Below are 72,089 nucleotides of genomic sequence, written 5' to 3' on the forward strand. Positions count from 1 at the left end.
CCTCTCCTTCTCCTTCTTCTCCTTCCCTTTCTCTCTCTAGAAGTGTAGGAAGAGTGTGAGGGAGAGAAAATGAGAGTGAGAGGGGAGGAGAGGCTGCTTATAGCCTCTAAAGTAACAAAATCCACATAGGCCCCTCAAAAACTCAAATTTACATCAGCCCGGTCTGGGCAGTTTTCGCCCAGAGGGACCGGTCTCCCCGACCTGGGACCGGTCTCTCAGCTTGCCCCCGAAGATCCAACGTTCGGGAACCGGTCTTTCCCTGCGCGGGACCGGTCTCTCCCCGCGCAGACGCGCTCGGGGACCGGTCTCGACTGCCAGGGACCGGTTGCCTTGCCGGCCACGCAGCACTGTTCACTGGGGGACCGGTCTCTCCTATCAGGGACCGGTCCCCGAGAGTAAAAACTCTCAGGATTCTGCCAAAACTCTCGAGATCGAACTTTTAGACCGGTATACCATCGACGGCCCTCCACCAAGTGTGGAAAAGTTCGAAATACAAATCGAACACTCGAACCTCGCAATTTGCACAGGTCCAGTGTGTTACAACTATACTTGTAATATATTAACTAATGGGGCCAGCAGAGATGTTTATGTATATGTTTCTTTATGTTGGATTGGATAGAAGTTGTATTGTACATTGATATTATACCTGTTTAGTTATTTATATTTAGCCGGCGTTTGGTTAGAGGATCGGGATGGAGATGGGGATCGGGATGGAGATGGAGATGTTTATGTATATGTTTCTTTGTTTTTTTTGTGCCCACCTCATTATATGGAATGCTTAGAGGGAATGAGGTGGTGGTGGTGGTGGGGTTCCAGCCGAAAGATTCGGAGGGACCCAAAGAAGACCACGCACAAAGCGGAACCCACAGTCCAAGGCATTAAAAGGCCAAAGAATGTTTTTTTTAAGCTTTCTTAACAGGGAGCATCACAAATGCAGTTCCGGAGGAATCATGACCACGCACAAAGCGGAACCCACAGTCCAAAGCATTAAAAGGCCAAAGAATGCTTTTTTTAAGCTTTCTTAATAGGGAGCATCACAAATGCAGTTCGGAGGAATCATAAGAATTCCAAGCAAAAGGCCTCAGTAAACAGTTGTCACCGAACAGGGTATTTCAGATTTAACCAATTAATCAGAAGCATCTAATTCTTTTTCTTAAGTTCTTTCTATACGGTAAGTATATATAGGGATTTTTTTTACGAAACGTGTTTTGTGTTTCCAGGGGAAGGTTAATAGGACAAAAGGAGGTCGTTGGGAGTCAGAAGCCCAAAGCAAATGGGTTGTTGCCCACTCACCAAATCTGATGAGGCAGTAGTACAACACGCACAGGGCACAGGCCGGAGCAAACAGTGGGAAGATAGGGCTCCGCAGGAGCCGTAATCCGGGAAGGAGGATGGCAGGACAGGGCTGAAGCCACGGAGAAAATCAAAGGAGTATTAGAGGAGAAGCTACCAGCAAACACCTACAACGAACCTTTCAAATATAGGCAAGCAAACAAGCCGCCCCTCGTCCGTATGGTACCAGCCCTATTTATAGGCAATTCCTGAAGGAGGCCCGGCCTGAGAGAGGAAGGATGAGGAAGGACGATGGTACAGGGAAGGAAGTACCAGATCCCCCACCCACTTCCGATGACGCCGGGGACGGGAGCGGGGATTAGAGGAAGGAGTTGCAGAGACAGGAGAATCGGGATGCACATAGGGAGCAGAGAGAAGAGGTACCGCAACCACAGCCGTACGCCGGTCAACCCAGGCGCAGCGATGTTACGCGCATACGTCGGACGCAGGAGGAGGTCAGGATAGGGCCCGACAAGCACCCGACAGGGGGGTGGGGCCCGGATCGGAGAGAGGAGGGATCGGAGAGAGGAGGGCAGCCGATCTGGCCCTACCGAGAGGAGAGACGCGGGGCGGGAGGCACGTGACCCCGCTCGCCGCCAGCGAACGAATAGAGCAGACCTGAGCAGGAGGGGGGTTTGCTGTGGAGGCGACGCGTGGCCAGTTTAGGGTTGGCTTTTATTATATGTATTGATTAAAATGTTCAACCAAATCCTTTTGTACTGTAGAGTCGGTGAAATCTTAAAGTTAGGTTTAAAAAAACCAGAGAAAAAGAAAAAGGAAAAAAGAATCTTCTGACCAAATTCGCACTTCCCATTAGTCGGACAACCTCGATACCAGCCGCGACTTCCCGTCCGCTTCACCTATTACTACCGCCTTCCTGCAGTTCCGCCCCCGTCCGGATTTCAGTTCGAGTAGCAATCGACCGACATACATTTCCCAACAACCTGCACCGTTCCCGCTTCCTCGAGATCCGCGCCTCTGTGCCCTAGATCTTCCGATGATCCCGGCGGGGAGTCTCCTCCTCTCCTTCCTAGGGTTCCTCGCTCTCTTCGGTTGCGGGCTGGACCCAGCCCTAGCCCTAAGGATCTCCGACCAGGTCCTGGATCCCTCCGCCCGCCAGCACCTGCCGCCGACCCAGCCGCTGCGGTCTGCAGTCTTCGCCCTCGGGAGCTTCTGGCGGTCGGAGGCCGCCTTCGGCTGCGTCCCCGGCGTCGTCCGCACGTCCGTCGGCTACGCCGGCGGATCCAAGCCCAACCCCGAATACCGCAACCTCGGCGATCATGCCGAGTGCGTCAAGGTACAGTTCGGTTGATCCTCGTCTAAATTCTTGTAGTTTTTATTAACAGTAAGGTATAATTCAGATTCGGAGCAGATTGGTTTTGGAACCGAATCTGTATGTTGAAATTGGTGGAATTTAGATGGAATTTGTTTTCGAAATGAAATCTCTTGTTTGGGACAAATTAATTGAAGCTGAATTTGTAGTTTCGTTATTAGGATTCTGTTTGGAACCAACTTCATGTAGAATTCTGCGGAATTCAGATGCAGTTTGTTTGGAGGTCAGTTGAGTTCCGTTGTGTCTTCTTGTTCGGTAGAAGGTTCGAAATCATTTCAACGCGTTTATCTTTCCGAATCTGACATTAAATTAAGGGAACTAGATGGGGATCCTTTGTATTATCAGGATTCCCAACAAATGCTTCTGAGTAATTTGAAATGTCATTGACTAATGGTTCCAATCAGTAGGTTTGGGAATAATAGAATTCCGATTCTTTAGAATTCTAGAATTCAAGGCAGCCAAGCAGATTGTATCTGTGATTCTTTGATGGTTGCAATATATTGATTGTTTTGAGGAATATTATTCATGCTGCATACCTCGTAATACTGTCGAAATAGATCAAGAATTGCAGCCTGCGGAATAGTGCTTTGGTATTAATTTTACAATCCCCTTTGGAGCAAGATGATCTTTCCTTTATGGCTGTTCAATTGTCTGGCTCACAAATCCTCAATCTGGTTAGACAATCAGTTGCCGGCCAGCAGATATCACATAGGATTGAGCTAAAGTTTGATCACCTGACGGATCTTGGCTACTTAAATAGGGCTGTTGATCCGTAAAACATAGCCGTCAACAGGTCAGCTGTTGTGGTATGTATAAAATTCGGAGTTTTCAAGAATTTGGGTCCAAAGATCAGAAATTCTTTAGATATAGCCATGATCCATGGAGTAGGAAGAATATGAGAGATGATGGGTATTTTGAATGAAAGATAGTGGATGCTTTGATAAGTGGAAGATTTGAAAGACTTTCAAGTCAAGAAACACAAATAAAGAGAGAGAAAAATATGGTGATACTTGAGATCAACAGTAAAATTAGAATTCCATTGAACAGCTCAGTAAATTTCGTGTGTATGTAATGCCTTTTGTTTCCCTTTATTCAAAGAGGCTTTTGTATTAAAAGATGATATCATCGTCTCACATACATCCTAACATATATTAATCAAATTTCTCCATAAGAAATGTTTGTTTGGAGGTAAGTTTCTGGAAGTAGGCAAGTCAAGTTTGACATCTTGACTTCATAGTTCATATCTGCCCATTGAAAGTCAAAATCGTAGTACTAGCTTATTCACTCTCTCTCTCTCTCTCTCTCTCTCTCTCTCTCACTTCACTTGGCATTTCTACTCGGTCTTCTCTCAAGCAGAATAAAAGGCGGTAGTCATGTCAATTCCGAACATGCTTCTTGGTTGCTTACCTACAACCAAACACCCAATCAGAACTCTAACACTTGTCCACTATTAGAAAGTTAATGGGTAATGCCCCATAACTTCTTCTAGGAAAACAAACAAGAAAAGGACAGAAACAAATTCTCTTCTTACCTCCTGCACATTATCTTTTTCATTTTCCAAACTCCTTAACGTTACCTTTTAAAAATGAGTGCACTGCAGCATTGAATTTTTTTACATAATATTTCTAGTAGAATGTGTCTGTTATTGAGCATTACGAATCCTAATTTGAAATAATGTTGGCGCAGTATGATAATGACTTCGTTTGCTATATGACTGCATTACTAAAACCTTTGACAGATGCTTTCACTAACTTATGTATTTTCTTATTTTATGTAACATTAAGTTAGCAGTTGTGAATCTTTTATAGGATATCCCTAAAATTCCAACAAGACTTTTCTTATTTTGTGCCAGAGTGAGCTATAAGATAGCATCTTTTCTTAATTACTGTATTTTACATTTTACTTAACCCTGCTTTTGCTACTATTTAGTATCACTGTGTTTCTTCCAGTTGTAATATTCAGGTTGTCCGCTATTTACCATGATTTGATGGTTTGCTGTTCTTGTTTTCCTAAATTTAATACATTGTAGCCTCATTGTTTCTTTATTTTTGTTTGGTTACCATAGTCTACTCATTAAATACATGCTTGCACTCCGGTTTTCACTGAAGTGATGGTTCATTAGTCGTTCCTTATTTCATCGTGGTATAATGCACAGGTTGAATATGATCCTAAAATAATTCAATTCAAGCAGCTCTTAGATGTCTTCTGGGCCAGCCATGACTCTAGGCAGGTGTTTGGGCAAGGACCAGACGTAGGTAGACAGTACAGGTGATGGAGCATTTTCTCTATTCAGCTTTCTTTTCTGATTTTTTTTATTTCCCTCTTTTCTTCATTTTTTGCACTGTAGAGAGTTAAAGTTGTATGTGTTTTTTTGTTTATTTAGTTTTGAGTCTTAGAAAGCAATTTAGTTACTTTCATACAGTTAAAATTAGCTGAAGAATTGATCAACGTTAAACTAAATAATTAAGTGGGAGTATGTATTAAACAAACCATCAATTTCCAATTACCAACTATTTACTGATACTATTAAATACCTTTATATTTCTTAGAAATAGTCTAACCTTATTGGCCATATAGGTAGTTCAATAGTGAAAGTGGTTTGTTGCTTTTAGATTTAAGAACTATTTCAATAACTGGCACAGCCCTAAATCTGTATCACATGCTAAGAGTAGGTTCAAAATAAGATTTCTATAGATAAGATCGAACAGTTGAAAAATCACGGTCTCCCCCTTGTTTGTGCATGAGAAATACTAGGTTGTTGCACCTTTCAGGCTTTCACATGAGGTAGGGAGCTGAGCTATCTAAAACTCAGAGAAAGTAAGATAACTTTATTTATCCAACTACACTTTGAGAGAAAGGGTCTTATATATAAACCTCGTAATTCTTACCAAAGTGCAATTAGAAAGAAATCCTATTATAATTCAACTTTCCTAACGATCGGCGAAACTTAGGCACCTTATCTAAGTGCGGTTAGTAAGCAATCCTATTCTAATTCAACTTTCTTGATGATCAGCGAAACTTAGGCACCTCTCATCTGACCTGTGGTGATGCCCAGGTCCTTGCCACCTCCTTTTTTGAAAAGATCAGCCTGTATTTATTTCTGATATGGCGAATTGGTTGATTAACTAGGCCTGTTTGTCGGATTAAGTGACCGGTTAGTAATGCAAATCCAGCTTGTCAATATTTGCCTCTTGTTTTTGTGGATCATGGATATCTCTTTGCTACCACCTGTAGAAGCTTGTCATCTTTTTTCCCCCTTCACTTTGTGTTCTGTTCAGGACTCGTTGGTAAATTTCAAATCATTCATGTTGGAAAGTGTGTTTTTGTTCTGCCAGGATGAATGGCAGCTTCATTTTAAATCATTGTTTCTCAAAGATAATTTTGGTGATTTCTTGAAGGAAGCAGAGCACATTTTGTCTGCATTTTGTAGATTTAGTCGAGCTTTCCAGCTCTTAAATAAGTTTAGTATATTTCATTTCTATGAAATTTTTGGGTAGGGAAAGAGATGGAGGAGCATTTCCCGATAATAATTTGAAGGGCTAACAAAAGGAGGATCCGGTTGGGGAAAAGGGATGAAATGAAGTTTGAGAAACAGTCTTGGATTTGTCATTTGTCTTGGATGAAATGAAGTTTGAGAAACAGTCTTGGATTTGTCATTTGTCCTGGATGCCATGATGGGATAATGTTCAATTTTTTAATAAACAAATATGTTCTTTATGCATGCTTCCTTATTGGCTGACTTCATAACACAGGAAATTGATGAAATATTCTTACTCGTAAGAGAACTGACAGCTGTATGGCTTCTATTTTATGAAATTTTAGTGCAATATGATACATCAGAGCGACTTGTACATAAATTTCTTTTGTAACTCTGCTTGATGAAAGCATAAATTCTTGTTCGCAGATCCATCATCTTTACAAATGGGACCATTGAGGCAAGGTTGGCATCTTTTAGCAAAGAAAGGGAACAGGCTAAGAGTCGGCACACTATTGTGACCACTGAGATCCAGCCACTTGGAATATTCTATCCTGCTGAACCAGAGCATCAGGTACTCTTTGGCTATCTTGTCTTTGAGTTCTTTCAATATCAGAAACTTGTGACCAACAAACTCTTTTTGATGAAAAAGGCTTGTGATGGTTTCTTATGTTGCACCAAGATAGCGTATCTATTTGTTGTTTTACAATTATGCATGTGATTTCAATCTTGTTATTTTTTAACTTTTTGTTTAGACTACTATCAATGAGCTATGGTCGGTTCAGATGGCAATCTTGTTATGTTTTGTTCCCTCCATCTAAGTTCTGAATTTCTTGGAACTTTTTTAGAAGCCTTGTTTGGTGTTCTAGCAAAAGCCTTTGGATTCAAGTCTTGAAAAGTAATGAAGCGTAGGACTATTGTGAGCTCATAACTAGATAGTGGATTTTATAGCCAACAGTGTCACAAAGTATATTAGTATAGTATGTGAGCATACGAACATACGAGGAAATCTTAAGCGTATTGATGGCATTAAAATTGAAGGTTAACATCATAAAATTGACCAAAATTGTGCGGAAGAGAAAACCATCGTGGCAAAACGACCAGCTTAATCTTTATATGGATTGATGAAAATAAACAAGAATATAATTACAACAATTAGTGTAACGAGCACAGGCTCTGTACGCTAGTAGATTTAAGTATATAAATGCTAAGTTGATCATATACAACTGTGTTTATGTTTCTATCGGGGAATAAACATAGGTGCTAGCTAGTGTTTGAAAAGGCGTGAGGCGCAAAGGCCTTTTGGGACCTAGGCGCGAGGGGCACCGCTAGGCACGCGCCTCAAGAAGTGAGGCGAGCATCTAATAAAAGTAAAACACTCTTAACAAGCGTAGTTAATTTGATATTTTACATCAAAAAGAAATTCAAAATAACTATATAAAAATAAAATACCATAAAAATAATCACATGCATAAATGTTCTCGAGTTAAAAAAATATCATGTGTCAACTTTCAACTTAAAAGTGCTTATTTCTACTTTTTGCTACTGCTGCTGCTCATGCTGCTTGTTGCCATTAGAGAGAGAGAGAGAGAGAGAGAGAGAGAGAGAAGCAATGGTTAAATTAGGTTTTCTTTTTTTTTTTCAATCCCTTAATAAATTAGATTTTATTGAAAAAATTTTAGTCTTGAAAATCCAAATCGTAGACCTATTAAAATTAAATATCCTGAAGGCGCGCCATATATGCCGAGGTGCGAGCCTGAGAACCTAGGCACACGCTCAGAGAGGGCGGTGCGCGTCAACTGCCGTAAGGCGTTGAGGCCCATGCCTCGCGCCTAGGCACCGATGCCCGCACCTTAGGTGTGCCTTTTCAAACACTGGTGCTAGTAGTAACTACTATGTGGGTGCAACTTAGAACTGGAAAAGGATTTGATCAAAATACATTTACCATGAACATGACTTCTAATTAGAAGTATGGATCACACGAGGGGCACAAAGATAAATTGCAGTGCTTTTATGGAATGTCTTACTATAGGTAATGGGTAGTCCTATATTGCTTGAATACGGACACGGGATTATGGATATGATACGATATGGATATGGTGATATGACAATTTCTAAAAACTCTAGGATATGATAAGCGAGATATACTTGAATGAAATATTATTTTAAATATATTTAAATATTATATTGATTGTGTGCAATGATATAGGGAGGACAATCTGGATATATTTGGATTATATTAAGAAATATATATTGATATACATTAGCTTGCAAAATTGTTCTAAATTTGTTTATAAAAAAAGATAATCAATTATATGAAATAATAATTCAAAACGTATCAACCAACTGTCATCTAACTTGATCAAATGATAACGGTTGATATTTAGTTGCACAAACTAGATAATTAACCATTCAACTTATATGTTTGTTTACGAGGTTTTATTATATAAAACAGTAATATAAGAAATATGCTAACACTTTAATAGAAGCAGAAAAAAGATCATTTCTATATGGCTGTTGTTGATTAGTGCTAGGTTGGCAAATTAGGTAAAAAGAAAAGTAAAAGCTAAGTAATATCATTTCTCTCTCTCTCTCTGTTCAAGGAAACTAAAAGCTGTTTTGTAATTTATAAGTAATTAAGATGGCATCCGCACACATGATAGCGTGCATCTTTTCATACTCTACATTGACCCACTATCACATGCTCTTCATTAAACAAAAAAGATGTGCCGAATAATGTATTCATAACATCTTTTCTCCAAACAAAAAACAACATAAATGCATCCGAACCAGCCAAGCATTGACAAGAATATAGCCTGTTATGAGTTTGTGCGACCAATATGCAATATTGCATATTTAGAGAAACTATTTATATATTTGACTTACTGCAGTACATTTCTTTGGCAGAAATTCGAGCTGAAGCGTAATAAGTTTCTCTTGCAACTGATGGGGAACATGCCAGACGAAGAGCTTATTTCATCATCTTTAGCTGCAAAGCTGAACGGATACGTTGCCGAACTCTGCCCTCCGAATATTCAAAAGAAGATCGGCGTCAAGGTTGATGAGATTCTTAAGAATGGTTGGCCTGTCTTGAAGGGATTCTAATTTTACCATAAAGAAAACAACTGATAGGTCTAAAGAGTTCTCGGAACCAATGCTAAACAGTCGACAGGGATATGCGGAGGAAGAAAGCATTTGATGACAGCCGGACAGAAGGCTGTGTTATAATTCTTTTTCTTCATTTACTATGTTTAATAGCATTTGTTTTTTCCGTCCATTTTACTAAGCTTATGTGGAAATCTCGGCATATCTTCGGATTTATCACTTTGTTGTCTCAACTAGGAAAAAGATACTGTCTCGGCTCATATTGGTTGTAAATAAATTTGTCCAGTTTTGTCACAAGAGTTCTGCTCTCTCTCTCTCTCTCTCTCTCTCTCTCTCTCTCTCTCTGACCTTTGGTTGCTGTTTGGTTCTTTCAATTAGAATCTGCCATTGGAATACTTTTTAAGAGGTTAAGTTATGCTGGCGTAACCTCCTCTCTTTTTGAGAGTTTTTCTGATTATTTTTTGCGGTGGGTCTGGCTACTCTCTCTCTAGATTATCTCGACCATTTATGATAAGGAAGATAACCATGATCGAAAATTTTGAGATTTGGCCGAGATTTTGTAGATTCGGAGTCGGATTGAAGTAGTATTAATAATTCAAGGCAAAGAAAATTGCATGGACCTTTTCTTTAACCACCAAAACTTTCAAGAGCTTGAGAGACTTATTAGAGAAATAGTAGAATAACAAGGGTGGTATTCAATAGTTTTAGTATTCGGTAGTTTTTGATAGCTTCAGTTAGTGAGTAGTTCAATTAGCAAGAATAATTAGCTAGAGGTGTAGGCTTGGATGCAGGTCATCACCCAAGTGGTACAGTAGTAAGCCTAGGTGACTGTGGAAGTAGTGACCGTTCAGCAAAGGATGGCTGAAAGGCTCATCGATCTTACGGCCCCACCGAGGTAGGATCCTCTTGCTAACAACAGCAATACTGAAACAGCGCGAACAACTATAGCAACAATTCTCTCCTTGCGTAACCGACCGTCTCTCGAGCAAGTCGCAAAGGGCTTAGTGGTTGGTACCCGAGACCCAAGTTCGAATCCTAATTGATTCACATTTCCAGCTAAGTTTATTTCTAAATAAAATAAACGAAGCGGGTAACGTGCTACCTATCTCTCTCAAAAAAAAAAAAAACAATTCTCTCCTTGCGTAGCCCCAATGGTAGTCGCCAATCTATCAGTGGATGGAGGATTTGAACTTGCTGCGATGACAGGTTCGGACATCCACCAAATTATCAACAGACGAACATGTTCTGCTAGAATTATCAGGTGAACCACCAAGAAAATTTGCAAGGCAATTATCAGGCCAATAACTAGTGGTTTAGAAAGCGAGAGGCATGGGGGGAGCCGTTGAAATAATTATGTTCCTCCATAAGCCAGATTGAGGGAACATAAGGGTCAATTAGGCCCAAGAAATGCTTTGCGACCAAGTTTGACTCGAGCAAGAGGATTGAGGAGGTTCTGTAGAACCAGTTCGGGCTCAAAAACCGCTTGTACAAGCGGCCAATGCATAGGTTGCCTTACTCTCCAGAGATTAATAGGGACCATCCTTATCTGAACGATCATTAGCTTTCAGAGTTCTTCACTTTCTCTAGAAAAGACAGGCAGTTTAGTCTAGAATACATAGCCTGTTTTTCAGCTAAATGCGGGAGCTAGCTATAAATCCTTTCTATAAGTTGCGCTTATTCCATCTATCCCTTACTAGGAACAGTTTCACTTGGTGTTGTTCCTTGGCCTCGAGTTCAATTATTACTTGGGAGCAGTCAAGGCAAAATTCCATAAGCAATTTAATTTACTGAGTGCAACTTGAAGTATCATTGGCAGATTTGGCTGCGATCTGCCAACAGCTGAATGAATCGATCGGGGAGTATTTGACTCACTTTAACTAAGAATTTTTGCTTTCTCCAAATTCCAAAATGTGAGTACACAAGATTGGTCTTCGTTGGTTTAATTTTTAAGATTCATGATAATCTCGAAGGGTTAGAATTCACGAACCTTTTCTAGTTGGGACAAAAGGCAGCTAGGTATGAACGGCACCTCAAGGAAAACTGACCTGAGATGCAGAAGAACAACTATCGACTGAGGTCAGTCGATAAATAGAAACAAGTTGCTTTGGTGGAGTACGAGAACGAACATGAAAAATCAGACAGTGAGGATGAATTGGATGAATGTGTGGGCGGGCTTACAAACGAACAACCAAAGAGGTGGTTTTCATTTGATGTTTTAATGGTTGATTCTATTTTTGATTAGCTATTGAAGGATAGCGAGATCAAACTATTGGAGAGCCACATTCTTCCACCACTTGAAGAGATCAAGCATCATAAAAGTGGCATCATGCTTGGACGCATAGGCAGGCAAGTGTGTCACTTTTCGGAATGCAATGCAAGGCCATTGATGACGAGAGATTGGCCTTCATTGATAAAGACAAGAAGAAGATGCTCATAGACACTGATCCCTTTCTGGCTCACATTGGAATGATTCATCCTAGTCCGAGGCTAGTTGGTGAGGTCGCTCGCTCCCATGGGGATTGAAGTTTGTGTGAGAAGTGCAATGTTGCAATCCTCCCCCCCCCCAAAAACAATGTAGGAGGGTGGTGCAAGAGAGAGAAGCCGCTGTGTTTAGTATGACAGCAGCTTGGTGGTCTGAAGATTGTCAGAAGATAAGTGCCTAAGGTTTCCAACCGGGAAGAGCATAAGAGTTCTGAGAACCTTAGAATGGTAAGAGTATCAGCCAATCCGCTTATTGATAGGTGGGTCGATGCTTCATCCCTCGTTTGGCCGAAGGGTGGAGTCAAGAAACCTGCAATAAAACATAGAGTGGGTGACTCTTGCAGATGAGGGTTGAGGTCAGAAAAGCTCGCAAGCAAGCCAAGGATCAAAAAGTTAGGAAAACATACGTCCGAAAGGACCAAGAAAAGAAAAGGATAAAAAAAAGTTAGAGAAACAAAAGGCCGAAAGTATGTTGAGATGAGACGTACCCCCGCTGGAGAGAGTTCCGAGAACTCCTCTACAGTCAGTATTTCAAGGACAGCACCAAGCAGAGCCTGAAGCGCGAGCTAGAGCGGCTCAGGTAGGGCAACTGCATTGTGGTGGAGTATGAGCGAGACTTTTCTCGCATTGTGGGACTGATTCCTTTTGTGGTCCGCAATGAGTACCACAAGGCCCGGATGTTCGCCAAGGTGTTGAAACCCAACATTCGAATTTTGATTGGGTCCCACGGTGTGATAACGTTCGATGAGTGCCTGGATCGGGCCCTGATGATCCAAAAGATATGGAGGAGGCACGAATCGAACGTGATGCATCCGATAAGAACGGGGACAAGAAGCGTCCCCACTCCAAGTCGAGTGGTGGCTCTTTCTCCAGCAAGAGGCCACCGAAACATTCTCGTACTTAGCAGTCGGCTAGGAGTGCACCATCAAGCAGCCAACGATAGGGTGATCGACCCTGTGTGATCTTTGGGCAGGTGCATCTGGTGACTGCTTGCCTACAGCGGAGGGACCACTATTTTTGGTGTGGTCAACCAGGCCACGTTTGAGCTGATTGCCCCAGGGGAGGCGGGACCACTCAGAGTATTGCTTTATTTCCAGCCACACCAGGCTAGAACCGTGGAGCCCCCACTGCTGCTGCTTCATTTGGGTGCCCCTCTACCTCACACCAGAATGAAGGGGGCGTGCCAGGCACCTGGTGGGCATGTCTACAACATATCATACCCTGATAGTGAGACAAGCGGTGACGTCGTTGCAGGTGTTACCGCCCCCTACACCACTCGTGCTAGAACTCTTTTCGGTACTGGAGCTCCTTATTCATTTGTATCACGTTCTTTTGCACGTGAATACGGCTTCTCGTCGAGTCTACTTTCTGTGGCACTCCGAATTTAGGTGCTTGGAATGGATCTGGACGCTGATAGGTGCATCATGTCCTGCCCCATCGTTTTGGGCGATCGGGCATTCTTGCCTAACCTGGTGCTGATTTCGATAAAAGAATACGACGTGGTGCTTGTAATGGACTGGCTCACCAGGCACCACGCTACTATCGACTGCGAGCGGAGGATTGTGACATTCACGGTGCCTGGTGAAGAGAAGTTCATCTACCAAGCATGTAAGAGCTCCTTCTTCACCATGACTATCTCTTGAGTTAGGGCAAAGAAGCTTATGAATGGCTAATGCGTGGGCTTTCTAGCTTCAGTGGATGTCATCTGCCGGGCAGCACCAGTGTTGGAGGAGATTCCGATAGTTCGGGAGTTTCCTAGCATATTTCCAGGAGTGCTACTGGGGATGCTTCCAGACCGGCAGATCGAGTTTTTTATTGAGTTGGTCCCTGGCACGACACCAATCTTAAAGGCTCCCTATCGAATGGCCTTCGCTGAGCTGAAAGAGCTAAAAGCTCAGCTCGAGGATATCCTGGATAAGGGATTGATCAGACCTAGTGTATCTCCCTGGGGTGCACCAGTCCTCTTCGTCAAAAAGAAAGACGGTAGTCTGCAGCTATACATAGACTATCGGGAGCTCAATAAGGTCACAGTAAAGAATAAGTATCCTCTTCCTCAGATCAATGATTTATTCGATCAGTTTCAGGGATCGTTAGTGTAACATATCACATCCCTTGTAAATCGTGCCGAGTTCCGTCGAAATGTGTGGAATGCGGAGTGGAATAAGTTGGTATAGGCCCGTAGTATTTTGGAGCCTATATATAGTGCAAAGGGATCCGAGAGAGTGAAATTCCAAAATCTAGCTAAGTCCCAGATTTTGTGCTCTCGGGGACCGGTCCCCGTACGCGTAGCCTGCCAGGAATCTTGAGGCAACCAGTCCCTGGCAGTGAGACCGATCTCTGAGGAACCGGTCCCTGAAGGAGAGACCGGTCCCTCGCTGCGCAGCCAGCCAGAAAAGCTGAAAATCGGCTAAGTCCTGGAAAACAAATGTTCGGGAACCGGTCCCTGGTCGGGGAGATCGGTTCCTGGTCGGGGAGATCGATCCCCGACTGCGAAAATTGCCCAGTAAAGGTTGATGCAATTATTGGGAGTTGAGGGGTTTAGTTGCTATTGTTGCAACCCTTATATGAACCCAAACCCTCTTTTTCACAGCAGCACATCACCTCTGTCTCTTTCTCTCTCATTTCTCTCTCTCTCTAGAAGGAGAAGAAGAAGGAGAAGAAGAAGAAGAAGAAGAAGCTTGGAGAAGGTGGAGTTTTAGGGTTTTGGTGGTTCTTGGAGCTCTCCTACAAGAGGGATCGTGGGATAGCTCTTGGCTAAGGTGAGTTTCTAGCAAGTTGAACTCTAGGGTTTGGATTCTACCCTAAGTTTTAAGGTTTTGATCTCTTTAGAGGCTTTAAAAGTGTAATAGAGCCTTGAACACCATGAAAACCATGGTTTTCTTGTAGAGCTCCCATGTTAGATCACTAGGGTTCATGCTAGATGCCCTAGGAATGTGTAGAATGGCTTTGTAAAGGTATTAGAGAGCTTCCTAGGTGATTCTAAGCTATCTTTTGCTTAGGAATGAGATTAATCTAGGAGAAATCTCATTGTGACATTGTTAGGGCTCAAATTTGGGACTTTTGTCCTAGAATTTTTCGGGGACGAATTGACATCGTAGAAATCTAATTGGGGGTGTCCTCGACGCGTGGGACAACTCCGTTTAACGTTACGAAAATGTTTAAGTATAGTTCATGTACAAAAGGCCTAATATGACACTATTTTGGGTTGTAGGACGCGGATCGTCGTTCGTAAGGTTCGGGAGATTATCGCGTTCGTCTTCTACTACCTCACAAGGTGGGGGGTGCATACCGGAATCATCGGATTCCCCTTTATATCTATTTCACTTTTTATTGAGCATATGGTTGTATAGTCATTCATGCATAGTAGGGTTAATTTACATGTGAACCTTGGTTAGAATTTTAATATTATGCTTCTAATGTAGATGAACATAGTGATTGAACAAGAACCATAATGAACATGTTGGTACAACCCTAAAGATGTATGAATGTGAGATTTGGACTTGGACAATAGTAAACAAGGGTGACATTGACACTAGAGACATGATTGGCCTTGAGAATTTGGTTGTTAAATATAGTTTAACCATATTGACATTGTGACAAGTATGACTTGGAAAGTAGCATGAACAAATAGGTAGAAACCTATTATGACAATGATATTGTGACTAGTGGCTATGTATCCTCAAGTTGAGGGTTGGATCGATACTCACGATAAGTTTTGGCTTGAGGGAGATAGCTCCCCCTCGAGCGGTGCACTCCGGAGTTGGTCACCAGTGGGCGTGGTAAAGTCCTCCCAGAGGACGGTCCCTAGGGTGGTTCGAGTCCCCCGTTAATAAGGAATTTCGGGTTGTGAGTTGTTGGGGTTAACGAGGTTAACCGGCAAGATTGGGTAAAAAGCCAAAGTAAAGATATGAAACAAACATGCATGCATGAGCATTCATTATTCAATTATATATATCCACTGACAGTTTTCTTGCAGGCATAGTATTAGTTGCATTAGTATTGGCTACCTTCTTTTCGTTGAAATACTTATGTCTGGATAGACCTAGTGGGTAAGTCGGCGAGGTCGGTTGCCGAACCCACTGGATAGACCTAATAGAGTACATTGCTATGTTCATCCATTCATTTTGTTTATTGAGGCATAGTAGCATGTTGCAGATTTCATTACTATGTAGCAGCTCATTTTCATATATCTATCTATCTACTTATGACTGCTTAGACCTAATGGGAAGATCGGCGGAGTCGGCGGCCGAACCTACTGGGAACTATTATTAGTTCTCATCCCACTGTGTTGCAGGGCCGAGTTCGAGCGGACCGGGCGAGGACCGCGGTAAGGGCATAGCGCCCTAGTAGCTAGTAGCATTCCTTTTTGCATTAGAGAACCCTCGTGTACATGAATGACATATGATGTATAGTTGGTGAGATGCTTTTGGAGAGTTACTTATGTATTTTGGAGATAAACATGTAAACCTTATGTATGCATTTTGGAAGATGAAAATGTAATTAATTATGTAATGGTTGAATGAAATTGTAATAGTTAGAACTTTCTCTCTCGTTTTGCTTGTGTAATTACTTGCTTAATACACTCGCAATGTTCAGGCATGTTGTTTAAGTTTACCTGGGCAACTTGATGTACATGACTTTGTTGTTTAGTCTTCGGCGGACAGGGGAGGTGATCTTCGTTCGGCGTTTGTTCGACGTGTCCGAACCGACCAAATTGGCGGTTGCGGGACGTAACAATAAGGATGGTCCAAGAACAGTTTAAAGAGAATTCTTGAGAGGAAATCGATAGCTAGAAGTGAAATCGGAGACTCAGATGGATGACGGAGAGCCTTTCCTATTAGAATTGGGATTTTAGGGTTATATAAACTCTTATAATTAATCTAAGCTTCATTATTGATACCCTAGTTGAGAGGAAAATGTGGAGAGCATCTTGAGAGAGAGTTTCTTGTAATCCAATTTTACTTCTTGTACGTTTGTCTCATGAATTAATGGAAAAACGCATTGAGGTGGTCTTACCTGTGGACGTAGGTCGACTCATTATTGGTCGAACCATGTAAATCCTGTGTTCTTTTATTCTCTTGTTCTTCTTATTGCTTTGTTATTTTAGTTCTTATTTTCCACAATTATTCTTTTTTTTTTTTTTTAATCTACGAAGATCCTGTTTTCACTGCACTTGTGTGCGTGTGAGTTTGAGATGTGCTTTGGTAAGCCTGGCTAGTCTTTTCACTTCCCTCCCTTTTGTTGATAGGTGTGTACCGTGGGGTGGTAAGGGCGGGGGGGGGGGGGGCAGTGGTACTCGGCGTGGGGCTGGGGGTTGTCTCTCTTTCCCTTTGTTCCTCTCTTCTTTCTCTCTCTATATCTTCTCTCTTTTTCATTCTCTTGATTGAAAGATTTTTTATTTTAATAATATTTTATTTCGTTTAGTTAAATTAGCTAATCGTCACATGTCAGTAATAAGTGTCTATTGGAATGGACGCTTAGTTATGGATGAGAATGGTTTACAATATGTCGGCAGTTGAAAAAATTGATCACAATTCCTTCTGATGCTACATTTAATAATTTCGAGATGAGAATATAAAAGCTATTCCCCGTGTTTGAAAACCCTAAATCCTAAATGCTAAACCATAAAACCCCTAAAATCGTAAAATCCTAAAGCCTAAAAATCCTAAACCCTAAAACCCTAAACCCTACAATCCTAAACCTACAATCCTAAACTCTACTAACCCTAAAAAACTTATACGCAAAATGGGCAAACGGCCAAATTTTAGTTAATTAATAAGAATAATTTCGATTTTATGAAGTTAGAAAGATATTTTTGATATTAACAATTTTTTAAAGTGTATCTATATAATTAGGGCTGGACAAAAGGGTACTCAGGAAATAAACCCTTTATTTTTCTATTCACTGCTTTTATTCTCTCTTAACATAATTTATTAGTTATATTAAATGCTTGTTGGAATGTGGTGCCCACATTTGCCCTCCGATCCACATAAGGAGTGGATTAGGATTTATTCTAATTAATTAAAGATTAAGATAAATTAATATATCTCTTCTTAGATAAGAAACGTATCTTTTAATGAATATCTATGAGATTTCTTCTTTCTTCTCTCTTTTTTTTTTCTTTTGGTATTTCCACCTACGTTTCTGGGGTTTTAGAGTGTAGACATAGAAGAGAACTCTGGTAGCCCTCTTCGCATCCAACGATCCACAACGCATGGAAGAAGGCAAGATACGTAGAAAATTCAGAAGTATCGAGATAAGGACGATCCGAGAAGGCTAGTAAAATAAGTAATCCGATCCAATTCTGGTTTCTGGGTATGTTGGCTATCTAATTTGTAAGTTTTCCCTGTCCTCTATTTCCAACAATGCTTAATAGCATTTGTTCACTCTTTATACATACTGCTGAAAAAAATCTGCTGCACAATAGAATCTGTTATTCACTGCATAATAGTATCTGCTCATTGCAAAACTAAATTTACACACAATGTAGTTTAATTTCTTTATTTCCTGAATTAAATAGTTTACTTATTTTAAAAGTATTTTAAATCTGAACATATTTTTGAGTTTTCAAAATATATTTCTATTAAGAGAGCCGATTTTTTTCTCAACACATACATCTTTATTAAATTAGACATGCAGGGAACAATACATATACGTTACATCTCTTCCATAGACCATATAGATGAGCATGCCATATCATATCCTCTTAACTAAATTGAGTACTAGGTATAGAAAGATCCTGATGTGGGAATTTTTCTTCTTTTTTTTTTTTTTTTAACATTTGAGCAACATTCCCAAATTCTACTCACAACTAAGATGAAGTGCATGTTGTGACACAACAAACTTATTAACATTGCATTAATAGAGCACACGCATTGCGCAGGGATTGATAGATGAACTACTACTCATGAGTTCTATAGCTGCCAATATATAGAGGAAGTACTAGACGTATATAATCTGTTCATGCATAAAAATGGAGTGGCTGGATTGTAATTAAGCCAAGATTTCATTGAGAGATTTGGGTTGTGATTCAATCTCCTTGCCCTTCTCCAATGCATGATCCGACTGCTGCTGCTGCTGCTCCAATTTCGCGAGCTTCTTGAGCCTGGCGAGCTCGAGATCGCGGCTCATCTTCCGACGGTACATCTCCGCGAAGGTGATGGGCTCGTCGAGCACGGGCTCTTCGCCCTCCCGAATGGCCAGCGGGTAGACGATTGCCTCTGGGGCCGGGTTCTGGAACGTCGCGATCGACAGCCTGCTGCAGTTTGAGTTCACCACCGCCTGGTGGTCGGCGTTCTTGAACCGACCGTTGCTCAGATACTGCAATCCTCCAACAAAATTCGAGTAAGGACTGCTGCTATATTATGCGAAATAAGCATATACATATCATTGCAATTTATTTATTAGTGCCTGTTTGATCTAGCTTTTTTATGCTCATTCCAGTTATAGGTCAAATGCATGGGAATAGATCTTTAAACATTAGTTCCTTCGATTCGAATCCCAACACTAACATATTAATTATTTGATGATTTCTTTTGTAAAAAAAAACTTTACAACAAAACGATCTCTATCTTACTTCACGAAAACTTACGTAACTTGAATAGTCTGGCAGAATTTGATGAAAAATTTTCTTATGAAGGGATCAATGAATGCGTGTGACCTACAGACATGTTGAACAAAAATAAATAAATAAATGTCGAATCATTTACCAGCATACTTACATGGCCATGGTCCCCGAGGTTGACGACGAAAGCGCCCTCGACAGGCTGGACGGTTATCCACGTCTTGCCGCCATCCTTGGTGGCCTGCAGGCCGCCGACCTGGTCCTGCAGAAGGAGTGTGATAGTTCCGGGGTCGGTGTGCCGCTTGAGGCCGAGCGTGAGGTCGGGCTGCGGGCACTTGGGATAGAAGTTCACCACAACTTTCTGATCCATGTCCACGCAGGCGCTGGTCAGCGCCTCCCGGTCGAGGCCCATCGCCTCCGACAGCACCCCCAGGAGCTTGCAGGCCAGGCCCATCAGCTTCTCGCTGTACGACTCCACGACGGCCCGCCACCCCTCGGGCTTGTCCGGCCACCTTGAGTAGTCCCGGGCCCGAACCGGATATGAGAAGAAAGTCACAATCTCCCTCCAGTCCTGCACTGCTTCTCCCTGCAGCAGCATTCCATGCATGCAGCAGCTCATACATCAAGCAATTAATTGATGACTCTTGACCAGTTTGAGTTCTATGCAACAGTTTTTATTCGACTTTTAATGCCAAGAACTTGATTGAACCATTAGATTATTTGAATGCGACTACCTAACTTTTGAAAATCTTGATTTCACTATTTATTGAAGTTTCTAATTTTTTTTCTATTCACAAGTCTTGAAAAATTATTGTGAATCAGTACGTCCGTTTATCGCCTTGCCATCTATCAATAAAATAATACATCATCTATTTTCTTAATTAGCAAAAATTTTTCATTCGCTTTAGCGGTTCTGGAGACTGAAATATCAGATGTGATAGATGACATTCAAAGATTGTACTTTTGCTCCCAAATAATCCAAAGTTCATTAATTAGTTCCTTAATAAATGTCCACCCAACAACATAGAAAAGGCACATTGAAAATCTTTTTTCTTATTAACTCAAAAGATTTTGCCAAGATGATTAATGGATAAATTGCACGCTGGTCCTCAAACTATGAGATCGTTGCCACATTGGCTCTCAAACTTTAATTTATTACAATTTCTAGCTCGAACTTTTAAAATTACTGCAATCAAGTCTCTCTACCTAATTTAATGGACTAAATATTAACACATTGTTGTTGATATGAAAGTTATATAGTGTCTTAATTATTATCGCATTATCAATTACAATACTTTCATATCACTTTTAATTATATCAACAATTTTTTTCATATTTAAGCAAGTAAAAGTAAGTTATGGGACTTCATTGCAATAATTCTATGAGTTCGAGCTAGAAGTGACCATAAATTAAAATTTGAAAATCAAAATATTGTTTGACTCACGTATTCAAGACTAGACATTTAATTTATCCATAATTAACCGAAGTACTGATCATCTTCATTCAAGCTGGTGTCAACGGGTTTGTCCGAACCTGACTATCAAACCCGAAATCCAAATCCGAACCCAAATCCGAGAAATTTCAAAAATTAATGTCCAAAGCTGACCCGACCAAGAATCTGAAACTCGAACCCGAACCCGAAACAATTTTTTTCTCTTTGCAATATTTCAAAACATATTAATATTAAATCTAAATTTTTAAAATACAAATTCAATATATATATATATATAGAGAGAGAGAGAGAGAGAGAGAACTAGGCTAGAGCACTATTAATAGCACTAAGTTATTGGTGCTATTAGATTTCGGCGATGAAGGGATGTGCAGTTAGGATGATAATGGTCCATAGAATTTAGTGGATGGTTGGTGGAATTATATAATCTAAAGTGTGGAAATGGTCACAGAGGTTGAGCTAACAGTAGAAAACTTGGTAGCACCAAGTGTTTGATAATATTGATAGGATTGCAGCCAGACTATATATATATATATATATATATATGAGTTGAGCTAGAATACTTGTAAAAGTATTATGTGGGTGGTGCTTTTGAGATTTTAGCCATTGGATGGAGAGATGTGAGGTTGAGATAATGGTGGTAGGTGGTGGTAAGTGGTGGTAGCTGGAATAGTGTTTGATCCAAGGGCTATTAGTAATCAAGGAGTAGATCCAATGGCTAAAAACCTAATAGCATCATGGGGGTAATACTTGTAAAAGTATTCTAGCTCAATTATATATATATATATATATATATATATAAAAAGAATCGTTGTAGACGGGAAGAGCCACGTGCCCAAAATTAGAAGTCAAAAAGTGAAAAAAGTAAATTCAAAAAGTTGATGGGGTAAAAGTCCAATAAATTTTTTTTTTTTATTTTCAATCACAACACACACAAAAGTGGTGATATAATCATTCATTACCAAATCTATTAAACTAGGTTATTAAGAGGGTTTGGTAATTTGAATTAATACTAATCAAATCTTAAATATGAGTTGATCTGTTTCTCCGTGGCGGCTAATCTAATCCATCATCTATGGAAGTAAATTTTAATTAGAGAGAGAGAGTCTCAATATAATTAATCATAATAAAAAAAAAGACTAAATTACATAAAACCTTCCTGTCAAAATCTGATTTTTCACTTTTCCTTCTCTGTCATTTAAAAACCTACACTTTATCCTTTTATAAAATAAAAAATGTTCACAGGGAGGTATGGTGTAAACTGTGATGATAAAATAACCATTTTGTCCCTCACCATTTTTGGCAACAAAAGAAAAGACTGAGAGCATTTTTGGCATAAAAAAATATATAATAATATTTTATAAACGAAATCCTAACGGATTACTAACGGTAGGGAGTGAAGTGAATATTTTTTATTTTATAAGAGGATAAAGTGTAGGTTTTTAAATGATGGGGGAAAGTAAAAATCGAATTTTGATAAAAAAAAAGTTCTGTAATTTAGCCTAAAGAAATATATAATTAATCATAGATTCATGAACATTTGGTGATTAGCTCAACTCACCTATGAAAAAGTCAATAGCAATGTGCAATTAGAAATCTAGTGCAACACTTCAACGTGCTAGTATATAAATTAATGTCTCCATATTTATCCACTAAACTTTTTAAAATAAAAAAATGATCATTATCAAATTTAATAATGCCACCCATGAGTTGTCCAAAATTGACTTCCCAATTTTGTTTGTGTTAATAATGCATGGGTTTGGATTTTATTAGATTTGGATTTTGGCTTTTTCTCCATCTAAGTCTTAAAAATTATTGTGATTAAGTTTGATGTAACATCAATTACACTATTGTTAATTGGACCATCCAAGGACCAGTAATAAAATAGTGAGAAATTTGGGTGTGTGGAAAAGGGATTCTCAAGGGTGTAGGTGTGAAAATTATTAGAATTTTAGGAAACTTAGGAGAAAAAGTCCTCCATGTTGCACATATTTTATGTATTATGACTTGACTAATTACTTAAAATCAACATTAGTTGGTGCCCATTGAAGAACTCCTTCTAGTTGCTCTCAATTTTTTTTTTATCTTTTTTTTATTTCACATTGCAAGATATTCAAACCAAAGCAAAATGATTTGATGTGATTTGTCTCATTGAGCTTTAGATAAAAAAATTGCCTTGAGGGACACTCAAAGTTAGAAGAATATACTCCAGAAAGAGTAATGCTTTGTATATTTGATGGGTAGAGAGATGCAAATGGGACGAATCTCAGGGGCGGGAGGAGTTTTCCATCTCCTGCTTTATTTATTATCGGGTCAGGACGGATTAATTTTAATGCTATTTTTAATCTCACTTAGCACTCCATTCACAGCTTGATCAGGAAAGGAGCGAACTTTTGGCAGATTTTTGATGAATCGAAATGGAAGAAAAAAAAGGGGTCTCCCATCCCCTGCCCCACTTGACTGGCGGATCGGAGTAGATTCGAGACAGATCATATTTTCTAGATTTTTAGTTCCCCACTTACCGTCCTATTCAGAACATATCGCTGCGGGAACTCCACTAATTTTGGATTCATTTGCATCCCTAGTGATGGATAATCATTTGTTACCTTCTAAAAGTTGATGTTCTATGACCTTTCATTTTTGAAATTTGAAATACTTAACTATTTACTAATTAGCACGCTAGAGTGCTGACTTATTAATAATACTTAGAGTGACATTTATATCTTTTAGTCTGCTTCCTCGTAATATTCGCACGCACACTGAGCAATGTTTATGATTGGAGCTCTGCCGCTAGTACACCCAAAAGCGATTGTATATCTTACACTCCCTCATTCAAAAGCCAAGAATAGCCTCATGTCTCGTGAATTCTTTTTTTTAAAAAAATACTAAAAAAGTTTGTGGGGTTTTCCCTTAAAAAAGATGTTTTTGCAAGATTGTTCTTGAAAAATTAAAAAAAGGGAAAATAATTTTGTGTGTTTTTTTCTCAAGAAAATAAGATTTTTTGGGGGCCTCCTATTGCTTTCACTTGATCATTAACAAAGCCTAAAAAGTGCCCCACTCAATTTTATTGGGCCTAAACTTGTTAAGAGCCCAAATTGTCGAGCGACAACGGATTGGACCATCTTGGCCCATTAATCATCTTAATTTGTTGCGACATTTGATTTGGATTGACGCAGTTGCAATTCGACCATAAATCAAGTTTAGTGCGACTAGAAACATCAGTTCAGCTATTTATTAAGATGATGTTGAGAAGATCTGCTGAGAGTTGTCGCTTCATTTCGACATTTGCAAGAAAAAATGTTGATTCGATAAACTGCTCGCGGTCTTCTCAACGAACAATAGAACTTATGAATCTATTCTCAATAAATAATTAGATTTATAACCAAACTAAACACCTCCTTAATGAATTCCGAAATAATGCAAAAAATTATTTCCTAGAACCAACTTAGGTATGAAATTTTTATAGGTTAATATTACAAAAGGTGTGGTATTCATAAGATTCTACAATAAAACTCCCATCACCACAAAGTTCCTTGCCAATTTTTCTTTACAACAAAGATTTACATACACTACTTTTAAAGCATCTATCATAAATTCAGGCAACACAACCACCACCTAAAAAGCAAGAATTAATACAACTTATTTACCCATGGTTCTAAGCATTTAATAATACACTTAACATGCTTGGTGGTCACTTTTTACTAGAAGCACTTCCACTATAAGCAGCAGCATGTATCCTGATAGAGAAAGTTTTTATGAACAAGAAGAGATTTACACCTTTTTTTTTTCGAGGAAAGGTGCTCTAGCTGTGTTCTTCACTTCCGCGACGAATCTCGCCTCGGGGAGGGGGAGAAGAGGCGTCGGGGGGAGAACAACCTCCCCAAGTATCGAGTAGGCGTCGCGAGGCCCTCGATCGGACGGTAGTCGGGCATCATAAGCCCGTCGTGCTCGTCCTTCTCTCTGATGGACCTCGAATGCATCCTGCTGCTGCTGAACGTCCCCAGCTTCGCCAGCTTCCCGACCCATGTCTTCTTTTTCTTCGCCCCTATCGAATTTGCGGTGCTCATTTTCACACTAAGGTACTCTCGGACGGCATCCGCTCCCTCTTGGACGACTTCCATCGGGGGGCTAACAAGCGGATTCCCCTCGGCCCGGAACTTGCGGAGCTTGGTTAAGCAACCGATGGACTCGGGGAGGACGCCGATTCTATTGTAGCTGATGTCGAGCTCGGTGAGGGAGATGAGGAGGCCGACGGAGTACGGAATCGAGGAGAGGAACTGGAAGTTTTGGCTGACGTTCAAGGTCTCGAGGCGGATGAGGTTTTCGAGGCCGTCAGGGAGGGATCGGAGGCTGTTGAGGCGGGCGTCGAGGTGTTTGAGGGACGTCATGTGCGAAGTGGAGTAAGGGAGGAACGCGAGCTTGTTCGAATTCACGGAGAGCCTTTTTAGGTTTGTGAGCTCGAACCCGATGGTGTCCGGGAGCTTCGCGAGTTTGTTGAAGTTCACGTTCAGCTCCTCGAGAGCCCTGGTCGCGAATTGTGGTGTAGAGTAACATGTATGATCAGGAACAAATGAGAAACAATAGAAGAGATGCATATACAGGGATCGATTTTATTCATGAATATCTACACCGTACTAGTGAGTTGCATGTTTGTGGCATTTTGCCAAATTGTAACTCATTTCTCCGAAAAGTTTACAATCGATTTTGTTGTAATGCGAACAAAGAAGAGAATCAAACAATTCAAAAAATATATAGAAGCTATAAAAAAAGATGTTCTAATGCTTACATTAAGAGCAAACAACTCAGATACAAATAGGAGCAAGCCAAAAAAATTCTCCTCTACTTGAGTTCTTTGTAGAGTCAAACTATTGACCATTTTGATTTGATTATCCAAATTTTTAAAATTTTAATTTTACTGTTTAACCTTTCAATTTATTTGATTTAAATCGATCAATAATAGTTTTATTTCAGAATTTAAACTAATTATTTATTTTAATAAATTTGTAGTTGATATACTTCACGCAATTCTCGCAGCTGTAAGAATGAGAGGTACGATAATTACCGACAATCTTCGATGGTTTTTGGGAGGGATTCGAGAAGGTTGCCGGAAACGTTGAGGACTTTGAGCTTCGACAAGCAGCCGATCGAGTTCGGCAACGACTTCAGCTGGTTCGAGCGCACGTCGAGCACCGCCACATTCAGCAGCCGCGCCGTCAGCGATTCCGGAATGCTCTGCTCGCGCAGGCAACAACAACAAACACAAACACATGAGATGAAATTTTTTTAAAAAAAAAAAAAAAGCAAAAGAAGTGAAAAGCATGTCAAAATATTCACCTAGCCATGCAAAAAATTGTCAAAATGAGAAAATATGATCTTTCATAGAAATTCAAGCAATCCTAGTATATGTGCTTGGGATGAAACTATTGCATTTTATGATATTGGAAAATCGAGGGAGAGCTCAGATAGAATGCTTTTGAAAGTACCGAGCTTTTAATATTTTTATATGATCATCTTTTGACGATGGAACGTCATAATCAACGATTGACGCATTTAAACATAATCTATGCTCATGAACAATTTATAATTTAAATTTTATAATTTTTCAATATTATTTACCTAATTTAAGTTGTATCAGAATTAATAGTTTTCGACAACAAATATAAAGCGTATTTGCAACCAACTGATCGCTAGTATTAATAATTCACAAAATTTGGTTCTTAAAAAGTTCAAATACCATAGGATATATATATTTAATAGCATTGGTCGTCGATTCAGATACCTCGGTATCGAAGATGGTGTGAAATACCAACAACTTCGTATTGTATCAACAACTTAGTATTTCTAAAATATTCTAGCTAGTGAAAATAATAATTGTTCATTTATCCAACCCCTAAGGAGCATTAATGGGGCATATAATTTCAAATATTTTTCCCCAGTCAAAAGGACACCCATGCACTTTCCCTTTCTTTTTACCAGAAGAGTATTAATCTATATAAGCCAAAAAAAAAGAAAACCCATAACATCGACCGATTCTAATGCAAATGATCATAAAAAGGTCGATAATTGATATATAAGATTTCAAGTTTGAAAATTAATTATTTTACAATTTTAGATAAATTTATTTTTTAAAAAAATATGAATGGAGCGTGTAGGATGATACTTTCTCTAAAAAAAAAAAAAATTCACAACACGTTTTACCTACAAAGCCATTTTCATTTGGAAAAATTTTTGAAACTTAGAAATTTATTCTTTGAACTATTTTATCATTAAATATATCCCTATAAACATTAAAAATTTGCAAGTACTTTATCCCTCCCCATCAATTTGACTATCAAATTTTCTTTGTATTCTCTATAAAAATATTTCAAAATACTTTTACCATCAAATTTCTGTAAAATAACCGTTGTACTCTAAAAGCTTAAACTGTTAGAGAACGAGACTTTTTAATCGGCCCATGACGTGGGCTTGAATTAAATGGGAGGAAATTAATATACTAGGAGCCTGGCGTGACTCGAACTCAGGACCTTCTGCTCTGATACCATGTGAAATAACCGTTGTACTCTAAAAGCTTAAGCTGTTAAAGAACGGTGTTTAAACATTTTTATATTTAACAATTTCATCTCAAACTCCCTTATATCATCTCAGATGTTACGTAATATGAATCCTACATCCTAAGCATTTCAAAAAAATTAGAAGAAGATATATTTTGAAAGGAAACAACGATCCAAACGATGAAAAATTAACAGTCAACTATCGGTACTCAATGGTCAAAACAAATTTACAATCTTTTACATTTTACCAGGCATATATCTGATAACTAAAACTTCAAGATATTAAATGCGCAATTTAAGTACAAAACCCAAAAGCTAACAAACAATTCATAAGATGCATGCAATTAATCTAACCCCATAAAACTATGTTAAATATAAAATTATATAAACACCGTTTTTTGATATTATATGAATCAATCGTTGTACTTTAAAAGCTTAAGCTATACTAGGGACCTGACATGGCTTGAATTTAGGATCTCCTTCTCTAAAACCATATGAATCAACCGTTATACTCTAAAAGTTTAAACTGTTAGAAAACGATGTTTATATAGTTTTATATTTAACAAACTACAACCAAAATAGTTCTTTTAGTCAAAATAACACGAAAATATTCTTTTTCTTTTTCTTTTTTTCGCAAGAAGAAGCAAACCTCAAGATTATTGTTGGAGAGATCAAGTTTTGTGATGATAGAGAGATTGATAGGAGGGTTTGGTAGTGAATCCAGAGACATCCCACTGAGATCCAAATTATGAGCCATCTCCTTCTTTAACTCCTCCTTTGTTGAGCAACTTTTCACTTGTATCCCCATCTCCTCCTCTATATATTTACCAATCTAAATTTTATTTTCTCCCTATCAAAAAATAAAGGAAAAGGCACCATAAAATTAATAAAAGTTTGTGTTTTTTGGGGCATGAAAAAACTAAAAATTTTTACAGGGAAAAAGATAGGAAATTGGTTTGAAACTTACCAGCTTCAAGAGATGAGGGATTGGTGATAAAACCCAGAAAATAAAATGTGAAAAGAGAAGGAAAAGAAAAAAAAATAAGATAAAATGGGAGAAAAGTGTGGGCTTTATATAGTGAGGAGGGAATATCAAATATGAATAGATTCTCTAATAAATGGTGGAGAGGAGGGGGAGGAGAAGGGTTTTTATTGAGGAGAGAGGAGAAAATTTTGGGTGGACCAGGTCTATAGACCATAGTATTAGAAAACGTTTTTTTTGCCTTATGCCATTAGTATCTATCTGTCTATTTGATCTCATAATTTAACTTTGGATCTTTGAATTGTCAAATATATAAGTCCATAAGCATTGTCCTTAAAAAAAACACAAAAACAAAACTTAGTTGCTTGGTAACGTCGGTTCTATTTTTGTGTTTAATTATAATATTTTTAATAATACTTCTGGTAAATATAAGTGTCTCAAGTTTTTGTTAAAAAGTTAAATAAGATCATAAATTTAATAGTAGAAAGTTTGATTTGAAAACCCATATTTTGTAGCTGAAAATTTGTTAAAAAATAGTATATTTCTCTCTCTCTTACAATAGAGCTAAAAAATATTAATAAAATTGGATTTTATCTTATGGAATAAGCCTTAACTATAACAAATAGATGTATTTAGAAAAACAAATATATTTTTTTCGAAACAAATATAGAATATTTTTATAAGTAGACGGGTCGTTCACTTCTGATGTACTCACATAATTTTTAATATTATTCATCTAATACTCAAGCCGCTTGAAAATTAATTATTTTTAACGATAAATATAAAACAAAAATTATAGACCATCCGACCACTAGATAAATTATATTAATAAAATTATGAAATTTGACTGCTGAAAAATTTAAATAATTTTAGATCAATTTAATAAGCCCGTTGCTCTATCGCCAAAAATCACATGAAAAATAGATATTTTGCACATTATTATTCTACGTACTTCTATTTATGGCTTATCGCAATTGTACCCTCCAATTTTTTATTCCATATTAAGGCATTTTTATTAATAAGTGTTTGGATCAGAGAGCCCGGTCTACAGGACCCGTTCCACGCAAAATAACAAAAGTTTTACTTATAGCGGGGAGTGGGTCCCACTTGGGCCTCGGGGTGCGTGGTACGTGGTACGGATGTACCGTGGCGGCTGGCACGTGCGAGTGCGGTGTCGTGGCGATTTGGCACGTGCTAACGAAAAGTCAACTGTTACATCACGGCGGCTAGCGAAACGGTCGTCGAAGATAACGGAACGGGATAAGTTTTATATTCATTTTTTTATTTTATTTTTTTTTTCTTTTTAAAATGGGCTAAAGAAGATCCCGTAAACGGAACGGCCCGTTACTCTATTTTTTGTATTTTCTCTTCGTAGGTTTACTCATCATATAATATAATATAATATTCATTGTAACACTATTTGAATTTTTTTTAAAAAAAATATTTTTTTTAGTAATACTTTTTAATATTGATTACTAGAGACGGATGTAACTTTTTTTTTTCCTTAAACATGGTTAAATCATCCTTATCCTAATAGTAAAGCATTAGGTCGGATTTGCATAGATTTTGATTTCGAATTAAAATTTGTCGAGGTTCAGAACATTACTAATGAACACTTATAATCTATAATTAGAGTAATGCTTCTATACTTTTTTTTTTTTTTATTACCGTTCATTCATGCGTATTCAACGACTCAGATTTAGTTTTTTTAAAATTGTGACCTGCAATAGCAGGTCACTTTGGGAGAGGTACCGGTTACCAGGTACCTCAAAAAATGATATTTTTGTCTTTTAATACATGGGTAATTTAGTCATTTTACATTTACTATATTTTCAAATTTTTTATTTTTTCTTTGTTTCCTTTTGCTCTCTCTATCTTTCCTTTCATAATTTGACATTTCATATAAGGAAAATTTCAAATGATTTGACAATATGATCATTGAATTTAAACTTTAAATAGTAATATAAAATTTCTCTAATTTAAATTTCACTTTTAAATTTAAATTTTAATATTATATTCAAATTTATATTTTAAAATTTTAAGTTTCATATAAATACTTTGAAATATGGTAAACAGAAATAATTGTTTGAATTCTAGTCTTCTGGTTTAGGTTTGATTTTGGGTTTCGAAAAATTAGTCAGTTTTGAATTTGGATATGAATTTTTGAAATCCGTCGAGTTCGGAAATAAGTTTTGTGATTGTTAGTCAGATTCGAATTCAAATTCCTAACTATTTTTTTTCTCACCAATAATTCTAATCTTTTTAATTTATATGTTTAAAATTATATTTAAAATATTTATTAGCTCTAATAGTTAAATTATTATTCTGTTTAAAATATTTATTATTTTTACCGGTTCCAAATTGTTCTTAATGTTATTCGGTTCAATAGGTTAAAATCAGATTCTTGATAGAATAGGTCAAAGTCTGATCAGTCAAATCAATCGGTTCAATCTAGTTTTTAAATCATTGAATTTAAAATTTAAATAGTAATATAAAATTCCTCTAGAGAAATCTAGTTGTAGAAATCTTACTCTCTAAGTTTTTTATGCATTACGTTTTAAACTGATGCGAATAAACTGTATTTTAAATCTTGGTAAAAATTTAGTTTTTAAATAGTAATATGAAATTTCTCTAATTTAAATTTCACTTTTAAATTCTAAGTATTTAATTTTTAAAATTTAAATTCATCGTATTTAGAAATAAAACTATTTCTAAAATTTCTATAATTTAAATTAATGCATAATTTGAGAAACACTAAAACATTTAAAGTAGATTCCTAAATTAATACCTAATAATTTCATAAATTTGGTTAATCAATTAATTTCCTAAATTAGTACTAATTAATGCATAAATTTAGGACCTCAATTAAAAGATTCTTTAAATATTGTATTATTTAATTACCAAACTAACCTTGAATAAAATAATCCTTTTACCTGCTAAGTATTAAAGTTACATTTTTACCCTCTATTAATCAACGGTTAAGATCTTTTTTATTTTTTTTTAAAAAAAGTACCGAATCATTTCTCCTATAATTAATATGTAAAGAATTTCTACACATTGCTTAGTCTCATCATCTGAAACCATGGACTCAAACCTTTTAAACGACTAATAAACTAGCATAGTTACTTATTTAGAAGAATCAACAGAGTTGCAGAAAATCCGTGCCATTAAAGTAGTGAACTCCATTTAGCTAGTGATGTCAAAAGGCCGGATTTGTATCGGGTTTTTAAAATTCCGAACTCGAATCCGAAAATCAAATTAAGATCCGTATCCGGACGCGAACCCGGCGGATTTTAAAAATCTATATCCATATCCGTACCCAACTAAAAACCAGAAACCCGAACCTGGACCCAAACTCGGCTGATTTTAAAAATCCATACCGTTGAATAAAGATTTAAAGGATAAAAATTATTACATATTTTATATATTATATAAATAAATAAAAATAAATTATGTGTATATATAATTTATTCGGGTTCGAGTTCGGATTCGGTTCGGATAAATACAAAATCCATACCTGTATTCATATCCGTCGGATTTTTATTTTCTATATTCATAACCGAATCTATACCCGTTTAGCTCGGATAAACCTGTTCCGTTCGGGTTCGGATTCGGATAATATTTCAGGTATCCATACCCAATGACATCCCCTAACTCCATTACTCCATTGCTTGTTGCACACCATTGACTTTCGTACGGGACAAGGACAGTTGACATTCATCAGCAGTTTGAGTTTTTTTTTTTTTTTTTTCGGGGGTTTAATATTTAAGTTGGGAAACATCTAAGCCTACATAATAAGTCAATAGAAGATGCTAGAGTACTGTTCCCATGTGATTCTTAGATTAAGAAAATTTAGTTTTGCTTGTTACGTACTCTACCATCATGTTGTGGTCCAATAATTTTTAGAGTTGTTGCGTATAATTAATTGAGCCTTTAATTTGATCACAAATTGATCTTTGTTTAATGAGACCATGTGGTCAAATCAAAACTGCTTGAAAAATGTATATTTAATAACCACTGTATAGAGGCCGCGCGATGAGTTCGTTTCAAAGATTAAAAAATAAAAATAAAATTATTAGGATTTTCATAATAGGTGATCCAATTAATCATATTCAAATCAATCAATCCTAAAACTGTTTCCTTTAATATATTTTACTCATTTTTTATCTTATGTAAATTAAATAAAACTCTGATCAAATACTGATGAAAAGTTGATTTAGACTCGGAGAGTCACTAAGACACGAGAAAAAGTCAGATCACTCAAAGTTCGGTTAGTGATGTGATGTACATATTACAGTCGGGGTTCTTGTTCCTACGGATTGATCAAAATTTTTTCTTTATGGTGCTCAATAAGTTATTTTATAATTCTGAGCGTTGGTATGCATTTAATTTTATGGTTTATACATGTTATATGGTTCTAACAAAAAAAACCACTACTTTTTAAATATACTAATGAGGTCACATCTCCAAAAGTCTGGATGATATTGAAGGATATCTGACGTTATAATGTAAAACAGAATTGAAATAAAATTATATAGAAATACACTTCTTTATTTTTCAGTAAAATTGTAGAAAATATATAATAACTTACAGAATTTATTGCGATATGCAAAAGATGATATTGTATACGTAGGGCATTTTGACATCGCTCTCTCGCAGAAAACATTGGCCACGTTTTGGATTTTTTCTAAATTGTGTTTTAAGTTCAAAACATAAATTAAGAAAATCGTTGTAAATTTTGTTTGTGCTAGTGACATGTTTTTTTTTTTTTTATTTATAAGCAATCAAAAGCAAATGAGATTTTTCCGATGGCTAAGCAAAGCGCGCAGGTGTAACAGATAATATTAATAAAAGAGCTGTTTTCAATTAGATTGGTGGAATATATATATACTATTCACTAATTGGCTTTGACCAAAATTAACTTTCTCCATTAATATTAGTTACAAAAATCCTATTTATTCTTTTTTTTTTTTCCCATTTAGTATGCATGCGATTAACTAGTAATATATTTTTTATCGTACTTTCGCATCGTACGCAATAAAATTTCTCTGTAATTTCAAATGGAGTCTTAGTTTATAAAGAAAAGCACAAGAAGGTATGTTTATGTTCTCTAATTCTTTTTCCGAACACGATAAACCACCTTTCAGTTTTGATGCTCCCTCTAAAAAATATCACAACTATTAGAGCTTTTCAATATATTAAAGCAAAAGATGTTATATTAATGTTAATTATAGATTATCATCTAGTAACCCTCTAGTACGTCTAAACAGGATCTAAATTATGTGGGCTCTAAGTATGGTGACTAAGCTAGGTCAAAATTCTCCCCCTAACAAGGACAAAACAAGCTTTACATATTTTTATCCTTCTCACATCACTCCCATTTTAAGGGTACGAAACCATTTGTGTTATCTCCTTTTGAAAGGACATTTTTTGCTTTAAATTATATATGTTTGTCTCAATGTCTCCTCATTTATACGTTGTGGTAGTCCTAGTTCCTTATCTCATTAATAATTAATATATGTGAGGATAATATCTACTTGACTCAAACATGTTTTTATAAAGGATCGATGCGTACGATATAGTACCAAAAAAAAATAAAAAATGTGGTAGTATGGCTATCCTCGTTGCGAGAAAAACGTTTGTTTAGGAATGGGCCCAAATTGTCAAAGTGGATCAACCCAAATGTTATTACTACATCTCAACATAACAAACAGAACATTAACTTCCACAATATATTGTTTTCTTCTGAAAAAAAAAAAAAGGAAAAAAATTTAAAAGTCAAAGTGTGCTTGAAGAAGATGTTTTTGTCCTTTTCTTTTAGCCAGAGAGAGAGAGAGAGAGAGAGAGAGAGAGAGAGAGAGAGAGAGTTGACCTAAAATATCTGTGGTAGTTATAATTCACATTTAATAATTTTTTAATATAATTTCATTTTTATCACCTTTATGACAAAAAATTCATACCATCAAAGCTATTAGAAGAAGCACTAACTATTATCACCATTAAAATCACTATTTCTTATATTCTTATAGCAGTTCTGAAAATATGCACTTTGGAAAATCTCTTCGATAGCTTTCAATTCTAGCAGACTAGGAAGGTCCAAGCGAAGTTAAATTTATTGGTAGAAAACCCTTTAGCTTAGATTATGACCAAATTAACAAAGGACTTAAAAAGTAAAATTTTAATTAAAAGATAAAATCTACACACTTGCACAAAACCTACACACCTGCACGCAATAACTTTGACATGCCATAGTTTTCACTTGATGAAAATAAATAGATTTATTTGTTCCAAAAGAAACCATAAAACTAATTTATTTCTCATATGTGAATGCACCATGGCAAGAAAAAGCCCTAATTCACGTAGTTCGTTTTATAGTTGAAGAAGCAAGAAACGGGTATCAACTAACAAGGAACTCATGGCACACGGAATAAGAAACAGTATACAGGAAATGCACAACTCCGAAGAACCAGTGCTTTTGATTCGATTTCTTGTAGATACAAAGCTAATTAATCACCACGGTTCAGGCTCGTCGCAATAGCCACAGCAAATAGAAACAACAGCAGCCAAATTTGCAACTATAGTTAGTAGAAGAGTAGTAGTTAGCACCACCACTCCGCCGACGCTAAAATAGTAAGATTAGTTACAATCTTCAAACATGGTAGAAAGGGCAACCCCAGAAGCATTCAAGTTAGGCACAAAAAAGGAGGGGTTTTGGTTAGAAGGATAATGACGTATGTCGTAATATTAGTGGTTCTGATCATGTAGTAAGCATTTACACGCAATTCCGTGGTTAATTAGTCACTTCACACAGCATGATTGGGTGACACTCCTCGAGACGATGCTCCATCAACTGCAAGACAAATGTGTCAGAGGGGGAGGGGCGGGGGGAGAAATTATAACGAGTTCATTGTAAATTTGTAAATTTGACTTCGCTTCTAAGATCATCTTTTCTATTAGAGAAGCAGAAGATGGAACATACAGCAAAATGTTGGAAAAAGTTATCTAGTAATGAACTTGTGTTCTGTACAGTTTTTCTTTTGTAATATTGAGCGAAAACTAGATCTTTTATTCGCTGCTGGCCAATGTCGTAATTATGAGGCAGTATATACTATAACAGTTGTAGGCATCTTGAATTATTACGTTCACTTAAATTGTTCAACAAGGTACTCTGTGTATGCTACCTATCTCTCAAAAAAAAAAAAAAAAAAAAAAACAAGGTACTCGTGTATCCAAGCATGCTCCGAAAGCAGAAGTTCATTTGAAGCTTATGATTCTAACTATAAAAATTTGGTAAAAATATACAGAATTTACCTAAACTACCATTTTGAGTCGGCTATCCAACTTTTCAAAATTTTAATTTTACTACCCAACCTTTTAATGTGGTTGATTTGAATCAATCGACGGTACTTTAACTTCAAAATATAAGCTAATTACTTTAATAAATTTATAGTTGTGAGAATTGCATAAAGCATTGTAAAGATTAACGATGCATTCAAATTTTAAAATTATTGACTAACTCAAACCAACAAATTAAGAGACTGGATAGTAAAATCAAAATTTTGAAAGGTTCGGTAGCCGAATCAAAATGGTCCATAGTTCAGGTAAGTTCTATCCGTTTTTACCGAAAAATTTTAACAAAAAGATTAAAGCTTCTTCCAACAACAGCAGATGAAAATACCAACTTGCCAAAGTAGATTTCTAATGTGAAAAAGACGGTACCTTTTTGCTCTGGCCGGGAACAACGGCTCAAAATTAGCTCTCCAAATGGCTGTTCGGGAACCGGTATGAGCTTTCCTATGACTGCTAACGGCCAGCTGCACAATGAACCTATCTTCATTAGACTTGGCAACAGAAGAAAAAATATCGAGCATACAAGAGCCTCATGTTAATGATCCGCTAGGTAAAGTTATCAACCATGAGGCTCGTGTGCAACTCTAACATAATTAGACAGATTGCATTTAAGTCAACTTGAGAGAAAGGAAAGAGAATGAGAGTAAAGAGAGAGAAGAGAAAAAGAGAAATGGAGAAAGAGCGAGTGAATCTCAAGTTGTATTCTATGTGTTCATATATATTTTTTTTTAAAAAGGAAAAAGTTGCTTCGCCTTGGAAAATAACTAGTAGCAAAATCGAATTACCGAACAAAGTGGTCTCACCTCACAAAACCAATAGCTATAGAAACAAGCCACAGCTTCCAAGTTAATTTGACAGTCGATGTGAACTTCCCAAGAAACTCGATGATAATGACCTATATTATAAAGAAGCAAAAGAATTAAGCAACGATTTTTCTTCAAACCAACATGGGAAAAAGTATTAATTATCTTTGATGATTTCAATACCTGAAGTAGAACCGTAATCCCTACAATGCCCATGAAGAGGTAGTTCTTTGTGACTCCACTGAATATATTCAGCTCATTTAGCTTCCGTGAATTAAACTCATTAAATACCTGAGAGCGAAAAACAAAAAATTAAGAGGAAGTCGTATAGAATTTGAGAGCACATATTGAATTGTAACCAGACATAATGGAAGTAAATGAACAGCCTTTGAGTTTATCTCGCCTGGATAAAATGACTAGGGCAAGAATTCCCAAGATAGGTTGCACCTAGATACTATCTCGTTGTTTATTCAAAAATTGTGAAGCCCCAATAAGAAAAGAGCCACACATATAAACTCTTGGAAAGATATCTATTTACAAATTTATGTAAACTCTGAATTTAGTTTTTTTTTCTAAAATACAAAAAATTGGAATTTTCATATATGACTTCAAAAACATTCTTTCTTACATACAAAAAACTATTATACATACATGCAAAAATCTCTCTCTTTACAAATAAACCTTTTGTAACAGACCACCAACTTCCCCTATGAATGGGCCTACCTAACTTACAAACTGCAGTTTTGAGGGGGTATACATGAAATTCAGATTTTATAGGGGTATATAAATAATAGATATTTTGCAGTAATATATCTGGAAAAACCATAACCAATTGAGCTAAACAAAATGCAGTAAACCCTGGAAACTCGTAAATCAGTTTCATGTCGACTCAATCGTAGAAGAGGAGGTATAAACTTACTTGACAGAGAACAAATGAATTGAATATAAAGGTATTTTTAACTTTCTCAGCATGACTGGGACTGTCATTGTTCAAATGCAGAATGCTCCTGCCTCTGAAGTTCAGTGTAAGAAGGACAGTGATTTGAAACACAGCCTACAATCACAGCAAGAAACAATTAACAATAGCAGATAGTTCTAACCTTAGAGGAGGTGATAAACTAAAAAATAAAAAATCAGCAGCAAGTTTTGGAAGAACATGAACCTGTATAAACAAGTTCCTCCACATGATATTTGTAATCAGAGGCTCTCTGCAGAGTAAGAAAAATAGCCATTAGGTAGATCATTCATGCTATTGATGCTACGAGAACAATTGCAAAGCATATTGAAAGACGATTATAGAGAAAAGGATTTCTGACAATCAGTTTAAAGTAAAATAGGAGCCTTTGAGGACAACTCTTGACAGTTCATCTTCCAAAAACAAATGCATGAAAGCGACAATTTAACAATATGAAAAAAAATCACTTAAGAGGGGGAATTCTCCAGACAAAGATCAGGCAACTGAAGGTAAAAAAACTTATAAATTTGTCATGTTATTAATGATCTGCCTAGTCTTTTCATGTAGGGAGGTTGTTGTTGTCTCAAGATATGGGCTATTCAACTCAAATGAATAATATTACAATAGAAACGAGCGAGCCAAATCTAAAGTAGCTTACTAGCTTATAAGCCAATATAAAGAAGTATCCCATTTTACACAAAGAAAATTCTAACCTCCGGCCGACAGGTGAGCGTTTCATAAGTTCATCCGTTGGTGGTTCAGTTGCCAATGCAAGAGCCCCAAGTGTGTCCATGATAAGGTTGACCCAAAGCAGCTGTTCCAAAAAAGAAAATGTGCGTTATAATAATATTCGACTGCAAATTTTGTAGTCCATTGAAATTAGTTTAGTCCTATTAGAGAGAGTAACATCACAAGTACCAAAACATGCTTATACCATTACTAGCCAGAATGATGATACAGAAAGACGGCATCAGATGACACTCATCCAGCTAAGCACATCATGCTAATTTAAAACATTTCACAAGCAAATTTGTTTTTGGTTTTGGCTAGTCATTTTCATCCTAGATTAGCAGGTAGGAAAAGTATAGCATATTAAACCTGAACAGCATTTAAAGGAACGTTGCCAGAAGAAACAGCAGCAACCACGTTGATCACAAGAGCAGCCACGTTGACGGTGAGCTGAAACTGAATAAACTTCTGGATGTTTGCATACACAGAACGACCCCACCGGACAACCTAAAACAATAATGTATAAGATGACCAATTTATATAACAGGTTGAATCTTGAATTACATTTATCGCTAAAAAAAGAAAGAGCAAACCTTCACAACAGATGCAAAATTGTCATCAAGAATAATAATGTCCGCACTTTCTTTAGCTACCTCTGTTCCCGAAATGCCCATTGCAAGACCAATATCAGCCTGAAAGTCATAAACAAGGTGAATTGAGAATTTATCATAAAACAATGAAGCATTTCATGGCATATATATTTTATGTCATCTAAGTCAAACCTCATGTAATGCAGGAGCATCATTTGTGCCATCTCCGGTAACAGCAACCACATGGTCTCTACTCCTCAAAGCTCTTACAAGCAGCAGCTTGTCATTTGGGGAAGATCTTCCCATCACCTATAATGCCAAAGCACATTTATTTATCTTCATTTTTACATACGTTATTAATCCTCTAAGGTTTCTACAAGCAGCAACTTGTTTCAGAAGTAACAGACGAATGTCAAGGAAATGGTTAAATTTCATGGACATGCTAAACATTAAGTATCACAAAACAAAACAAGCACACTAGTGAAACAGAAGAAAAAGGCACTCAAATGGACTAAAAAGGAGCTTAATCATACCAAAACAAACAATCTTGCAGTTATATAATGAAAAAAGTAAAGATATATATGTATACTTAAATATTACTAATGCTTTCAAATATCTCCAATTTACACAAGAAAAGAGGGCACTGTACTCTTACAGAGATTTCATTAGCAATCGCCTCTCTTTCTGCATCAGTACGTGCGCGAAATGTTCTTCCCTCTATCACCACTGGCTCTGACACATTGGGATCAGTAAGTATCCCACACTCCAAAGCAATGGCTTTGGCTGTTTGAAGATTATCCCCAGTAACCATACGTACCTACTTATTTAAAAGAACAAACTAATGTAAATCAGGGCATTTTGTATCCATTCTAATAACAGAGTTTAGTCAAGAATGACAACATTGTCTTTGGTAAGTGAAATTCAACCAAACTTGTCTACAAAATTCACTTCTTCAAATAAAGGTGAAGAATACATGTTTCCTACAAGGACTAACATCGAATATGTAATCCCACTTTCACAAATGAACTAGAAAACCTACAGATCTCTAATATAAGATAATAAAAATTCAACAACAGCATAAGAAGCTACGAAAAGTACCTTGACACCAGCATCTCTACATAGCAGAACAGCATCTCGGACTCCAGGACGACAAGGATCCTAAGCTNATACTATATATATATATAGAGAGAGAGAGAGAGAGAGAGAGAGAGAGAGAGAGAGAGAGAGAGAAGGTCTTGTGTGCTCTCAGGGGCAAAGAGCCCTCCGTGCTCCTGAGCCGTTTTCGATTATGGGACTCCCGAATCGACGATCGGCTCTGCTAGTTATAAAAAATTCTATTCACTAGTTAGCTAAAGATCAATAACTCTGATCTTAAATTGAAGCATCCAATTCTTTGCTCTAAGATGTCGTTCAATTTTGACCGTTTATTTTATGCTTACTTGATGGACTTTATTATAATTTTTAAAAATTACGAAATTTATTTTTAAAAATTTTAAATAATTTAAATCATATTTAACAGTTCAAATCATCGACTCGAAATCTCTTTTATTGAAAACGATTTATCATGAGTACGAAGGAATTCGTACTCATAAGAATATAGTAACCTTACTATATATACATATGGAGAGAAAGAGTCTAGTTATTGTACTCTTACGTGTACGACCGCTCTCGTATTTATAAGTAATTTTCGATGAACGGTCAAAATCAAAGGTAGACACATTTCGAAAGTAATTTCATATAGGACTTTCACATGCATCAATTTATGCGGTCCATTTTTGATATCTCCATATTGCACTTTCTTCTCCTTACTGTGCTAATCCATGTAGTTCCCTCTCCTTTGTAATATTCGGATATCGTATTTGCTTGCCACCATTCTTAAATTTTCGAAAGTTTTAAATCTAAGAGGCTGTTTGATTTAACGTAAAACTACGAAAAAACGAATTCGGTGGAAAAAAACTTTTACGTAGCTTAGTGTTTGATTTGTAGGAAAAAAAATTACTTTTTCATGATGGTTGTTTGGTTGAGAGGAAAAAAAAAATAGATGAAAAACTATTTAATATATTTTTTATTATATATATTATTATTATATAATAATTAATATACTATATATATATCTATTTTATTAATTTTTATATATTGATTAAATATATTTAAAATTATAATAAATATATTACATAATATTATAATAGTTATAATTTAAAATATTAATAAATAATTACAAATTTATAAATAAAAATATTTTATAATAAAATATTTCTATAATAAAATAAATAAATAAATATCATATGTAATACAGCTAAAAGATATATATATATTCAGATAATATTAGTACTATAAAGTAATATAAATATTTATATTATAGTAGTATCGAGTCCGACTACTATGACTGATAATAAGCACGAAGCACTTGGTGCTCACAAGTTTTCTCACTGTTAGATTCTACTCCTTTTAACATTTTCGATCGATAAGGGGGAAGGCACGTTAGATTATAACTATCAGCCAACACCGTCGTGGGCACTCAACTCCTAAGGCCCCACATCATCTATACCACTTACATCTCTTAATCCAAATGGCCCAAGAAACTGGTACATAAATGAACTTGGTGGCCCTCCATAATACAATAAGTAGCCTAGTTCATAAAATATATAATAATTATATATATACTTTATATAATTATATAGTAGGCATAGTATATATATAATATCTAAGCTAGCTGGTATATGTTTAACCAATTGTTTCAATGTGTGTCTTCCAAATTGACGTCATTGCAACTCTGTTAGAACTGATCTACACTATGAAACATATATTGGAAACTAAATTTTCATAATTTTCGCATCATTACCTATCAATAAACGAATAATCTATAAAATGAACACTAAAAATAAAATCTCATAAAAAATGAATGAATAAAAGATTTCAATTTAAGATCTAGAGGTACGAGTTTATAAATCTAAATAGTGAAAAGAATTTTTTATAAAAATTTTTATCAGATTTTGGATTGTTTCTCCGTTAAAATTCACAAAACACCGATTCACAATCTACCATTAAACATTGTCGATTTGAGCCTTTATCACCTAAGCGCAAATAAGTTGAAAAAATTATGAACATTTATTTTGCAAATATTTTTAACTAGTGTAGATCAAGTTCTAACGAGCCGATCAATATTCGATATTGGAAGTTTGCATCATTGAACAATCAACTTGGTAGCACGGAGACCTCTCGTCGCTGGCGCGGGATAGTGGATAGGACCAGCTGATATATATATATATATATATATATATATATATATAAAATAAGAGGGAGTCCCTCTCATGCGGTCCACCCTCTCATGTGGACCTCCCTCTTATGCGGTCCACAAGGCCAAAGTGGCCTCGTGGACCGTGCGTGCCTGCTGACCCCTCCGCTCCCAACGCCGCATCATCTCCATTCTTCTTTTCGTTTTCCGCAGACGGCACGCGGCCGGAAAACGAAAACACAGATTTTTTTTTTCCCAAAATCTATAAAATAACTTTTTCAAAAAAAATTTTGCGGACAACCAAACGGGGAAAAATAAATTTTCAACCGAAAATTATTTTTCGGACGGGTTTTATAGAGATCCAAACATGCCCTAAATGAGACTTTGATCTTTACGGAGGTACGTTGATTTTGACTCCACAGGAGGGGTTTGGATCGCGACAACAGATAAAGACTAATAATACAAGTTGAGAGACATGTATTTATTGAAACAATAAGGTTTAAAGCTTAATTTGTTTCGACGCTGAGTATTGTTGTGTGTGGATACCTAATTTCACCTCGATCCGGTTTGGACTATAACAATTGCACTACTCAGTTGGTTTGTCCCAAGAAGGTAAAAGCACATTAAGTTTGGTACCAATCAATTACCACCGCCCAATATGTAATAGCCACTTACATGCAGTGTCGAAAACAAATTCTCTCCATCATCAATACATTAAGGGCATGTTTGGCATGTTTGTTTGGATAGAGATAGAGCGGAATTAAGTGCAGAGGGAAAAGTCGTTTTCGCTATAAATGATCAATTCCGTTATGTTGTTTACTGTACAAAAATTACGGTCGAAATTCGAGTTTACCCGAAACGGCGTAATTGACTTCGGTCCATCGTAGGCCGAAGTCAATTACGGTAAAAAAAAAATAAAGAAAAAATAATAAAATAATATATTAGGTAAATATAGTTATATTTAAATATATTTAATTATGGTAGTAATTACTCTTTTATTAAGTTTAAAATAGAATAAAACTTTATTTAGTTTGTACAATTAAAATACGATAAAGATTGATTAATTACTTATTAATATTTTGTTTTTACTTTATAAATTTATTGTTGTATTACTATAATTTATAAATAAAAAGTAATATAATTATTTTAAATTAAATTNCATATTTTAATTGTATAAACTAAATAAAGAAAATATTAAAACTTAATTAATTAATTTTTATCATATTTTAAATATGTCAACTGAATAAAAAAATATTTTAATTATTTTAAATTAAATTTTAATTATATAAAAATATAATTATATTATTTTTATTTATTAAATTATTTATTATTTATACATAAATTATAATTTTATATTGAAATTTTACTTTCATAACTACGAAACAAACAGCAAAAAATAAATAATTACAATCCAAAGTTCAGTTTCGATAAAACAAATATACCCTAAAAAGAAAATATATATAGTTTACAAAATAAAGTGCATAAGCAGGGCCAACGCTATTGCTCCATTGGTTAGACGTGTAATCTGCTTCTTTGATCCCTGATTTGGGATTAAATATGCTCAAGTGATATTATGAGTAATAAAAAATTATTGATGTAATGACATACGATGAATAAATAACAAAAATTTCAACGAGTACAGATATTTAAGATTTTATCCGAATTCTGATAAAACAGATTTAATCAATGTTAAACAAAAATAATTTTAATTACTAATATAAAAAATAAAGATTTTATTAATTCAATTCCATTTATAATTTTTATTTGTACTCACGCAACGCGGGATGCTGTGGCGTGCAATTTGAACTTAATTTGGAGCATAATCGAAAAAGAACAACGGATTAATTAACCGTGTATGAGAGAATGCGATGCACCTAGGGGTGTAATGTGGGCCGTGCCGGGCCGGGCGGGCCACGTGCCGCCCGGCCCGTTTTACACCCCTAGATGCACATGCACCTAACGTGATAAAAAGTCGAAAGGCACCCAAAAGAAAAAAATAAAAATAAAAATAAAAATCTACAAAATTCTATGTACCTTCCAAATTCTGTGTACTTTATCAAGACACTAACGAAAAACTGATGGACAAGACGTTGCAACCAGATTTAATTCATCATTGTTGGTATATTTTAATTCATCTGTAACTATATTTTAATTGAGTTGAATTATTATTTCCAACAATCATTATTGGTATTTTCAGAATTACTGCATTTGTCCGTCCCCTCAAACCACAAGTTTATCATTATTATTTTTTGAATTCCTGCGTTATGTTTATATATAGTTAGAAGTACTAATTAATTAAAAAATAATAGACTGAATTTTGCAGTACCAAATGACGGTTTTTGAATTTGAATTATAATCCCATTATTCTTTTTCTTTTTTTTTTTCTTTTATGAGTCGCCCTTAATTCTTTTTGAGATTTTGATGCCTCAATTTTGTTAGCTAAATTTATTTACCAAATGAATGAAGCGAGCGAGCGAGCGAGGTAGTTGCTAATATTATCCCAGAAGGAAAAGAAGAATTAGAAAGAAAACGGGAGAATCTTTGTACCTGAAGATGGCTGGAGACGATGAATCCGCCCTTCTTGCCGCCGGACATGTCGAAGCGGAGCTTGTCGTCCGGCGGCAGCGCGAAGAAGTCCCTGGCGAGGGCGGTCATGTGGGCGACGAGGGCGGCGTCGACGCCGTGGTCGACCACCTGGAATATCCCCCAGTCCTCGCACGCCGCCACGATCCGCCGGCATATCTCCGCCCTCCGTCCCCCGCCGTCGCCGTCGATCCCCGCCAGCGATATCACCGGGATGTCGCCGCTGAACTCGTTGTACGCCACCTTCGGCCGCTCGTCCTCGTCCCGCACGAAGCTCGCCCGCACCGTCGTCTCCTCCGCCGCCGCCGTCGGAAGGAACGGCGTCGACGTTCCCCGTGCCATCTCCCGCACAGCTACTACTCACTCAAGTATATATCTTCCTCCCTCTCTCTTTGCTGCTGCCTACATTACAAGGAATTTATGTTTTGGTCGTCATGTATATATATATATAGTGATATACTACACCGTGAGCATTGCATTAATGTGGGAGAGTGATATACTGCACGGCCGCACCTACCTGCATAGCAAAGCAAGTGGCAACTACTCCCTATCTGTCCTTCATAACGAAACTTCAAGATTAGCTAGAGACTACTACCGAAAAATAAAAAAATAAAAAAAAAAAATAAACGAGGGTAAACTACAATTCCCCAAGTTCAAAATTAGAGTGTACTGAAAATATATAATATAATATAAATAGAAAGGGTAATCTTCAACTTTAATTCACCATTATAATTAGTTAATACGGATTCGACAAAAATTCGATACGAATATAATTCGAATAAAATTTATCTTTTAATTTTTAAATTCGTTAAAAAAATATGATTAAAAAACAGATTCGGTAATTATTCGGATACGTGATTTATACGGATATTATACGTTCACCAATTAAAAATTTAGAATTAAAAATTCGGCTATATAATAAATATATAATAATTAATATACTATATATATTATTATTATAATTTATAATGATATAGGATTAAATATATTTAAAATTATAATGAACATATCTATATCTAACTTTTATAAAGCGTGAGTTTTAAATTTTTCCTCTTTCCAAAACTAACCATTCATTTCAAATAATTCATTAAATTTTGCATTTCATCAAAAATATATAATATCTCCTATATATACCACGCATTTGAATTTAGATCTAAATGAATCAAAATTAAATTTAAATATTTTAAATGTTTGAATTAAAATCTTAAAGTGGATTGAAATTAAAATTTTAACATTTAAAATTAAACATAATTAAAATTTTAATATTTTACTTTAATATATATATATATATATATAATATAATATATATATATATAATACTCTATTATATATATATATATATATATATATATATATATATATTAAATTTTTGAATTTGTCAGAAATTAAAAAATATAGCGAAATATTCAATATTTCTCCGTGTAATACTCGCCCACCCGCCATCTACGCATAATATAGAGAATATCTTAATACCTTCGCATAATAAAAATTCAATTTTATCTCATCATAATATTTATCCATACATAAAGTATATCGTTTTTTAATAATTTTTCATCTCTATCTATACATTTCTTAAATATAAAGTATATCTTTTTCATTTTCACTATACGTTTTCTCAAATATATTACTTTTATTTTCTCAAATATATTATTTGAGTATTATTTTATTTGTTCTTCACCGTCGTCCCCAATCGCCTTCGCCACAGTTGTAAAGGTATCATAATATAATTTCCTACTTAATTCGTTTTTCATATACGTTGTTTTATTATTTAAGATTTGTAAATGCTAATAAGTTTGCATCTTCATAACTTTTTATCTCTCATATTAATTGTGCAAGTACATCGTCCTTCCGACACATTGTTGTCATCCTCATCAGCGGCGACACGTTATCGTCGTCACCTTCACCCATCATCTTTTCTCGCCGACAGAGCGGAGGCGGAGCGGAGGCAGAAACGGCCCGTCTCGCCTCTCACCCTCGTGCTCTCGCCCTGGCCCTTGTCCTCGTCCATGCACCCCCCACCTTCCTCGCCTCCGACCCCGCCAAGGCGGCGCCGCGACCTTTTTTTTTTGCTTTTTTCTTTTCTTTTCTTCTCTGACTCTTCTCCACCGTCTCCGACAACGACGCCTCTCGCCCTTCCCCGCCCATCTCATCTCTCACTCTCCCTCATTTTCTGTCGCCTCCGACGACGATTTATCTTCACCGGCGCCGACGTCGACACCGTAGAGGTCACTACGGCGCTACAACCTCGGAGCGGGAGGTCCTTAGCGGCGTCGTCACCGGCGCCGTAACTGTTGGCAGAGAAGGTGACGAAAAAAATTATAGAAAAAACAGAAAAAAAATAAAGATAAAACATTATATAAAAAGAAGGATAAGATGAAATTACATCGTTAATTACAAAAAAAATTATAAGTTGCATTATTTAAGATGTAAACTGCTGCTTTAAGACAAAAATTATACTCTTTGAACGAAAATTATACTATTTTTTATCTTAAACTGCATCCTTTTAAGTGATATTTATATTGTTTCTCCTCTTGTTGCACTGTTTCTCCTCTTGTTGCACTATTTCTCCTCTTGTTTACACAGAAATGGTGCAACAAGAGAAGAAATAGTATAAATATCTCTTAAAAGGATGCAGTTTCTCCTCTTATTGCATTGTTTCTCCTCTTGTTGCACTATTTCTCCTATTGTTTACACAGAAATGGTGCAACAAGAGGAGAAACAGTGCAACAAGAGAAGAAACAGTAGATATATCTCTTAAAACAGTGCAGTTTCTCCTCTTGTTGCACTATTTCTCCTCTTGTTTACACAGAAATGGTGCAACAAGAGGAGAAACAGTATATATATCTCTTAAAACAGTGCAGTTTCTTCTCTTCTTGCACTGTTTCTCCTCTTGTTGCACTATTTCTCCTCTTATTTACACAGAAATGGTGCAACAAGAGGAGAAACAGTATAAATATCTCTTAAAAGGGTGCAGTTTAAGATAAAAAATAGTGTAACAAGAGGAGAAATGGTGCAACAAGAGGAGAAACAGTGCAACTTTTGTTTAAAGAGTGTAACTTTCATCTTAATGGATGCAGTTTACATCTGAAAGAGTGTAATAAGAAGAGAAACAGTGTAAATATCTCTCAAAGAGTGTAATTTTCGTTTAAAGAGTGTAGTTTTCATCTTAAAGCTGCAGTTTACATCTTAAGTAGTGCAACTTATAATTTTTTTTGCAGTTAACGATGCAATTTCATGTTCATCCTTCTTTTTATATAATTTTTTATCTTTATTTTTTTTTCTGTTTTTTCTATAATTTTTTTTTGTCACCTTCTCTGCCAACAGCCACGGTGCCGGCGACGACACCGCTAAGGACCCCCGCTCCGAGCCTGTAGCGCCGCAGTGACCTCCACGGTGTCGACGTCGGCGCCGGGGCGCCGGCGAAGATGTATCGTCGTCGGAGGCGGCAGAAAATGAGGGAGAGGGAGAGATGAGAAGGGCGGGAGAATGAGGGAGATGGAGAGATGAGAAGGGCGGGGAAGGACGAGAGAGGCGTCGTCGTCGGAGACGGTGGAGAAGAGTCGGAGAAGAAAAGAAAAGAAAAAAAAAAAAAAAAAAAAGTCGCGGCGCGGCCTTGGCGGGGTTGGAGGCGAGAAAGGTGAGGGGTGTGTGGACGAAGGCAAGGGCGAGTGCGAAGGCGAGAGAATGAGGGTGAGAGGCGAGACGGACCGTTTCCTCCTCCGCTCTACCGGGGAGAAAAAAAAAAAAAGAATGAGAGAAACGAAGAGGAGAGAGAAAGAGGAAAGAGAAAAAGGAAAAAGGGTATTTTGGTCAGTTTGCTGAAAAAGCGGACCGAATCTGCAAAAACGAAAAAGGTGGCCCGGTTTTGCAAAAGCCCAAAATAAGTGGATTTTTTATGCAAATTGGCCATTAATTACACTCCATTTCAATTAATTTAATCTATCTTTTTTGAAATAAGCTACTTCCAGCCATAGAATTTAAGTTTTTTCTATAAAATTATAAAATTACAGTTAATTAATACCATCAAATCTAATCCATCGGTTAAAATACAAATATTTGTCATTATTTCTACAAAAAAATCCCTCTATTTTTTTAATTATTTTACTTTTTTTGAAAATTCATTCATCTCGTTTGCTATTCTATATCGTACATATTTTTAAAAATAAATAACCCTCATCACGTTTTCTCTCTTATGAAGGAGGCCGACGTCCAGGTCGAGGCGGCCTGCCACCAACGCCACCAGTGGTAGGCCCTTTGCGCTCACCCTGAGAGGCCCTCGTTGTCTCCTACTTAGTCCCACCCTTACTTTGTCTCTTCCGTCCCATTAGAAAGAAATAGAGAGACCCTCTCAAGTGTAGACAATTTTGAAATACACCCCTCAACTTTCTATTTATTTTTTTAAACCGATATCTTATCTACTTCTATTGTTTTACTGATTAATTAATTTAGTATTTTCCGTTTCAATAAAAAAAAATGTTTAGGAGACTAATTCGTAAATAATTTAAAGATGAAGCGCTGTCATACATTTTCATCTAAAAAATGTACAGCAACACATTTTTTCACAAAAGATTCTACCAAATAATTCGAGACAGAAAAACCCTTTTTCACTATAGATAATTTTCAAGCAGACTACTCAACTATTATGTATCACATTTTTCATAAAAAATTGAACCATATGATTTAAGATCAAGAAACCCCCATAGTTATAGATGACTTTGAAATAAAATCTCCTTCACTATAGATGACTTTGAAATAGAGCCCTCAACATTCATGCATTTATTTTTAATTTGACTTTTATTTTTTTATTAATTAATTATTTCGGTTTTATTTGATATAGAGCAGTTAATTAATCTATTTTCTAAAATTTAGAATTTACTGTTTGAAATTTAAAAATTTTGGTTAAATTTTAGTTTATTTGGTTAAAATAGTAGTTATGTGTATATTAATAAAAAAAAACTAGGAGATAAATTGGCTAAAGATGAAGAAGAGTTCGCACATTTTTATCTAAATAAATTATTTAATTTTTTATCAATTAAATAGATCTCTAATGTGGAAGATTTATATGAAAACTAAATAATATGTAAAAAAATGATATTCCAAGAAGATTTTATTAATTAATAATATTTTGGATACTGTTTGATTCTAAATTTTGTTTGGATCATTTTAGTATGTAAATTGTTAAATATTTCATCTTGTCATTTATTAGCCAAAAAAAAAAAAAAAATAGAGGGCTGATTTATAAATGGCCTAAATATTGAGGGCCTTAGACATTTTTTTTTTATCATAATAAATGATATGATTTGTATTCATTAAAGGAGTTTCATGTATAAAAGCTTTTGAATGCAAAATAAAATAGTATGAATGATATGACCTAAATCATTTTTTTGTATAAAAGGTTTATATGATTTAAATCATTTTTGACGTGATTTACACAATTAAAGAGATTTTGAAAATAAATGTCATCTTTGGCCTCAAAAGGTAGCTATTTAATTTATCTATATGATCAATTGGATAATAATTTTTTTACAATCTTATGCAAATATAATAAAATTATTAAATTATAAATATTCACTAATAATTTATTTAAAAATTATATATTACATATCATTATTATCCGATCTTATTGTTTAAATAAAATATTTTTTTTATTTTAAAATATATGACTTGCATTGTGCACGTCATCTCTAAGTATTTAATATATAATAGATTATATTATATATTTAGAAATACTATAAATTTACAATTTGTATTTGCTAAATAAAATTATTATGATAATATAAATTTCTATATAAAAAATAAATAATATAATAATGATATAAATAATAATTTAAAATAAAAATAAATATAGTAATATATATATATATTAATATATATATATATTATATTATATATATATATATATAGAAAGAAACGCGAGGTCCACCGTGGACTCCCCTCATGCGGACTCACGAGGCCACTTCGTCCATGAATGCCGAAGTGCCCTCCGTGACTCGCGGGCGAAGACCAGTGCCCGTTCGCTCCCCAACGTCGCGCTATTTCCATCCATAGTTTCTGCGGACGGCCTCGGGCGAGACGGGATCCACCGCTGCGGCCCTTTTGCTCCCGGCGGCGGCCAGGGCGGCGGCGGAGGAAGAGGACGACGACACGGACGAGTTCGGCGGCAAGAGCATCGATGACGCGACCCACGAGTCCGCAACCACGAGCGCCCTTTTTTTGGGCGAATCACATTCGCGAATCGCGAATAATTCGCGAAAAATTATTTTTGACAAAAAAAACACATTTTTTTCTAAATTTTTCGGAAAAATCCTAATACGACTGTTTAATTCGTTTCTTCAAAAATTCGCGAATTATTCGCGAATTAACTAACCATGTTCACCACAACCACCACCACTACCACCCCGAGGCTCCTCTCCGCTCCAAAGTTTAGCATGTTTTTACCCTACGTCGTGTGGTTGAAAAAATTATATTTAATTATTTTATAATTTTATCTTTATTTTTACTAAAAATATTATATGTGGTTGTTTAAACTATAGTATAATAAAATAAATATACACTAAATCACAGAATAATTATGTGTAGTTTTTGAAACATAGGATAAAAAAGTAAATATCGTAATCTAAACCATAGGGAGGTAAATTGAAGTTTACCTAAATTTAAAAATAAAAAAAAATACTATCCGTACACTCCTTATCAGGGTTTATATGTTACGCATACGCATCCTAAGATTAAAAAAATTTAAATAGATTGTAGTGAAAATAATAATAATAACAATAATGCAACAAGTAGAAAATAATGGCTTTTGGATAAAAAGATATAAGATATACGTCTTCTTTTAAAGTGTACAAATAGCATTGCTCATAAGAGATACAATAAAAACGGTCTATAGCTACACTTTTAAATATCGGTACAGGTCAAAAAAAGTGTTACTAGCTAAATTACCGACACTTTTAAAAAGTGTTGCTATATGTGGGGTCGCTAGGTATATAGTGACAGTTAAAGGGTGTCGCTATAACCTAAGAGTACTGCTACTTTACCAACACTTATTTAAGCATTTAGCAACCGCCGAAACTTTACCTCGTTGGCTGCGGTGGCGGAGGAGGACGAGAGTAAGGAATCTTCGTCTAGAATTTCAGTGGATTGAGTGAGGAGAGAAGAGAAGATGGTAATCAAATTTTCTTTTCTTTTTTTTTCTTTTCTGTTTGTAATCGGAGCGAATGAGCTGGGTGGGATGGGTTGAGTAAAGTAACCTTTTATTTTTTGTTGAATTGGACTTTATATTTAGGCATTAGTAGATTTATTTTTAAGTTTTGGCATAAATGGGACAATTACATAAAAATGTCCCAAACATGTGTCCTTATAACCTAATTCTATTGCAGTGGCAATACAGTCAATATAATATATACACGTATAAATAGGTGTAAATCTTACACCTTAGTTTTTCTATGGGTAAAATTTAGGGAAAACTTCAAAAATTCTCCCTGTGGTTTCGTAGTTTCTCAGTTTGCCCCCCTATGGTTTAAAATATATCAATTTGCCCCCCTATGGTTTCTTTTTTCTCTTTTTCTTATCAATTTCATTATTTTTTTTTCCTTAAATCAGTGATAAAGTTAAAATTAAAGGGTACTAAAGTGAATATTTGATAAATCTAGATGGGTATCTGAAGATTTTTGTATATAATTTAATGAAATATTAACGAAAAAATTACCGAAAAGATAAAAACGAAACTACAGGGGGGCAAATTGATACACTTTAAACCACATGGGGGCAAAGTAAGAAACTACAAAACCACGGGGGGGTTTTTGAAGTTTTCCCTAAAATTTACTAATAAAAAACCCCATTAGGATTTTTGGAACCGTTCAATCTAAAAGCGTAAGATATATGTCTTATTTAGGATGTACATCTAGCACTTTTTAGATAAAAAAGTATGGATTTTATCTAAATTATGATCCATCTTGGTTCAACTACTAAACCTTCACAATTTTTTTATTTTGCTGCTTAATTATTTAATTCATTTGATTTAATCAAGTTTAATGATTCTTATACTGCAAAATTTAGATATGCCGTTTAAGTTATTGGGTTTGATTAATTATTTCACCTAACTTATAATATGACTACAATTCTATTAAACTAAGTAATGAGTTGAACTACCAAAAGAACTATTAAATGCATTAAACCAAATAAATCATAGATTGGGAACTAAATATAAATTATTAAAGACTAGATATATAGTTGAATTAAAATAGATCATAGATTAGATGACGAAAACAGATGGAGCTCAATCTGACCGAATGTATAAATTGGGTACCATTGTTGACCCTAGTAAGGAGAAAATAGTTATTCTAATAAAATAATAACTATTGCCCATAAATATTTAGAAAGTTTGTAAGTTTAGAAAGGTAAGTACTGGGATACTTATGTAATTACTCTGAATTAGGACACAAGTTGCTCAGATCGATGCACAAAGACCAATATACTATTCGATAATACATAATTAATTTTACTTTGTGATTTGCATAAAGTGCTATTCAAGGGTGGGAAGCTGTGTATAGGTATGCAAACAAGGCGGATCAGAGGTAGGAAGGGCTTCCCACCTTCTGCCTTATTTTTTTAGTGGGTTAGGACGGAGTTAGGACGGATTTGATTTTATTCTATTTTTTATCATTACTTGTAGCATCCTTTCGGGACGGGTTAGGATGGAAGCGAATTTTTGGCGGATTGGGACGGATCAAAGAAAGAAAGAAAAGGGTCTCCCACCTTCCGCTTCATTTCTTAGTTGACCGGAACGAATTTGAGGCGGGTTATAATTATTAATTTTTTTCGCTCCCACTTACCGGCCCATTTGGGGCGAATTGGGGCAGGATCTCCACCAACTAGATCCATTTGCATCCCGAGCCGTGTAGCTCGATAGTTGTAGAGTTTAAAGCTAGTTGATATAGCTTTCAAATTCAGAGTTTTATTCTTATGGACAAATTTTAAGGATTATTTTTCTCTTCTATAGAATATGTAACTCTCTATTCCTTCGCTCTTAAAACATAAATTTTATACACTTAAATGTTAAATTTTCTACAAAGATAATCATGTTGACTTAGTAACTGAGTCGAGCAATTATGAGCGCTATCGAGGCCGATCGTTTATATCCAAACTTCGCTCAGATCAACAGGGCAATTGACCGAGAATGGAGTCAGGTTGACCAAGCCAAGAAATACAGCTGTTTCTACCTACCGCAGACTCTTTTTCTATCCTTCTCTCACTTGTCTTACTAGAGTAGAAAACCCCTCGTCGTGCACATCTCCTCTCTCCCTCTCTTTCTTCTTCTACTCTCTCCCTCCCTTTTCCTCTCATTTTTTCTCCTTTCCCTCATCTTTTCCTATTTTCCTCCACCCTCTCCTGTGTTGCCCTAATGCAAACTCACCAAGATGAAGCCAAGCTATTCTCCTCTGGCTCTTTGTTGAATAGTAGAGACACATATCTCTATTTGAGTTGAAGAATGAAGGCTTTCGCCACAAGCATTACTTCCTCTCCTTTCTATGCCGAGATTTTTTCAAATCGATCAAGCTGCTATCCAAGAAGGAGAGTGGCATTGTCATCGGCTTGAGTTGTGGCATTTTTTTGTTTCTTCAGATGTGTTTACAGCTATACTTCCCATGCTCTATCATTCACTTCTTCATCCATAAATCACTTCAGTGGTTCAATACCTGTGGGCTGCCCTCGACTGTCCTGAGCCGTTCACCCAAGGCAGACCCTCAGATTTTGCTGAATATTTTCAAGTCTTCTATTCCAAAGAGAGTCGACCTCTTGGCCGTTGGGTGCCGTTTGGAGCTCGGGCGATTAGTCCTAGGTGGTTCAAGGAGCCTTTCGAGTATATTTGAAATCAGATAGACTCACCCGAAGTTTTCAAACATATTGAGGTGTGGTATTCCTTCTTGGCCGCTAGGGACCACCTTGACCTCAAGAACTAATCCAAACTCGCACCGACCACAAAGGTCTACTGTCTGTACTTTGTCCCTTAGTAGTTCGGTTTCATTCAGGCACTCGTAGCTCCACCAAAATTCTTTACGGCAAACACTTCTCCATCCCGTCTAGCCACCAAAGGGATGGCTAAAGTTGATCGGATTTCAGCCATGGAGAATCTCCTGAAGCGGAACTTTATTCGAGTCATTTTTTAAGCGATTAGTCGTGGCATCCAAAATTCTTTACGGCAAACACTTCTCCATCCCGTCTAGCCACCAAAGGGATGGCTAAAGTTGATCGGATTTCAGCCATGGAGAATCTCCTGAAGCGGGACTTTATTCGAGTCATTTTTTAAGCAATTAGTCGTGGCATCTCTGATGATCTTTTCTGGTGATTGTGGGGGGGGGGGGTTTGTGTAATTTTTATTTGGCTTGTCCATCTCAAACTGCTTCCACAAGTTCGACTTTATTTTGGATCATTTCTCCAAAGCCGAAGGTATCTGTAGTGTTCCTGGGGTTTAGTGGTCGGAATGACTGCAACATTAGTGGCTTGTTGACACATCTGTAGAGTGTCGAGACGAGTCGGAATCGTTTTGGCACGAAATAGACGCAAAAACAGACTCGGCGCAATGCGAGATTGGAGTTCCGACCCTGAAATCTGCAAATTGCAGGTTTTGAGTGTTGAGTACCTCTACTTGAATGGAGTACCAGTACCCCAGAGAATTACCAGAATAGGTGCTCTCGGGTTTGTGAAGCTTTGTGTTGAGTATCGGTACCTGAGTCAATGAGTACCAGTACTCGGATTGGGTACCGGTACTGTATCAGGCTAGTACCAGTACACAGTATTAAAAACCCAGCTGTCCAGCGCTTGGGTTTGCTGTCTGAGTGCCGGGTACCAGTACCCAACTTGAGTACCGGTACTCAATGCGGCAAATTGAGTTGGTGAGGGGTCTTTTGGTAATTTTTGTTGTTGGGTTATCCCCAACAGACCCCAGCTAGTTCATTTAGTGTTGGAGCTTGGAGAAACAGGTAGGCTATCCTCTTTCTCTCTCTCTAGCTTTTATTCCCAAGTTTTAAAGGAATTTGAGGAACGATCTCAGTTTTATTCTTCCTTTCTTTGGAGGATCGTTCTTCCACCTTGGTTGTTTTCGTTTGAGGCTGATCCGCTGCGGGGCTTCTTCTATCGACTTCTAGCCTGTGTTGGGCGAGCATTTGAGGTCGGTTGATGTTGTTCGAAGCCTTCGAAATGCCTTCTAAGTACATGAAATCCCAGCATGTGTAGTTTAATTTATAATCATCCTGCTTATAGCTTGAACTGTAGATTTACATGTTATAGAGAAAATCTACGTGTTGGAACATGTTTAGCTCATTTGTGATGATTATTATCCGCTGACTTGGGATTTGATTAGGAGAAAACTTATTAAATCTACACCTGTCATTTTTCAAAAGTTATCAGATTTAGCTTCAGGAGCTGACTTTTCTTTTGTATCACTGCTGTTAGTGCGCCGTGGTTACTTAAGTTAGTGTAGGTCGAGATTACACTCGTGCGGAGGGGCCGAATTTGTTTTTACAGCAGAGTTAGACTGTTTTGTACAGTCGGGTGCCGTCGGGTTCGACGGTGGATCTAGATTATTACATCTTGTGTCAGATTATGCCGATGGCACATGAGCCTTAGTTGTTAGACCAATTTGATCCATTTGTGTTGACTATAGTTTGTGTGAGCCTGATTGAGCTCGACAAAGACACGCTTGCATACTCGGTTGGGTCCCTCCCACAAATGTCGCTCCGAAGTGAGGCTTTCTTGCGTTGATGTCGCAGTAGTCCTGTTTGGGTAGTTTTCTTGGACCGGCCACCTCCGTGGGTGGTGGGCGATGTAGTTTGGGTACAGGCTGGACTGGCCAGTTGGGGGTCCCTTGAGATTGGGTCAATTGTGGTTGTTGGTAGCTAGTGATGCATTCATAAGTCTACAGTAAAAATGGTTTGGATAGCGATAATATAGTAGTATTTAGTTGTAGAGTTTCTTCCAGCTTATTTACCTATCAGCTGATTACCTATATTGTAGACTTAGTGGGTAGGCCGTTGGGGGTTGGTGACGGTATCCACTGAGAACTACTCTGTTTTAGTAGTAGTTCTCACACTCATTATTGCTATTTTTTTTTGTAGAGCCTTCAACGGCTGCTGCTGTTACTGCTGCTGTTTCTGATCGAGGTAAGGGAGTCACGAGTTAGATCCCTATCTACCCGGTCATCATACTAGAGGAGTTTCTATGAGAGATGGTTTTTGGTTGTGCCATGTATATATTGTGGTTTTAGTTTTCGCTCTGAGAGGTGGTAGTGCTTTGGAACTCGTATATATGTACAGAGGGTATTTTATTTATATATATATGTTTCAGTTTTAGCAGCTCTATACTTTTGTTGTAGCTCCTATCTGTTTGTCACTTGATCTACTTGACATTCTACTTGTCCATATCGAGTATCCATACTTCACATTTTTGTTTTCCAATGTCGAGTTATCTAATCAACCTAGAGTTATCAACCTAAATTCACACCTACATGAATCTAGCATTTTCTGCTAAAATGTAAACATGCACATCATCTAGCATATTCTATAACATATCAACATGCATTTCTACATTAGGTCAATATGTATTTTTCTAGCATTTCTACAACATGCCAACATGCATTCATTTAGCATTTTTACATTATGTCAATATGCATTCTTCTAACATTTTTACATTATATCATCATGCATCCAATGGTAGTCTAATATAGCATTCAACTTATGCATTCATATGTTCTACAACTAACTACCATTATATGCATCAACAGTAACATCGCTTCGCTTCGACATGGAAGTGAGTTGATATCTTCGATGAGCACAACCCACCTCAAATCGCTTTCCGATTACTTGTCTACACTTGCAATCGGCCTCCCGCGGCACTCGTTGTCCGGTTCAGCCCGAACTCGCAAATGATCACCAACCGCACGTTGATCCGCGACTTAGGGTCTTTAAGGGCCCTTCTCTAACCTCCAATTAGAGAACAAAAGGGTTTAATTAGATCAAAACCCACATTAGCCTCAAAACCCCATTTCTAGCCCTAGCATGTAGGAATCCCCAATCAAGCCCAAATCTCATGGAGAAAACATGCTAGAAACACTCTAAGGGCTATTAGAACATTAAGCATTAAGAATTAAACCAAATCCCAAAAACTTACTAAAATCTGAACGTCGAGACGGAAGCACCCTGCTCAAACGGGCGCACGAGGGCCCGAACCGTCGCCTCCCACGCATTCACAAGGTCCTTCTCCTCCAAAATTTCGAATTTGAGAGATGGATCTAGAGAGAAGAGAGAGTATTCTAGAGAGAGGAGAGAGCTTCTCTCTACTCCATTTGTGTGTGTGTGTTGCTTTTGGGCCAAAAATGGCTGAGGGAGGGAGGAAAGGGATGACCCTCTTTTAAAGTCAAAACCCCACCATTTAATTACAAGTTTGTCACTGCTACTGTGCATTTTTCGGGCTTGGGGTCCGGACCTTGACTAGAGGGTTCGGACCCCGTAGGTTCAAAAATTCTGCATTTTTAAGGACTTAGCCAAATTTTCAGCAATTTCAGCCTTTGGTCCGTTTTCGCTCGTTTCCGCTCCTGAGGCCTTCGATTCATCTCAAATCGCACTGAGACCCCCAAGACATATTTCGAGCGCGTTTAAACCATCTTTTCATCCATGCCTTGCCGGACTTCAGCTAAGGACCAATCATAGCTTTTCGGGTTCCGTTTTTGCGCCCGACGCATACCGAAAACACCCGAAAGCCCCCGAACTTCACCGGAACCATTCTAATGGCTTTCCAAACTAACATACACCGTAACTTCATAATTATTGAAGTTCAGTGCGCTACAATAAGCAATTACCCTACCATGCTGCATCAGCACACAACCAAAATCACTATGCGATGCATCACTGTAAATCACAAATCCTTCTCCCATCCCTGGGAGTGCAAGAATAGGAGCCGACATCAACTTCTGTCTCAACTCATCAAAACTCCTCTGACAATCCTCACTCCAGACGAACTTAATTTTCTTTCGAGTCAATCGAGTGAGGGGTGTGGAAAGCTTCGCAAAGCCTTCCACAAACCGACGGTAATATCCAGCAAATCCAAGGAAACTCCTGACCTCGGTAACCGTCGTCGGTCTGGGCCAATCCCGTATAGCATCAATCTTCTTCGAGTCCACTGCTACTCCCGCTACAGAAATCACATGGCCCAAGAAAGCAATCTCCCGAAGCCAAAACTCGCACTTCTTCAACTTAGCATATAACTTCTTCTCCCTCAGAAGCTGTAACACTATCCTCAAGTGCTCCTTATATTCGACATCACTCCGGAAGTATATCAAAATATCATCAATGAATACCACTATGAATCTATCCAAGTACGGCTTAAACACTCGATTCATCAAATCCATAAAGACGGCAGGGGCATTCGTTAATCCAAAAGGCATCACAGTGAACTCATAATGCCCGTACCGAGTTTGAAAAGCCGTCTTGCGAACATCCTCGGCTCTCACCCTCAACTGGTGGTAACCCGACTAGAGATCAATCTTCAAAAAGACACAAGATCCTTACAGCTGATCAAACAGATCATCGATGCGTGGCAAAGGATACTTGTTCTTGATGGTCACTTTATTCAATTCCCGATAATCCACACACAGTCTAAGTGAACCATCCTTTTTCTTGACGAATAACACCGGCGCTCTCCAAGGCGATACACTAGGTCTCACATACCCCATATCTATCAGATCCTGCAGCTGCACCTTTAGCTCTCTCAGCTCTGCCGGTGCCATCCGGTAGGGTGCCTTCGAGATTGGTGCAGTTCCAGGAACTACATCAATTACAAACTCGATCTCTCTATCCGGCGGCATAGTCGTCAACTCCGGAAAAAAAAATATTCGGAAACTCGCAGACTATAGGAATATCCTCAAGTCTCGGCGCCGCCGTAGGCACCTCCACAACCATCGCCAGGAAAGCGATGCATCCTCTACTCAACAGCTGTCGAGTTCTCGCCAACGAAATCCAAGTGGCAAACAACGTGCTCCTGCAGCCCCTGCATGTGAACTCCTCCTGGCCTGGCTCGCGGAACGTTACTGTTCTCTCTCCACAGTCGATCGTAATATAGTACCGCGCCAGCCAATCCATGCCAATCACAACATCAAAGTCCTGCAGCTGCCCTAAGACCAACAGGTTTGCGGGCATAATCCGAGAGCACAACTGCAACGGATACGACCAACAACACTCTACTACCTACAAAACATGGTCGGAAATCTGTACCTCTCGTGCATGCAACAACAGCCCTACCTCTAGACCATGTAGATGCAAATACTCGGCCAACAAAAAAATGTGATGCGCCGGTATCAAATAAGATACGAGCTCTCATACCAGAAATCAAAATGATACCTGCCACCACCCGATCGGCTGCTGTAGAGTCCTCACCTGAGCTGATACACTCTGCCAGTCGAAGCCTGCTGTCGCCGCTCACTCTGTCACTGCACAGATGCTCTATCATCCTGACGGTACCTCGGTGATGCTCTATGAAACTGCTGAAGTGCCGGCGGTGCTGACGCCGTCGATGGTGCTGGTGATACTGCTAGGGGACAAACTGCCCTCATATGTCCAGGCTGTCCACAAGTGAAACATCGGCCCTTTCTCTGCTCACACTGTCGGGGCCAGTGTGGTCCCCCATAAATCACACACTGTGGAGTCCCTTGCGACTGTCTCTGCTGACGAGGTCCCCCAAAACGCTGACGCTACGAAGACCCACGACCCTGAGAGCGTGATCGTGGAGGCCTCGGTGAATGCCTGCTGCTCGACTGTCCTCCGTCATTTGGAGCCGGATGCTTCCTATCCTGACTCTGCCCCGGCACCTGAGCCCACTCACGAATCGACACATCACCTCTCTCCACCCACAACGCCTGCTCAATCGACGGATCCAAGATCCTCAACCTCTGCGTCTGTACTAACCGGAAGATCTCTGCTCTTAAGCCTCCCTCATACAAATATACCTTGTGGGCCTCATCCCTGGCTACAAACGGCACACAGTTCCGAAGCCGAGTAAACTCATGAGTGTACTCCTGAACTGATCGCTCCCCTGCTGTAGCTTCTTCAGATCCTCTTCAAGTTTCTGCTTCACACTGTTTGGCAAATACGCCTCGTACAGCATTCCGCAGAACTCATCCCACTTCATCTGTAGTACCACCAATCCTCAAGTCTGCCTCATCCTCCTCCACCAGTGTGCATCGCCGGCCAAACAGTGTACTCCTAGATGTACCCGCTCCTGCTCTGGTATAAACAAGTCCTCAAATAACTTCTCCATCGTGCTCACCCAGCCATCTACAACTCAGGGCTCCGTGCAGCTGCCATCGAAGCGCGGTGGATCAAATCGGCGAAAACAAGCAAGCCTCTCAGTCATCCGCTCATGCTCAACCTTAGACATCTGAGACGCCTCTCCAGAGAATGCAACTGGCGCCGTGGGAGCTGTCACTGGTGGGGGTACAGCTGGAGCTAGTGCAGCCACGGGAATAGTCTGTGGTGGTGCTGACTGCTCTGGTGCTCTAGGTGCTGTGCTCGACGGCGGAGTAAGTGTCTCACACATCCTCTGTAATAGTGCCCCCCTGCTGCCTCGTCACCTCGGTCAGGGCAGCCAACTGCTCTCTCATATCAGGAGATGCACTCGGCCCTGCCAGCTCAGGCGTCTCTGATGGCGCGGCATGATCTCGCGTCGACGGTCAACCTCGGCGTCGATACATGGCTACCTGAAATCAAAACAAGAGTCAGATAGAAAATACAGTCACTCTCGACCCAATCAAGCGAAAGTCTAGAAGACCGCCCCTGTTTCTTCTCAAAATTATGCCGTCTGCAACCGACATAATTTTCTTGGCCGAAACAGACACTCCTTCAGTCACTCACTCCACTCTAGGAGGAGTTAAAATAACTCAGTTGCTGACTTTCGCGATAAATCACGTCTCTTGCGTCTTGCCTTCCTAAGGTTTACCAAGCTTAAGGTTTCCTAGATCCCAACGATTATCACGTTTCCCCGGGCACGCCAATAGACCCGCCGTATACAAAAGAATTTTTTCTGTATACGAAGAGATAGTTGTACTTGTACCTGTAATCAGATAAAACTACAACTAGTAGTATAAAGCTGCTAACAGAACTGTAAACATATAAATAAACATCAAGTTCACTATATATACAAAGTCTCTGAGATACAGACATTACTCGCTCCAGCGAGTACCAGCATAAGTATATACATGAACCAAAAATTCAAAACTACCTGTAGATGGTACTCCTCTAGTACTGCAAATCGGGAAGGGATTTAGCTCGCAACTCCCTTTCCACGATCAGTATCGGCGACAGTAGCAGCCGCAAAACAAGACTCTGTAAAAAGGGGTCAACAACTGGGTGTAAGAACTACTGCAAAAAAAAGTAGTCCTCAGTGGGTACCGCTACCGATCTCAACGGCTCACCCACTAAGTCTACAGAAAGTATGCACAAGGATAGTAAAGGTGCTGGTAAAGCTCTACAGCTATATGCCACTATACTATCGCTAACCACTAACTGTAGATATAGAAATGCACTCTCTGACTCAATCTCACTAGGGACTGTGAATACACCCGTCCCACCTATTGAAGCTACACCAATCACCACCACGCTTGGTTGTTGGTGGAGAGCAAGTCCAACAAGGACACTACGACATCAACGCAAAAGCACAAAGCCCGACTTCGGAGGCACTCGTAGGCGCTACCCAATCGAGTATGCAAGTGTGTCTCTACCGAGCTCAATCAGGCTATAATCAAAGCAAATGGGTCTAACTGGTCTAACAACCAACACTCACGTGTCCTTAGTACAATCTGATGCAAATATAGAAATCTGGGTCCATCGTCAATCGCGACAGTCCAGAACAGTCTATACACTATTGTAAAAATAAACTCGGCATCCTAACACGAGCGTAAACTCATACTATACTAACCCGGGTATCCATTGCATACTAACAGCGATGACACTACTGTAAAAATAAACTCGGCATCTCAGCACGAGCGTAAACTCATCCTACACTAACCTGGATATCCATCGCATACTAACAGCGACGATACAATAAAACCACAGTTCCTAAAGCTAAATCTGGTAATTTTCAGAAATGACAGTGTAGGATCTATATGTTTTTTCCTAAGTCAATATCAAGTCCAACATATAAAATTAAATACTAGCTTAACTCCAAATTCAGATTTTATAATCTAATCCATGAATTCGAGTACTAGCAAGAAAATAAACTAATAATATATGTCGACTATACTAAAACTTAGGAGGTATTCCGACGATTTCGGTAAACTTTAACCCACCTCATAACGCTAATCCAACTATGGCGAGAAGTCGAAAAGAGGAAAAATACGCGCTCGCCCGGCCTCCCAACGACGTAACCGTGACGCACGCGCTCCCGAACGGCTCTCTGAAACGACGTCGAAAATCTCTCGAGCTCGAGTCGCGCCATCTTGACCACGATCAAAACTAGAGAGAAAGAGAAAAAGAAAAAGTGCACATCCTATGATGCATCGGATTTTAATATAAAGGTAAATATAAATAAAAATAGTGTAAGATACTATTTTTATTGGACTTAAAAAAAAAAAATATAAGTCGAAAATGACTTGTACTGAAATTGGAATGGAGACAGAAAATTTAGAATTTTCTGTAAGAAACGGGGCTAATCTTTTAGCAGAAAATTCACAGTGTCAGAAAATTATAAAAGTTCGAGAATATGTGGGAATTATTTTTATAAGACTAGATTTAAAGTTTCATGTCATTCCGACACCCCGAAAGTGAAAATAAAATCTGACTGCTATCTGCTAGAGATTCAGGTCGGTAGAGCTTTCGGTGACCAAAAATGGTCCAAACTAAGAATTTAAGATTTCGTTCTTCTTGTTAAGTTAAACCGAGCCTGACTGTCAAATTTGAGCACAAACGGACATTCAGAAGGGCTCCGGCGAGAAGTATCAGATTTTGAACTGCTAAACTGACATTGTGTTAATGTTGGGGTGGAGGTTGACTATAAAAAGGGGATTCTTCTCCCCTTTCTTCTTCTTCCTAGCCAACACACACACACACACACACACACACACACACACACACACACACACACACACGTATGGAGAGGGAGAGAGAAACCCTCCCTTTCTCTCTCTAGATATCTTCCTGCTCTCTTTATCTTTTTCTCCTATATTCGGAGGCTTGGCAGAGAGCAGGCTTGGGAATGCGTGTGGAGCGTTGGATCGAGTCTTCATGCGTCCGGTGGAACGGCGTGCTTCCGACTCAGAGTTCGCATCTTGGTAAGTGTTTAGGATTTGGTTAAATCCTTCATGAATGGCATTCTAATGATCCTTAGGCTATTATATGCATGTTTCTCCGTGAGATTTTAGGATATTTGGAGCATGTGTAGAGACTAGGGTTAGAATGAGGGTTTTGGAGATTAGAAGGTTTTGATCTAATATAACCTTATTGTTCTCTAATTGAAGGTTAGAGAAGAGTCCCAGGTGACTCTAGTTGAGAATCGGCGAGTGTTCGGTTGTCGATTGCAAGTTCCGGTCGAACCGGACCATGTGTGCCGTGGGAGGCCGATTGGAAGTGACTACAAGCAATCGGAGAGCGTTGTGAGGTGGGTTGTGCTCACCGAAGATATTAGCTCACTTCCATGTCGAAGTAAAGTGTTGTTTCTCGTTGATGCATATAATGGTAGTTAATTGCTAGATGAATGCATGAAAATGATGCTGTAGGAATGCATGAGATGCTTGACTACCATCGGATGTCAAAAACATACATATGTTAACATATCTTAAGATGCTAGATAAATGCATGAAAATGATGCTATATGAATGCATGAGATGCTGGACTACCATTGGATGACAAAAACCTATGTATGTTAACATATCTTGAGATGCTAGATGATAAATATACATGTTGACATGTCGTGGATTATATTAGATAAATATGCATGTTGACATATTGTGGATTATGTTAGATAAATATGCATGTCGACATATCTTGAGATGCTAGATGAATATGCATGGTGACATGTTGTAGCATATGCTAGATTAATGTAGATGTGAACTTGGGGTCGATAACTCTAAATTGATTAGAGAATTCAACATTAGAAAATAACTGATAAACTTGAACAAGTAGATCGAGTGGCATTTGGAACTAGTGTGGTAATGACACTATGACATGAGCATAGGGATAGATGATTTTCCGAGTTGTCGATAGCTGGCATATGAAACTAGTGTAGTAAAAACACTTGTGACATTATTGTTGGGATTGGTGGATTTTTCGAGTCATTGTTATCCCTAGTTGATAGGGTATCCTCAGTTGGAGAGGATTGGATCACACTCACATAGTCTGTTCTCGCTTGGTTGTGGTTGCTCCACACAAGCAATAAGCTCCAGAGTCATCACACGATGGACTAACGTACTTGTTCAACAGACGGTCTCAGGTGGGTCGAGCGGCTGGGTCTCCTCACCTATGGGATTTGCACTGTGAGTCGGGGCTTAACTTTTCGGTTAGCCAGTTAGATTGGGTGACATATATTATGAGCTATGGATGAATCCCAATAGAGTGGATTTGTATCCTAGTTGGTATCCCAGTTGAATGGATTTAAGGCTGAGGTGCATGTAAGACGTCCTTCACCTCGAGCCTGACTTTACGCGGTATCCCGCGGATGATTGACTCGAGACCGAGTCAGGTGGATAGCTTAGTAAAGGTAGATGAAACCTTATGAGTAAAGTTGTAAATGGCATGAATTTAAGATAGAGGAAACCTTAGAGGTCAATTGTGGAAAAGCTGTGGATAGCGATATGAAAAAGTAGAATCAGTAAAGCTACTTACATTGTTGCACGTTAAGTTGCATGACTTACATTGATGCATGTTGAATTGCATAAATTTCATGTTGCATGTTGAGAGGCATAACATGTATTTTATTATTTGCATAAATATCTGTGGATATCTGTTAGACTAACATATTGCAGCGCCTCCTTCGGACCTGGTGGGTCGAGTTTTTTCCTTGGGTGGCCGTACCCACTGGGAACTATATTTATATAGTTCTCACCCTATGTGGTTTTGGGGTTTACAGGTTCACACGTGAGCGGCGCGGCGGTGCGAGGAAAGGGCGTAGCTCTGTAGATAGCGCCCTACTGTTCTGACCAGAGATAGCAGTACCCCGAGGTGGTCTAGCTTTGTGGTATAGAGATGAAAGAAACAAACTTGTAATAGCTTTGTAATAACCTGATTGTATTTGGAAATTAAATGTAAATCAAATTGTAATATGTAAAATCTGGGATGAATGCTTGTAATAGTATGTTGTATTTATATTTTTGATACTTTCTTATGCAATTCTTACTTGAATACTGTTCCTGCTTGGAACCTCGCGTATTGTATGGATTGTGACGCCTTGGATGTATAGGAAAAACTCTGTCCGCGGTACAGAGAAAAATCCCGTCCGTTCGGCGGTCTATTGGCGTGCCCGAATCCGACTAAATAAGCGGAGCTCTGGGAGTGACACATCCTCAGCTAATTAAGTTGATAACCATGAGGTAGGGTAGGTAGCATCCTTATCTACCAACAAAATGACCACCATACCCTTTACCAACTCAACTTGACAGCTGGAGTACCGTTACCCGATTTTGTTACCGATACTCGGCCTCTCAACCTGCAAGCTCGCACATAGGGTATCGGTACCAGCCCGATGTTGTACCAGTACTCAACATCAAATTGGCGCAACCCGAGAGCAGTCTATTTGGAAATACACTGGGGTATCGGTACTCCCCTGTCTAGTACCGGTATTTAACACTAAAAATCTGTACTTTGCGGATTCTGATATTAAAACTCTGCTCTCGCGCCGCACTGAGTCTGTTTTGCTTCCATTTCGCGCCAAAACGGCTCTGACTTGTCCCGACACTCTCCAGATGTGTTGACAAATCTCAGATGCTGAAATCTCACTGGCCACCAATCACCAGGAATACTATACACACACACACACACACATATATATATATATATATATATATATATATATAACATAAATGTGGCTAATTTAGATATATTTTTACAAATAACATATTCACAAGTTTTACGATCCAGGATTTAGTTGATGCCCCTTGTTTGGTATCGTTTTCTTTTTTTTGTTTTTATCAATCGTCCTAAATAATTTGGTATATATAGTGCTGAAAGGATTTTAGTGTTGTTGTTGTTGGTGGTGGTGGTAGTGGTCAATATGCAATGCATTTCTGCTAAGCGGTGGGTGATAATGACTTTATAATTTATATTAAAAATATTCTTCAAAAAATATTCTTAAAAAATAATATATTAATAAAAAAGTACAAAACATAAATAAGTGAGTGCTATCGGTTCTCATGTATTTGAAACTTTTGAATTTTATCTTAAATTGTAAGTGATATTTTTAACTTATTTTTAATTTTTACAATTAATATTGTTAACTATATATATATATATATATAATATTATTAAAAATTATTAATTTATATTTTATAAAATATTAATAATATGCTGAAGACGGGTTGCTAGGCGGGATGGATTATGAGAAATATTTTTAATCCGCCATAAATTCAGAGCGAGAGGAGTGACGAAATTTTGGTAGTCGGTGCGGGACGCCCTGTTTGTATCCCCCGGCGGGGAACGCTCAAAATATTCTTTGTTTTTTTTTCTATTTATGGTGGGTCCCACGTGGGCTTTGCACGCGTGCTCAGGAAGTGGAAGTGGGTCCCACACATCCATGGGCCAAGGCCCTGTCGGTTACGTTTCCGGGCACTTCCTGGGACTGCAGCGTACTCCGATTTTATCGAGGGCCGTGTTTGCATATTGCATAGTGCTTTATTATTATTATTATTATTATTATTATTATTATTATTATTATTACTCTGTTAAGGTTCAAATCAACAACAGAAAAGGGATCCCATCATAACTCATTAATTAGATGTAATTGTAGCTCTAAATTTTGCAGTTGCGCTTTAATGGTTTAAAATGATGATAATGATAATGATAATGATAATGATAATTGATAGTAATAAATAAATAATACTGNATTATTATTATTATTACTTTGTTAAGGTTCAAATCAACAACAGAAAAGGGATCCCATCATAACTCATTAATTAGATGTAATTGTAGCTCTAAATTTTGCAGTTGCGCTTTAATGGTTTAAAATGATGATAATGATAATGATAATGATAATGATAATTGATAGTAATAAATAAATAATACTGTAGTTAGTAATTAAGAGGGGCCCATCAACATATCCAACTATATCTGGGACTCGAAATCAACCCATTAAATATTGATCAAACTCAATAAATCTGTCACTAATTAATAATAATTAATAATTATTCTAAATGCATTAATTATTATTACCTGATTTTCATGCTTAATTCTCTCTCTTTTTTTAATTAGAGATAGGCTCGATCACTGCATGTAACTTGTGAGAGTACACGTTAGTACCTTACAAGGGTTGGTTCAAAAGTACTCTTTTAGCCTGGCATAATGAGCATTGGTGATGGTTTGAGTTAGGCATTGAATATTTGAGAGCACACCATCCCTTTGTTATGAGTTAGGCATTGAATATTTGAGAGCACACCATCCCTTTGTTAGAATTTTATCATTATTCTGTTCAATTTTTATAATTTATATTAAAAATATTCTTCAAAATGACAGAAACATATTAATAATTTATTTTTTTCTTATATAAAAAATAAAGATATTTTGATTATTTTGCACTTTCCATTAATATGGTATCTCTCTTAAAATATTTCTGAAATTTTAAGAGGGCAAAATATAAGTTTTTGATAGTCAGAAAGAAAAAGTAAAAAAAAAAGAGTATTTTTAGGGGGGTTCTGTAATTTGGCCTTTAAAAAGTTTTGAAAGAAAACAAAAGTTTCTTCCAAATTTCTGTTTGTTGTTGTCAAATAAATATCTTAAATTTAAGAATTACAAGCACTATATTTACCGTTCCTTCTTACACTATTTTATGTACAAATTCAATTTATTAAAACAAAAAAAACATCTACGATACTAAATGAGGTCTAACTTAATTTTCAGATAAGTTTAAACTAGTCCCAAACATTACCACTGAATCATTATAAGTTTTGGCTTTCCAAAAAAAAAACAAACAAACCCCTAGGAATATTTTTGTGTACTACTTTGCCTTTTAAATTTGATATGTATATAAGGTTCTTAAACTAACGTAGTACTCGATTACAAGAAAATTATAATAAAAGAAACGAACGATGATCTTTAAACAATGAAAATTAAAATTGTTAATAAAACATTCCTAAATTTTTCCCAAAGATACTGAGTACCGAATTTTGAATTAAAAAAAAAAAGTGAAACATTTGTAGAAAACTATATACCAATGGATAGAAAAGTTGGGGAAGGTGTTTGAAATTTTCTAAAAATTTAGAGGGTTAAATAAAAATTATCCAAAAATATTTATTAGATTCGGTTTGTACACTCCAAAAAAAAAAAAGGCTTTTTTTGCATTTGGCCCCTGAAAAAAAATTATTTTAAAAATAGCCTCAGCAAATTTATGTTTGTAAAAATGGCCTTAATCCTGCCACGCACGTGCCACGTCAGCGCCATGTGAGCGGGGTTAGGGTCAATTTGTTAAGTTAAATACGGTGAACCATTCACTGCACCGTGTTTAGGAAAAATACAAATATATGTGTTGTAAAAAAATATAAATATTGAAAAGGAGGAATAAGAGAGAGATAAGTATGGAATACGGTGAACCATTCACCGTATTTGAACACGGTAAATGATTCACTGTGTTTAATTTAACATTCCTCCGGCTTGCGTGGCGCTGATGTTGGCGCATGCATGACGGGGATAGGGCCAAATTTATAATTATAAATTTGATAGGACTACTTCTTAAAAAAAAAAAAAAGAAAATTGAGAGGGCCAAATGCAAAAAAAAGCTTCCAAAAACCAGAGTGTAGATCTTATCCTATCCTAAGATCCATAAAATTCTAAATAATTTTTAATAAAAAAATAAATAAAAAATAAATAATCTTTGAATTAAAAAAAGTGTAAAAGGTACATTTTATTTTTGGACCAATAGCATTGCTCAAAAAATTTTGGAGCGTTTGGTTGGTAGTTTGAATGGTAGGTAGGCCTGCCACGCTGATCAGTGTTTTAAACCGCTGCTCTTACCGAACCCCAGAGCACGGAAGTCACTTCCCGGACCAAGTCCACCACATCACCGTAGACCATTCATGCATTTAATTATCCTACTCAGTTATTTATAATAGGGTGCCATTCGTTTGGCGTATAACTAAGTCGAAAAATTATTTTTTACTAGTGAAGGCCCGCGCTTCGCGGCGGAAAATTTAAGTAATTTACCAAATATTTTGAACAAATTTGTTTAATTTTTTTATTTTAAGATCTAAATTAAAATTGTAAACATAACACATTAATAGAATCAAATGATAATTCTTTTGAGTTGTCTTCTTTATCTGAGTTGTTTAAAATTCGAAACGCAGAGAGCTCGACCGTACCGGCTTAGGATTCCCGATTAAAAGGATATATAGATATAGATTTATATTTTAAATTTTAAATTTTAAATTAAGTACAAAATTTTAATTTCTGTTAAGAAGAGATTCAGTTTAAAAATTAAATTTATATTTAATTTTTTTTAAATTTTGTGGGTTCCACAGAAAAAAAGCAAAAAAAAAAGCCCGCTCCGCGTCGGCTCGCGTCAGCTCCCGCTCACGATCCATCAAAATAAGAGATTCGATTTAAAATTTAAATTTAAATTTTAATTTATATTTAAATTTAAAATTTTTATTTTTATTTTTTGTATGTAACTTAAATTTATATTTATTTTTTTAAATTTTGTGGGTCCCACAGGAAAAAGCATAAAAAAAAGAAGAGAGAAGGAGAGGAGTGGAAGTTAGAAAAGGGAAAAAAAAAAAAAAAGAAAAGAGAGAGAGAGAGAGAGAGAGAGAGAGAGGTAGTGGACGTTAGAAAAGAAAAAAAGGAGAGAGAGAGAGAGAAAGAGAGCGAGAGAGTAGAGAGGAGAGAGAGAGAGGGAGTGGATCACACATGGAAAAAGCAACAAAAAAAAAAAAAAAACCCCGCCCTCGCTCTGGCTCTGCGCGCCGGTCGCCCGCGCGCATCCCCGCCGCGCACGTGCGCACGCCGCATCAGCGCCGGCGCCCGGGCGCGCCGCTCGCGCCCTACGCGCCGCATCGCCCGCGCCCTGCCGCCGCCGCCCACGCTTGGTCGGCCTCGCTCCACGCAGCCGCGTCGCCCGCCCCGCCTCGCGCCGGCTCGCACCGTTTCCGGAGAAGCCCTGCCGTACCGTCTCGCCACCGCGGCCCGCCGCGCAACCGAGCCCCACTGCGCCGCCGGCTAGCCCCGCTACCGTCGGCCCCCACGCGCTCTCTGGCAGCCCCGCTGGGAAGAGGAATGAGAGAAGGAGAAGGGGGGGAGTGAGACGCTCGTGCGGGGGAGGGGAGGTGAAAGGAGGAGGCAGGGGGAATGGCACGGCGCGCGGGGGCGCGAGCCGGAACCCCCCCCCGGGCACCCCGCACCCGCCGGGCGTGGTCACGCGCAAGTGGGCTCTCTCCGCGGAAGAGAGAGAGAGGGGGAGGGCACCTGGGATAGGGGTGAGGAGAGGAGATAGAGAGAGAAAAGAAAGATACGAGAGACGAACGCCGGGGCCTAACCATGTGCGCGGGACCCCTCTCGCTGGCGCACTGCGGAGCAGAGAGGGGAGAGAGAACTGACGCTCTCTCTCTTCTCTCCTTCTACTCTGGCTCTCTCTCACTCCTCGCTCTCTTCTCTCTCCCCCTCTCTCTGTAACGCTCTCTCTCTCTCGCCTCCTCTTGTTCTCGATCTCTCCTCTCTCTCTGCGCCCGACGCAACCCGCAAAACGCGGGGAGCCCGCTGCAGGGCGGGGGTTCGCTGCGGAGGCGACGCGTGGCGGGTTGAGGGTTCGCCTTTTATTAGTTGTATAGATATCAAAATATTCTTTCACTTATTTGATTTGACGTAAAAATTTTTCACATAAAACATTACTAATTTTGAAAAAATTGAAGCTTTTATTTTTCGCTTTTTTTTTTTTCGACGGGCTGTGTAAAATTTTTTTATTCTTATTTTTTTCACCGAATTATATAAATGTATTTTTTTTTCTTTCAACCGATAGATATTGATGAAAATTTATATTTTTCCTACGAACCAAACACACTACTAAACTCCCCCAAGTTTTTTTAAAAGAATTATTTTTCATGATTTCAGGTTGAGCGAATCGGATCTTTATTGGTTTCACCTAAAATATCTCCAAAAATAATTTAGAGTGGATTAACTGTACCGGTGACTTCTAACCTTTATTTTTTATTTTACTTAGGTTTCAACTATCTAAATTCTAGTTAACTTCACAGAATATGTCACGTCAATTCTAATAAAATAATCACGTCGACTCATTTAGGTCTCCATCTCAATCTAGTATCATCCAGCCATCTTGTCATACTAGTGAAATACCCGCGCGATGCTGCGGATATAAAAATATTTTTATAATAATTTTTAGT

At 37.5% G+C, this 72,089-nt stretch overlaps 4 protein-coding genes across 4 annotated transcripts; 1 reads left to right on the forward strand and 3 right to left on the reverse strand.

The window, feature by feature from the left end:
- LOC109727591 (peptide methionine sulfoxide reductase A5) lies at nucleotides 2,160-9,542 on the forward strand. Its single transcript, XM_020257748.1, has 5 exons — nucleotides 2,160-2,174; nucleotides 2,207-2,629; nucleotides 4,821-4,933; nucleotides 6,570-6,714; nucleotides 9,048-9,542. Exons 2-5 carry the CDS (start codon nucleotides 2,330-2,332, stop codon nucleotides 9,243-9,245), a joined length of 756 nt encoding a protein of 251 aa, XP_020113337.1. The 5' UTR covers nucleotides 2,160-2,174; nucleotides 2,207-2,329; the 3' UTR covers nucleotides 9,246-9,542.
- LOC109727431 (naringenin,2-oxoglutarate 3-dioxygenase) lies at nucleotides 18,526-44,955 on the reverse strand. The gene is made up of 3 exons (XM_020257566.1): nucleotides 44,483-44,955; nucleotides 19,448-19,876; nucleotides 18,526-19,046 (listed from the first exon to the last, which is right to left on the reverse strand). Exons 1-3 carry the CDS (start codon nucleotides 44,858-44,860, stop codon nucleotides 18,720-18,722), a joined length of 1,134 nt encoding a protein of 377 aa, XP_020113155.1. The 5' UTR covers nucleotides 44,861-44,955; the 3' UTR covers nucleotides 18,526-18,719.
- On the reverse strand, nucleotides 24,240-28,356 carry LOC109727432 (plant intracellular Ras-group-related LRR protein 1-like). Its single transcript, XM_020257567.1, has 4 exons — nucleotides 28,259-28,356; nucleotides 27,941-28,141; nucleotides 25,803-25,972; nucleotides 24,240-25,264 (listed from the first exon to the last, which is right to left on the reverse strand). The coding sequence occupies exons 2-4, from the start codon at nucleotides 28,097-28,099 to the stop codon at nucleotides 24,556-24,558; spliced, it is 1,038 nt and encodes a 345-aa protein (XP_020113156.1). The 5' UTR covers nucleotides 28,100-28,141; nucleotides 28,259-28,356; the 3' UTR covers nucleotides 24,240-24,555.
- LOC109727430 (calcium-transporting ATPase 8, plasma membrane-type-like) lies at nucleotides 34,714-39,857 on the reverse strand. Its single transcript, XM_020257565.1, has 12 exons — nucleotides 39,799-39,857; nucleotides 39,356-39,517; nucleotides 38,893-39,009; nucleotides 38,704-38,802; nucleotides 38,480-38,617; nucleotides 38,095-38,195; nucleotides 37,589-37,634; nucleotides 37,346-37,480; nucleotides 36,610-36,717; nucleotides 36,427-36,518; nucleotides 35,993-36,087; nucleotides 34,714-35,123 (listed from the first exon to the last, which is right to left on the reverse strand). Exons 2-12 carry the CDS (start codon nucleotides 39,509-39,511, stop codon nucleotides 35,077-35,079), a joined length of 1,134 nt encoding a protein of 377 aa, XP_020113154.1. The 5' UTR covers nucleotides 39,512-39,517; nucleotides 39,799-39,857; the 3' UTR covers nucleotides 34,714-35,076.

This window comes from Ananas comosus, linkage group 22 (genome assembly GCF_001540865.1).
Source record: "Ananas comosus cultivar F153 linkage group 22, ASM154086v1, whole genome shotgun sequence".
Classification (NCBI taxonomy): domain Eukaryota; kingdom Viridiplantae; phylum Streptophyta; class Magnoliopsida; order Poales; family Bromeliaceae; genus Ananas; species Ananas comosus.

What these genes read in the sequence shown, in the direction of transcription:
- LOC109727432 (XM_020257567.1), bottom strand. Translation starts at nt 28,099, where the DNA reads ATGGGGATACAAGTGAAAAGTTGCTCAACAAAGGAGGAGTTAAAGAAG. An exon ending in TCTCCAACAATAATCTTGAG is followed by an intron (nt 25,973 to 27,940) that starts GTTTGCTTCTTC and finishes CTGCGCGAGCAG; the next exon opens with AGCATTCCGGAATCGCTGAC. An exon ending in AAAACCATCGAAGATTGTCG is followed by an intron (nt 25,265 to 25,802) that starts GTAATTATCGTA and finishes ATTCGCGACCAG; the next exon opens with GGCTCTCGAGGAGCTGAACG.
- LOC109727431 (XM_020257566.1), bottom strand. Translation starts at nt 44,860, where the DNA reads ATGGCACGGGGAACGTCGACGCCGTTCCTTCCGACGGCGGCGGCGGAG. An exon ending in TCGTCTCCAGCCATCTTCAG is followed by an intron (nt 19,877 to 44,482) that starts GTACAAAGATTC and finishes ATGCTGCTGCAG; the next exon opens with GGAGAAGCAGTGCAGGACTG. An exon ending in ACCTCGGGGACCATGGCCAT is followed by an intron (nt 19,047 to 19,447) that starts GTAAGTATGCTG and finishes GGAGGATTGCAG; the next exon opens with TATCTGAGCAACGGTCGGTT.
- LOC109727430 (XM_020257565.1), bottom strand. Translation starts at nt 39,511, where the DNA reads ATGGTTACTGGGGATAATCTTCAAACAGCCAAAGCCATTGCTTTGGAG. An exon ending in ATTCATTTGTTCTCTGTCAA is followed by an intron (nt 36,718 to 37,345) that starts GTAAGTTTATAC and finishes TTTCGCTCTCAG; the next exon opens with GTATTTAATGAGTTTAATTC. An exon ending in TTCCCGGCCAGAGCAAAAAG is followed by an intron (nt 35,124 to 35,992) that starts GTACCGTCTTTT and finishes TTTGTCTTGCAG; the next exon opens with TTGATGGAGCATCGTCTCGA.
- LOC109727591 (XM_020257748.1), top strand. Translation starts at nt 2,330, where the DNA reads ATGATCCCGGCGGGGAGTCTCCTCCTCTCCTTCCTAGGGTTCCTCGCT. An exon ending in ATCATGCCGAGTGCGTCAAG is followed by an intron (nt 2,630 to 4,820) that starts GTACAGTTCGGT and finishes TATAATGCACAG; the next exon opens with GTTGAATATGATCCTAAAAT. An exon ending in CTGCTGAACCAGAGCATCAG is followed by an intron (nt 6,715 to 9,047) that starts GTACTCTTTGGC and finishes TTTCTTTGGCAG; the next exon opens with AAATTCGAGCTGAAGCGTAA.